General features: G+C 32.2%; 2 protein-coding genes and 1 pseudogene across 5 annotated transcripts in view; all 3 read left to right on the top strand.

Annotated features, from left to right (window-relative positions):
• LOC114315234 (putative CoA ligase CCL5) overlaps positions 1-3201 on the top strand; it is a 5481-nt gene extending 2280 nt beyond the window's left edge. The window contains exons 2-5 of the mRNA XM_028261818.2: positions 1905-2050; positions 2225-2292; positions 2475-2577; positions 2900-3201. Of these exons, the coding sequence (XP_028117619.2) occupies positions 1905-2050; positions 2225-2292; positions 2475-2577; positions 2900-3019 (437 nt within the window). The 3' untranslated portion in view covers positions 3020-3201. The remainder of the gene's footprint in view (positions 1-1904; positions 2051-2224; positions 2293-2474; positions 2578-2899) is intronic.
• Positions 3202-9124: 5923 nt separating this feature from the next.
• Positions 9125-10911, top strand: LOC114315200 (2-methylpropanoate--CoA ligase CCL4 pseudogene; annotated as a pseudogene). The gene has a single exon (XR_014362936.1). The product of XR_014362936.1 is annotated as a 2-methylpropanoate--CoA ligase CCL4 pseudogene (transcript).
• An 18270-nt stretch (positions 10912-29181) lies between these two features.
• LOC114315236 (dehydrin COR410) lies at positions 29182-31478 on the top strand. Of its 3 annotated transcripts, none has more exons than XM_082917568.1 (3): positions 29350-29997; positions 30645-30731; positions 30888-31478. In XM_082917568.1, the coding sequence occupies exons 1-3, from the start codon at positions 29677-29679 to the stop codon at positions 31245-31247; spliced, it is 768 nt and encodes a 255-aa protein (XP_082773694.1). In that variant the 5' UTR covers positions 29350-29676; the 3' UTR covers positions 31248-31478. The 3 variants fall into 3 exon arrangements, with proteins under 3 accessions (XP_082773692.1, XP_082773694.1, XP_082773693.1); XM_082917567.1 differs by having other exon boundaries at positions 30810-31478; XM_082917566.1 differs by having other exon boundaries at positions 29182-29997; positions 30645-31478.
• The last annotated feature ends 40611 nt before the right edge of the window (positions 31479-72089 follow it).

Below are 72089 nucleotides of genomic sequence, written 5' to 3'. Positions count from 1 at the left end.
ACACTGAACAATGTCATTTTTATGGGTACAAATTCTTTCTGTGGTTTGTCAAAATATATATATATATATATATATATATATATATATATATATGTTTCTGTGAAACTATTCAAGTCATTTTTTATATTTGGTGTAAAATTTTCATATTTCATGTATACCTTTCATGCGTTAAATTTTGTACCAAAATTTTTTTTCACTTGTAATAAAATTACCTTCAAACGGTCCACTAAAATACTATTTCTCCAAATTATTCAGTGGTTTCGTTTCAGTTTTTTAAAATCAATTTTTTAAAAATTGAGTTTTTTATTTTTTATATTTTTTGTTTTTAATAAATATTTTTTTAATTTTTTTTAGATATACCTTGCTTAAATGTATTTAAAAAGTAAAATATTTGTGAAAAAATATTTTAAAAAATTAATAAATCCGTAAAAATATACTGAATTTTTATTTTATTTTTATATTTTTAATATTTAGTGAATTTTTTAAATATTTTTTTCACGAAAATTATACTCCATTTTAAGTGTATTTATGGTAAATGTGTCTAAAAATTAAAAAAATTACTTAAAATATTTAAAAAATTCAGCAGAAACAAAAAAAAAAAAAAACCGAAAAATAATAAAATAAATTTTTTTGAAAAGTATTTTCAAAAAACTAGAAACAAACGTAGTGATTGTTGTTGATAGTTCAATTCGCATTTTTTTGGCGCCCACATTTGGTGTGGTTTTGTTTTGCTTTGCTTTCTTCTTTTGTTGCTTTAGTTTGTCCCAGAATATTTTATGGGATCAGGATTTCTCTCATTATTTTTTAATGATTTATTTGTGTGTTATTTATTTGTTGGAACACCTTAGAATTATTTCAACTACTCAAGTTTATAATTAAAAAAAAATCATGTTAAAATACTGTGTATTTTTTTAATTATTTAATTTTAATTTTAATTTTAGACATAAATCATTAAATTACCATTGCAAAATCATTGCAAAGAAATCATGGCAGAGTATCTTTATGCACGCAGTAGTCATCCCAAATCCTCTTTATGTATCCCTTAACGCCATGTTTGTTTGTTTGAGCGAACTGGATTAGATTGGATTAGTATTCTTATGACGAATAGTCTTAGGATTACGAATCCTTTTGAAATGTGTATTTTATCCTTTGTTTGGATTGAGTTAAAATTATAAGGAGGGATTAACAAAATATTATCCAATTCGATGTTTGTTTAAGGGGATTGAAATGAATAGGATATGACAGGACATGAGACATCTAATATATTAACCATAATACCTCTATTATGGTCATTTATGAAGTTTGTTTAGTCCTCTAATTTATATCCCACTCTAATGTGGGATTGAATAGTCCATCATATGGGGATATCATATCCGAATGGATTGTTAGTCAGTATTTTCATTTTTTAATCAGACATCGAATTAATAATTTTATTAGACTATTAGTCCAATCTCAAATACATATCCGTCCAAACAAACGCAACCTTAATGTAATCCATTGGGTTTTTTTGTGTTCTAATAGTGTTGCCAAAGCCTATTTGGTTCAGCAGCATAAAAGACAGTCAATGTCAAGGGCACTCTGTAATCCTTTTTTGATATTTTTCATCATTTGGAGTTAAAATTTGGTTAAAAATCTTTTTTTTGGTCAAATCATTTTAAAATGTCACTTATTCCAAAAACTTCTTTAACCATTTTTAAGTAAAGGAAGCCATCTTTAATCCTTACTCTTAATTCACGGCAAAGTTGTGTATGCCAACAATCAGCCCGGATATGCTTATAATCCTTTACCAGCCGAACACCGCTAGCTATTTTTTCACTTATTAAGGATAATTTGCCTGCAACTTAGTGCTTTCTGGAACATTTACACGAACTAATTTTATTTGTAAATGTGGTTATTAATTGCAGGTTATTTTAGTAATGCTGAAGCGACTGCATCAACTCTAGATTCAGAAGGATGGTTGAGAACAGGAGATTTGTGCTACATCGACGATGATGGATTCATTTTCGTAGTTGATAGGTTGAAAGAGCTCATCAAATACAAAGGATATCAGGTGAGCTGAATTGAATTTCTGTATGCGTGTGTCTATGTTGCTCATGTTTGAATAGCAAATAAATTTTACTAAAAAAATTGCAATTTATGGTGGTAATATAACTTGAAACAAAGTTCTGATAAACATTTCAAGCAGTGATTCTAATGGAATGAGCCACTTGATTTGGTTTGGTAGGTCCCTCCAGCAGAACTAGAGGCTTTGTTGCTGACTCACCCTGATATTGCTGATGCTGCTGTTATACCGTAAATGCTCTTCACCATATTGCTGATGCTGCTCTTTTTCTTTTTCCTTTCTCCTAGGATTCTTACATACCCAAACAAATGAATTTCTCAGGAAAATGGTTCTCTGAGAAAGCAATGGATTTTATGAGCTGATCATTAGTGTTTAAGAATGAAAACCAAAGTTTAATATCTTGTTATCTCAGGTTTCCTGATAGGGAGGTTGGGCAGTTTCCCATGGCATACGTGGTACGAAAAGGTGGAAGTGATTTGTCGGAAAACGATGTCATGGACTTTGTTGCTAAACAGGTGAATCTAAAATTTAAGCTGAGGTTAACAATTCATTCAACTCATGAACGCCTCTCTAATTGAAGGTGAATTCTGTGGTGCACACCCACGAAAGTTACTATTCAATGTAGTCAGATTATGACACGATGTGATTGCCGATCATATTAAATTGTAACTTTGACTACATGCAGTTGTAACTCTTTGAGGGCATGAAACTGTGTAACACACCACACACTAACCTCTAATAGAGTTGTCCTTGCATTATTATTCACCTGGATCACCATTTGATTTGTCACTTGTTGAAAGTGGGAGATTTAACAATCTAATAATCTGGGAATTGCAGGTTGCTCCGTATAAGAGAATCAGGCGAGTGGCGTTTGTAGATTCCATCCCCAAGAATCCGTCAGGCAAGATACTTCGGAAGGACCTCATAAAACTTGCAACCTCTGGCTCTAGGCTGTAGGAAATATGCTTTTAATTTTTGTTTTTGTTTTTGTTGTGAGTGGAGTTTGGGGAGGAGCTGTGAAATTGATTGTCATAGTGTTTGGCTAAATCGTATTTAGACTTTATGCGAAAAGTGAAATATATGTATTATGTTTTGATATCAACTATGTTGAATGAATCTCTTCTTTTTATTAGACAAAAGGCCAAAGGAGAAAAGCCAAAATGTGCTGTAAATTTGAGAACTAATTGCTCCTCTTTTGACTGCCAAAAATGGTAGAGATCTTAAAAGTTTTACCAAATGCTCTTCATGCGTATGAGACTCACATGTGGATCGTACATTCATGTGAGACATTTGGTAGAAATTTTAATAGAATTTTTAAAATTTCTAACATTACTCTTTAACTGGACCAACATTCAATTCAACAACCATTCAAGTCTCACTTGGTTCTTAGTTTGTATCACAATCTAAAAATATAGATTTTTTTAAATTTTAATTTTTTTGTTATTTATTTTGAAGGCTTGCCTGGGTAACTTCTGTCTGGAACTCGTTCATTTTGTGGCTAGAGACAAACAGAACAATCCAAAGATGAGATAGGAAATTAGGTGAGTAGTTGAAATAGAATTAATTATCCTTCCACCTTTTAATCTAGAATGTGTGAGCTCACCCATTTTTATTTATTTATTTATTTTTTTTTGATCAATAGAAATTTTCATTAAGATAGGAAAGTCAAACGATATTTGCAAAGAAATCCAATCCAACAAAATAAAAACTTATACCAAATAAAGAAAAAATCTTTAAAGAAAACACGAAAGAGAAGCTATAAATATATCAAGACGCAAAATTCATGCTGCGAAGTAGAAGTCGATTATAAGATTTCAATACTAGAGCAAGTATGAGATAAATAAACAAGTTACATCCATAGAATATGTAAGGTACAATCAAAGTACTGATGGAAACTTAACCACAACCAAGCAAAAAAATAGAAATATGGAAAAAACCTTCAAATCCCCGACAATGGAAAGGCGGCAACAAAAATGATAGCCGGAGGGAAATCTGGTGGAGATGAAGAAGTGGAGAAGGGGTGGAGGTAGATCTAGTGAGGGTGTGACCGTGGAAGCGAAGAGGGGACATATCTGACGGCAATGTAGTGGTAATGGCACCGAAGAGAGGCAGAGGAGGGAAAAAAGCAAATCCGATGAACAAAACATCTCACAAGGAGGAAGAGGGTTGGAAAGACGAAACTTCCAAAGTTATTAAGCAAAAAGCAAAGAAAAAGGAAGAAAAGAGGGTAGAAAGAGAAGACAGGAAACCGGAGACCGAAATCCCCTCCCCACCTTGACGGCGGCACACCCAAAAATCCTAAGAGATGAAAAGTTTAGAGAGAGAAGCCTTGGATTTAGAGAGAGAAAAACCGCCGGTCTTTGTGAGCTCACCCATCTTAAAACTATTAATTTGTGTCAACTTTGCGGATCCAATTTCAATGAATATAGATTGGATGTGTGCGCTCAGCTATCTGAAACTTTTTATTAATGTCAATTTCGCTGATCCAACTCTGATGAACGTAGATTTCGAAATGTGAGCTCAACTTGGCTGAGCCAACTTCAATGAACATTGATTTCGAAGTGTGCACTCACCCGTCTTAAACTCTTAATTTAGGTCAACTTCATTGATCCCAATACCAAATAAACTTTTAATTTGCGTCAAGTTCATTGATCCCAACACCACAGAACATGCATGTCATACATGCTATGAAATTATAACCTATATGCAGCAATTAGTTTACCAATTGGAAGGCTCGTTTTAGCCCCATTTGTTTTGGCTTAAAAGTAAAACATTGAATCTTTCTTTTTCATTCAATCTGCTTTCCTTTTGTTCCACTTATTTGTAATGGAATAGCGCATGGTACTGCACACCATGCCTTGTCAATTGATGAGGCTCAAGTGTGGGAAGTATATTTTCCATCCTAATATTTACGCTCTCATCAATTTGATATTGGGCCGCTAGGCTCACCTTTTTCACTTTAGGAATAAAACTCCTCTTTCTTTGGCCAAAAAAAAAAAAAAAAAAGATTTTTTTGAAACTAAAAGCCAATTAAAAGCTACAGAAGAAATGCTAATTAAGAAATTTGAATAAGATATATATATATATATATATAAAGAAAGAAAAGAAGTTAGTTCCAAACGAGGCTGAGAGTGTAACAATATTATGTTAGGTCATCAGGTCTTGTGCTAATGCATAACAATGTTTGAAAAAAAACAAAAAAGAAACCCAAAACCTACATGCAGCAGCCGCATCTTAGCAAAGTCAGAAAATGATAAGTAACAATTGGATCATATGGTTTTGAAGTAACCACATCAATTATATTCCTTAAACAGCTCGCTTTAACTGCATACATGTCAATAAACAAAAAGCTGAGGATGGACAAAAAACAATGGTCAAGAATGCCGACATTTTACACAAGAAAGTGTGGTTGCTTGGGGAAAAAAAGTCCCCAACTCCATAGAGCTTTCTTTACATTGACAATGGAAGAAGCATCCTTCGTTTCTTTTTCCGAGCCAGTCTTACTTGCTTTGTAATTTTCATGCACACAAATAGTAGCAATGTGATGCAAACTAATATAAATGCAAGTTTAATATGCCTGACATATAATGAAACAGCTGAGAAAACCAGGGATGCTAAAATGACAAGTTCCCATATTACAAAGATCACGACGTCCACCCTGCATCCATAGAAAGCGAAAGCCAAAGCAAGACAATTAGATGTCAGAGTGGTGCTGTTCTTCATTGCCCAATACGGATTTATCATCATATAGCACAAACAATGGGATTTGTTATTTTTTAAAGAACCACCTCACTTGTGCCATTGCAAATGGATAATGAAATAATTAAAAGAAAATCCTGAGGAAAAAGACTTTCGGTTGGATCTCACATAAGTTCATGTTGGTGATGAATTTAAAGGTTCACACAGAATACTCTGTTTTTTCCAGCTAAATTCCTTTCTAGTGTTTCAATCTCAACAGAACACAATATTTGCCAACAGAAATCCTTATGAAATGATCAAAAATCAACAATTATGCTACACAAAACAAGCTTCTTTTTCATTAAAAGTCTGAAATACTAAAATTTTATAATACCAACTCCAGATTCAAATTGCAAAATGGCAAAGACTTAATACACTTATAGGCTATACTTGAGGAAGTGAATGGATATTAGAAAATTTAATATCTAGAGCAATAAGCACGCAGAGAACTAGAAATATAAATTTAAAATTAGTCACTAAACAATTAAAAAAAATACTCAAAAAAAGAAAAAGAAAACATCAAGTCAACAAGTGTTTGTCCTAATTCCTTGAGGTCAGCCACATTGATCATATTTCCTCCAGTTGGCTCTAATAGAAGTCATGCCCTCTCTCTCTCTCTCTCTCTCTCTCTCTCTCAACTTTTCAGAGTCAATACTCGTATTACCATAAAAGAAATGCAAGGCCTTCACCTAAGCACAGGATAGAGCTAAGCAAAAGACTATACAAATAGGACTTGGACCTGCTAATTATTTTTCACTTTTCATGACATACAAATCCAGCTTTATCCAACCGGGCCGCATGCAAGAAGGGAGGTTTATAATTGATGAGAGACGGAGCATGTTTAATTGTTATACTGAATTTAGTCTCTCTCTAGATGGACATAACCATTTCTCCAAGCAAAATCAATTCTTGCTTTCCTTTCCTTTGTGTGTGAAGTTTTGGTCTTTTCTTTGCCATTTTCCATTGACAGCTTGTCCACCACAAACCCACTTCAGCAAGCAATTTTTATGAGTGGTAGAAATAAAATTAATGAAAGGCATCACAACAACAATATTTCAACCACCATTATTAAAAGTTAAATGCTAATAACTCTTACATCACCAGAGACTCTAAGCCGTCTCAAATCTGGTCATAATAACAATAAAAAAAAAAAAAGAAAGAAAGAAAAAAAAGAGTTGATCATGTCAAGGTACGAAGGGGTTGAAATTGAACAGAGTCATTTCTTCAACAGTCAACAGTCAAAATTCCCATAAAATAAACCAAGCAAAACATTTATTTGACAGAATGAATTATTCCAACACCAATTAACAATTGAATTATGGTTTGGTAGTTTCGACCATATATTTCTTAATTCATGCTTTTACACTTCAAATACCTATAATCATAAATTCTACCAATGTACACCAACAACCTAATGGATCCAATCGGACCCAATAATCATCCAAAATAAAAATTATTAAATTAAATTATAAGTAGCTCTAATCAGAATTTCGATCACGCAAGCACGTAACAATTATGAAAAAAATTGGGGGTAAAAAAAAAAACCCTCAAATTAGGATTCAAATGAAAGGGTGATTAGATTAGAAGGATACCTCGAATGAGTGAGATTAGAAGTAGAGGAGAAGATAGAGACAGAAGCCCAATCGTACTTGGATCGAATTTGATACTCCCTAAGCTGTTCCGCCAGATTCGATCGTGTTATCATCGATTCGTTCCCTCCTCCGCTGTCTCTCTCTCTAAAATCTCTCAAATCTTGAAATGTCATTTTGCAGATTCAACAAGAGAAGAAGACGAATTTGAATTCCCCACGAGAACAAGGGGGAGAGAAAGGGAAAAGAAAAGCATCTGCATCAGCTTCTCTTTCTCCCTTCCTTTCTCTCCTTGTTTATTTCTTATTATGTTTTTGAATAAATAATCCTACATTTATGTGAGAAAACAATGATTGGACATATTTAAAAGAGATAAATTTTGAGATTTTTTTTTTTTGGAAGGTCTTGATATTAAAATTTTATAAAATAAAAAATATATAATATTTTTATAATAGTTAATATTCTTGAGTATTTTTACATAAAAAATTTGATTTAAATAAATTTTACTCGATTTGTAGAAATTTTGGTGCGAGACAGAGAAATTTCGAAATTTTTCTAATGTGATTATAGAAAAATTTCATTGAGGAATCTTAGGGTTGGTTTGGGGTGTCCTAAAAAAGTGCACTTTTTGTCTTTTTACGAAAAGATGTGCAGAAAAGTAGAGAGGTGATGTGATGAAAAAAAGATAAAAAGATGAATTATATAGGTTATGCCAAACCTAGCCTTAACTAATAAAAAAAATATTTTAGATATCTAGACTACACAAAATTTGAGAGAAATATTTCACTAATTTTTCGTTTGTTTCTTTTAAATTTTGAATTTTTTTTTTTAGTTTTAAAAATATATATATATATATATAGATTTTTTAACTTTTTTTTAAAAAATTTACTGTCAACAAATTTTAATCAACAACGCCATGCTGAAATAAGATAGATATATTTTCTCTATTTTAAATTGTTGATCCATTTTTGTTATCCCAAATAATTGTTTATGTTTCTTAGTTTTTATCTACTGCTATGCAAATGGGCATACATTGTTATGGGTTTGCCCAGAAGCAATTTTGATATTTTGACTTTTGACTTTTGACCAGCCCAACCCACAATAGTGCCAAAATCCTAATTTGTTTAAGGGCAGTGGTGCTTTAACCCAAGTATAGCTCTGGCCCAATAATTATCTTGCACAACTGGAGCAAATCCAAACATTATTCTACAATTAGAAAAAGTGGGCTTCGTACCGCGCAGACCCATAGGGGCTCACAATTTCAAATGGAGCTATGTTATATAACCAAAACAATTTTACGAAAACTTTCTTATTGTTCTTATTATATTATTAAAGTGTGTTCTCTTTCAATTTTCAAAATTTCATCCCACTCTATTCTACTAAGAAAAGTGTGAAACCCCAAGGCACTTTTCACGCTTTTAAAAAAAAAAAAATTAATTTTTTTATTATTTTCAAAACATCCATCGCACAAATCTCACAACAATTGTTAATATTTTTCATTAACGAATCAAGTTTTTTAGGTTATAATAAAGTTTATAGTAGTAAATGAAACTGTTTTCGACTTCCTTTTATGGTCATTTTATTAAAGACCTCATTAAATATGTTTTTTTAATGTAAATTAGGTTATTAATTCTGAGTCAATTCTAATCACCAAAAAAGAAACCACATGGTTATTAATTCTATTAATAACTCTGAGCACATTGATACAATTAGAATTTAGAGGAGAAACCATACATCAGACATCAAACCTTCATAAGCTTCTTGTGTATGTGACTCTAAATGGATCTACTAAAACCAAGCCCTGCTAATTCATGTCCTCTCACTCCTCTAACATTTCTCGAAAGAGCAGCTACAATTTACGGTGACTGCCCTTCCATTGTGTACAACACCACCACTTACACGTGGTCACAGACTAACTGTCGATGCATCCGACTGGCTTCTTCCATTGCATCACTTGGCATCGGGAGGGGCCAGGTGGTGTCCGTCGTGGCCCCCAACATACCCGCCATGTACGAGCTACAATTTGCTGTCCCCATGACCGGTGCAATTCTTAACACCGTTAACACACGCCTTGATGCCCGTATGATATCAGTGCTCCTCAATCACAGCGAATCAAAACTCGTATTCGTAGATTCACAAATGAAATCTCTTGTCATCCAAGCGATCACATTGTTGCCATCCGAAGCCCAACACCCTCTTCTCGTCCTCATCACGGACGATGAGGTCTCTTTTAATCTATCATCATCAACGGCTGTGGACATTGGTTACGAGGATTTGGTAAACAGGGGTGATCCGGAGTTCAAGTGGGTCCGACCTGAAAACGAGTGGGACCCAATGGTCTTAAACTATACATCCGGCACAACCTCATCTCCCAAGGGTGTGGTCCATTCCCACCGTTCGATTTTCATCATCACAGTCGATTCTTTAATCGATTGGGCAATGCAAAAACAACCCGTTTACCTGTGGACCCTACCATTGTTTCATTCCAACGGTTGGAGCTTCTCTTGGGGAATGGCAGCCGTTGGTGGGACCAACATCTGTCTACGAAAATTCGACGTGGCACTCGTCTACCATTTGATAAATAGATACAATGTAACACATATGTGTGGTGCACCCGTGGTGCTAAACATGCTATCAAACTTTATTTCAACACCTTTGAAAAATCCAGTCCACTTTTTAACTGGCGGAGCTCCACCACCGGCGGCGGTGCTCCTCCGCGTTGAATCGATGGGTTTTGTGGTAAGTCACGGGTACGGGTCGACGGAAGTGGCTGGGGTGGTGGTGTCATGCGCGTGGAAACAGAATTGGAATACATTGCCGGCGACAGATAAGGCGAGGATGAAGGCTAGACAAGGCGTGAGGACAGTTTGCATGACTGAGGCGGAAGTAGTGGATTTCGTGTCGGGAATGAGCGTGAAGCGAGATGGGATGACGCTAGGAGAGATTGTTTTAAGAGGTGGGTGTCTGATGCTAGGTTATTTTAAAGACCCAGAATTGACATCTCAATGCATGAGAGCTAATGGTTGGCTATATACTGGAGATGTGGGAGTGGTGCACCCAGATGGTTACTTAGAGATCAAGGATCGATCCAAGGACGTAATTATAAGTGGTGGCGAGAATGTGTGTAGTGTTGAGGTTGAATCGATTTTGTATAGTCACCCGGCGGTTAATGACGCCGCGGTGGTTGCCAAACCCGATGAGTTCTGGGGAGAGACTGGTTGTGCTTTTGTAAGTTTGAAGGATAGGATTGATGAGAAGGTGAGGGAAAATGATGTGATCGAGTTTTGTAGGGCTAGGTTGCCACATTACATGGTGCCCAAGACTGTGGTGTTTATGGAAGAACTTCCCAGAAGCTCAACGGGGAAGATCCACAAGTTCTCTCTCAGAGATATTGCAAAGAGCATGGGCTCATCGCCACCCGGTGGAATGTAGAGTTATTGATCAAATCCACCTTTTTTTTTTAAATTAACTTTTGCAAATTAAGTGGTTTTTAAATAAATACTTAAATTTTATGTTATTTCTTTAAAAATATGTGTTACGAATTAAATTCAAAGTTTTTTAAGCCATGTTTGGCTCTCTTTTGGATTCACAGTTTCAATGAAAAAAAATTTAAATTTTTTTTTTCAATACTCGTAACTAAATAAATAATTCAAAAGTCAATTTAAAAATTATTTTTATAACTCATCATCAAATACACAGCTCAAAATTCAATTCAAAACTCTCTTCAAAATTCAAAATCAAACTCTTTTCAAAACTCTATTTAAAAGAAAAAATTCAATTTTTTTTTATATTGTTTTTTTAATTTATTTTTAGAATCATGATTTGAATATAAAGTCGTGTTTTGAGTTATGAGTTTTGAATTGATTTCTGAAAACAGAAAATTTATTTAGTTATGAGTTTTAAAAAGAGTTTTGAGTTGTATTTTGAAATTTTTTAGATTTATTTTTTAAAATATTTAAAAAAATTCTTAATCTTATTTTTAGGGTAAATATTTCATATTTTAAACATTTATTTATTTATTTATTTATTTCTTTTAATGTGCACTATATTTTATACATTTATGAGTTGTATTTTTTTAAATATTAAAAAATTTTAAAAATCTATTTTAAATATTTTTTGCTTTTTATTTTATTTTATAAATATATTTTTAAATATTTTTATTTTTTTGTTAAGTGTTTGGTTACGATTTGAGTGTAGAGTTTTGAAAGTAGTGTGAAATTTCAAGTTATGGGTTTGGCTATGGGTTTTAAAAATAATTCTTGAATTCAGTTTTGAGTTATGTGTTTAGTTATGATTTGAGTGTGTAATTGTGTTTTGAGATTAAAATATTAAAATTAAAAAACTTAAAATATTTACAAAATAAAATAAATATTTAAATAAAAATTATATATTTAAAATAAAAAATAAAATTTTCTTAAACATTTTTTAATAGTTTAAAAAAATAAATCCAAAACATTCAAAATACAACTCAAAACTCAAATTTTTTTTCAAAATTCAAAATTCAAAATTTAAAAACTGTTATCCCAATTAGGCAACCCAAGAGGGGGGTGAATTGGGTTATTAAAAAATTTCACAATATTAAAAATAAAACAATATTCAGAATTTGAATAAATAAATAAAAACAGAATAATAATTATCAATATAAAAGTAGGAGAGATAGGGAGAGAAAATCAAACACTGCGATTTATAGTGGTTCGGTACGCCAGGCCTACGTCCACTCCCCAAGGAACCTCCTTGAGAATTTCTTTACTATCAATTGAATAAATACACCACTAAGCTTGTGGATTTGGCACAGGACTTACTCTTATCTATTGAGCCTCACTCAACAATAAATGCCTTACCCTTACAAAATTTCTCACAAAAATAAGGAATAAGAATAAGTGGTACTTGAACCCACTTTTACAATAATTCTCTCACAAAAAGTAGATATGAAAGTGTAAGAATAAAGGCTAGACTTAGATCTGAAAGTGAAAGAACAGAATACTCAGAATTTTGGAGCTCACAGAAAATTTTTCTCTTCAAATTCTTAATATTTTTCTCCACACACAACACTTCTATTTATACACAAAAATATACCCGTTGGACGCTCCTTGCTGACGTCATGGATGACATCTATTTGTTTCAACTTGTCATCATGAGGCATCCTTTGTTTCAACTTGTCATCATGAGGCATCTTTTCTTTTTGACAAACAAAGTGGCCGAATTTGAACAAAACTCACAAACATGTAAGTTTTGACTAATATATATAGTATAAATATATATATATATATATATATAAATAAATATATAATCCTACAAAGTCCACATTATAAAGATGTAACTTTAACATTCAAATACAAACTTCAACATGCGAATTAAAATTCAATATGATGCAACTTTGCAACCATTTCTTTGTGTATTATATCATGCATGATTTTTTTTTTTTTTTTTTACATGCTAGTAATTAATGTTTCCACACACTAATATATATGATTCTTCCGTGATGTATGCTATCATATGCATTGTATAATGTTATCTATGTTCTGATCAAATATTTGCATACACAGAAAAATCTCTTTAAATAATATTTGTGATGGATCTGAAAATATATGCCCTCTTTAAAATATTGTATATGTTGTAGAGATTTTAAACTAAATATATTCTACCACTCCATATTAATTTTGTCAAAAGAAGACAACTCATTAATCTCATATTTGACAAGATAATACAACCAATCAATCATTTTAATCAATTTTAATTTTGTCAAAAAGTGAATAGTGATCAGCCTAAATTTTCAAAAAGTGAATAGTAAAGTTTTCAAAAATATTTTTATTTTAATTTTGTCAAAAAGTGAATAGTGATCAGCCTAAATTTTCAAAAAGTGAATAGTAAAGTTTTTAAAAATATTTTTATTATAATATTTAACAAATATATATATTTTTAAAATGATAATATTTTGTGTCAAATAATATGTATATTAAAAAAATCTAAATTGTTACAAATAATATTTTAGACATCATCAAAATTAAATAATATGATTTAAAAAGATAATATTTTGTGTCAAATAATATGTATATTAAAAAAATCTAAATTGTTACAAATAATATTTTAGATATCATCAAAATTAAATAATATGATTAACAATCTCCCCATTTTTGATGATGGCCATATTTGTATGGATTTGACACAAAATAAAATTGACAAAATATTTGATAACCCTGCAACATATAATTTTCAAAATCACATATAATTTTCAAAATCATATTTTTTTCTCCCCCTTTGGCATCATCAAAATAAAGATGAAGATAAGAAACAAGCGCATTTGATACAATAATCTGAGTGGCCAAAAAAAATAATGGGCCATCTGTCTTGTCGGAATCAGTATGGGGATTTTAGAGCATCTCAAGCGCAGGAAATATTGACAAACAAAATATTTGAGCAGATATAGCAGATATGCATCGAGTAATGGATCATTGGAGTGTATAAAAAGTGACACAGATCAGAGGCAAAGATACGAAATCATCAAGTGTTTGAGAGAAAATTTTATTTTAGCTCCTTTTGTAATCATGTCATTCCTTACCTTGTCTATCAATGAGTCGGACCTGCATGAGGTGCTTGTAATGCAGGCAAATGAGAGAGTACCAGTGACGCAGGCACATGCTATGCCTGTAAATGAGGGTTCTAGTGGTATTGGCAATCGAAATGATTTCGATGCTATTAATAACACTATGGATCTTAGTACACAGGCCATGACTGCAGTTTCCAATATGGCGCGACAATTACAAGCAAGAGCACAAGAAAATCAGCAATGAAGAGATGAGGTGTGCTTGTTAAAACAACAAGTAGTGAATATGTATAAGGAGAAGAAAGAGCTAAAAAGGAAAAATGCACAGTTGGAGAATGCAGTGCATTATTATGCAACGGTGATAATGCCAAGACTCACAGAAATCGAAAATAGAGAGAGACATGTAAAAGAGGCTCATGAAAAGTTGTTGAGAGAAGTGAAAAAGAAAAAATCTGTGAAGCCTTCTGAAAATTTACATGTAATTGAGTAATATTTTCTTTTTCTGAAATAAAATTTCGAACATTTCTTCCTTATTTATTTATTTATTTTTATTATTTTTTTTTTTTAATTCTGTCTTTGCACAAAAAAACAAATTTGTTTGTTGGTGCAGATAAGGAGTATGGCAGATAAGGAGTAAAAAAAATATATATGTATATATACTCCCCCTAAAATTATGCACAGAACATACACCCGCCCTTTATATATATATATATATATATTTATAACGATTGTTAATCTCAAAATATATGAGTCTCCCTCTGAATTAATGCACTAAAAATTACATAAATTTGAAGAAACAAATTACCAATCTATAATACCAAGGGCCATTAAGATCCGGCCATAAACAATTACACCAAGTGCACTAGCATAAAAGGAGAAAATAAAAATAAAAATAATTTCTTCAGACAAGGTAGAAGCAATCATTATTAAATCCAAGAGAATTTGGAGCACATATAACAAGTAAAAAAATATAACACAGTGCAACAAGAATTTTAACATGTTGATCGGTGATGACCTTGATGATCGGAAGAAATGGAAAAGATTGGGTAGATCAGTGGCGAATTTGTGTAGATCGACAATGGATCTTGATGGATCAGTCACAGATCTTGATGGATCGGTGATGGAACTTGATGAATCGGTGAAGATGGTGATGCAGATTTCGGGTGGAGAAGTGATGGAGTTTGGAAAATTGGTGAGGGATTTGGGTAGATGGTGATAGTGATGAAAGTGATGAATGATTTTGTGGATGATGGATGGTGGAGTTGGTTGTAGGCTATGGTGAGGGTGGAGATGGAGTCGGCTGAGGGTATGAGAAAGAAGGGGAGAGCGAGACAGCAAGAGAAAGAGAAAAAGAGAGAGTAAAGGAGAGAGCGAGTGAGAGATAGAGACGGAGCGGTAAGAGAGAGAAAATATATGTATATAATTTTTTTATTATTATTTTTAATTATAATTATTATTAGAAATATTTTATTTAATTATTTATTATTATTAAATTATTATTGTTTTTTTTTAATTTTTTTTTAATATAAATACTATATTAAAGTATTCATCATACCAAGTTCAGTTCTAATATAACAAAATTGTTCTTCATTTAGAGGCTTGGTAAAAATGTCAGCTAATTGACGACTTGTAGGCACAAATTCGAGTTCAATGTCACCTTTGAGTACATGATCTCTCAGAAAATGATGCCTTATTTCAATGTGTTTAGTGCGTGAGTGCTGAATAGGATTTTTTGAAAGATTAATGGCACTTGTGTTGTCACATTTTATAGGAATATGATCATAGTGAAATTCAAAATCTTGAAGTTGTTGTTTCATCCAAAGTAATTGTGCACAACACCCAGCGGCGGCAATGTATTCTGCTTCAGCAGTTGACAGAGCCACTAAGTTTTGTTTTTTGCAAAACCAAGAAGTGATTGAGTATCCAAGAAAATGACAAGTGCCACTAGTGCTTTTTCGGTGAAGTCTACATCCCGCAAAGTCGGCATCTGAGTAACCAAAAAGTTCAAAGGTGGTTCCCTTAGGATACCATAATCCCAAATTTGGAGTGCCGACAAGATATCTGAAAATGCGTTTGACTGCGGTTATATGTGACTCTTTCGGTGCGAATTGAAAACGTGCACACATACAAACACTAAACATTATGTCGGGCCTACTTGCAGTAAGATAGAGTAAAGAACCAATCATACCTCGATATTTCTTTTCATCTACAAGTTTACCTTGCTCATCTTTGTCGATTTTTATCGATGTGCTCATTGGAGTTGCTGCAGGCTTTGAAGATTCCATTTCGAACCTTTTGAGTAGATCTTTGATATATTTCGTTTGATTTAAATGGATTCCATCATTAGTTTGTTTAATTTGTAGACCAAGGAAGTAATTTAATTCCCTCATCATACTCATTTCAAACTCACCCTGTATGTCTTTAGCAAACTCTTTGCACAAATTTTCATTAGTAGCACCAAAAATAATATCATCAACATAAATTTGAACAATAAGCATATCTTCCTTTTTTATTTTTATAAAAAGTGTTGTATCAATTTTTCCTCTACAAAAATTTTTGTCAAGTAGAAAATTACTCAATCTTTCATACCATGCTCTAGGAGCTTGTTTCAAGCCATATAAAGCTTTTGAAAGTTTGAAAACATGATCCGGGTATTTATGATTTTCAAAACCGGGAGGTTGTTCAACATAGACTTCCTCTAAAATATACCCATTCAAAAAAGCACTTTTAATATCCATTTGATACAATTTAAAATCTTTAAAACACGCAAAAGCAAGTAACATTCTAATAGCTTCAAGTCTAGCAACTAGTGCAAAAGTTTCATCAAAATCAATTCTCTCTTCTTGATTATAGCCTTGAGCTACTAATATAGCTTTATTTCTAATAACAACTCCAGATTCGTCCATTTTATTTCGAAAAACCCATTTTGTACTAATAACGGGAAGATCCTTAGGTCGAGGGATCAAAAACCAAACTTTATTTCTTTCAAATTGATTTAATTCTTCTTGCATTGCTAAAATCCAGTTTTCATCATTTTCAGCTTCTAAAAATGATTTTGGTTCAATTTGTGAAACAAATGCTAAGTTACCACAAATATTTCTAACAGAGGAACGGGTTTTTATACATTCCGCCGCATCACCTATGATGAGGTCTTTGGGATGGCCATGAGCATACTTTCATTCTTTAGGTAGATTTGAGTCATTTTCTGGAAGAGCATATATTTTTTGAAGTTTCTCCATTGTCATTTCTTCGTCATGTTCGCGTAATGGATTTTCTTCATTTTCCTTTTTGTAAATGCTTTCCATGCTTGGTTGATTTTCTACAATATCATTACTTACAAGATTCTTGGAAATAATATCGTTAGATTCATCAAAAACAACATGCATAGATTCTTCAACAAGTAGAGTTCTTTTATTGAATACTCTATAAACTTTACTAGACATAGAATAACCAAAAAATATAGCTTCATCCGATTTAGCATCAAATTTTCCTAAGTTATCTTTATTGTTATTTAATACAAAGCATTTACAACCAAAAGCACGTAAGTGACTAATATTAGGTTTTCTATCTTTCCAAAGTTCGTAAGGAGTTTTCTTAAGAATATGTCTAATCATGGCACGGTTTATAACATAGCATGCAGTGTTTACAGCTTCCGCCAAAAAATATTTAGGCAAATTATTTTCACAAAGCATAGTACGGGCCATTTCTTCAAGAGTTCTATTTTTTCTTTCAACCACACCGTTTTGTTGAGGAGTCCTAGGGGCTGAGAAATTATGATCTATTCCTAAGTCATCACAAAACATAATAAAATCCTCATTTTCAAATTCTCTACCATGGTCACTTCTAATACTACAAATATTAAGATTTTTCTCATTTTGAATTCTTTTACAAAGTTTTGAAAAATTATAAAAAGCTTCATTTTTGTGTGCTAAAAATAATACCCATGTATATCTAGTATAATCATCAACACAAACAAGGGCATAAGATTTTCCTCCTAAACTTAATGATCTAGATGGTCCGAATAGATCAATATGCAAGAGTTGAAACGGCCTAGTAGTTGAAACGATATTTTTAGATTTAAAAGAAATTCTAGTTTGTTTTCCAAATTGACATGCATCACAAAATTTATCTTTTTCAAAAATAATTTTTGGTAAACCTATGACTAACTCATTTTTTGAAAGTTTAGAAATTAAATCAAAATGAGCATGTCCTAATCTTCTATGCCAAAGACAACCATTATCATTTATAGCAGATAAACATTTAATGTTAAAATGAGAAGATAAATCATGCAAATCAAATACATATACATTCTCATGTCTATAACCTATAAATAAAGTTTTGTTTTCTAGGGTGTTTTCAATAGTGCAATGAGTTTTCTCAAAAATAACTCTATAACCTTTATCACATAATTGACTAATACTAAGCAAGTTATGTTTTAAACCTTCAACAAATAAAACATTTTCAATAATAGGAGAGGGATTTTTACCAATACTTCCTACACCAATGATTTTACCCTTGCTATTGTCACCAAAAGTCACATATCCGCCATCCTTTGGTTGGAATGTGGCGAACATAGCTTTATTTCCAGTCATGTGCCTCGAACATGCACTGTCGAGATACCATCTATCGTTACTGGATTTTGTCTTGAAACATACCTACAAAGATTTAATTTCTCTATTGGTACCCATTTTTTCTTGGGTCCATAAAAGTTAGAATTTGGCACTCTTGAGATGTCCTTAGGGACCCACATCTTTTTTATTTTAGCAAAAGGATTTCTTTTAATAGGACATGAAAGTGAAATATGACCTTTTGTTCCACAAAAATGACATATGAGATGAGAGTGATTAGAAGGTGCATACACAAAGCCATTTTGGACATTTTTTACTTTTGAAAAAGGTTTATATCCAATTCCGGCTCTACCAAAAGTACAGTTTTGATTTTTAAGGATTTTATCTAAAGTCTCTCTACCTTGGGTGAATTTTGAAATAGTAGTTTTCAAGTCTTCAATATTTTCTTTTAAAATATTTGCTCCTTTTTTAAAGACTTGTTTTCTTTTTGCAATACAACTAAATGTTTTTCAGAAATTGAAGACTCATTTCGAGTTAAGATCTCATTTTCCTTTTTCATGGCTTCATTTTCTAAAACATTTATCTTGGAAGTCAATGATTCATTTTCTTTTGATAAACTTGAAATTACTTTCTTTTGACAATTATTTTTCAAACTAAGTTTTTTAAATTCAGCATGTAATTCATCAAAAGCTAATTGTAATTCATCAAATATAAATGATTCGTCATTTACCTCATTTTCGTTTCCAAGTGCCATTAAGCATAGGTTAGCAACCTCATTTTTTCAAACTTCGGTTTCTGTGTCGCTTTCATCACTATCTTCTCCCCATGCTGCAATCATAGCTTTCTTCTTGTCCTTCTTGAATTTTTTCTTAAGTTCTGGACATTTTGATTTGTAGTGTCCAGGTTTGTTGCATTCGTAGCAGGTTACTTTAGATTTTTTGTGATTTTCTCCTCTTTGAAAATCCCTGTTGTTGAAGTCTTTTCTGAAAAAATTTCGTACGCCTTGTTTCTTTCTCACAAACCTTTGGAACTTTCTAGTGATGAATGTCATTTCCTCATCCTCATCTGAATCATCTTCCTTATCCTCTTGATGTTTCGAGGTGGATTTGAAGGCTATTCCTTTCTTCTTGTTGTTGTCCTCCCCTTCCTTTCCTTCTTGCATTATGAGCTCATGAGTTAAGAGAGATCCCATTAACTCATCTAGACTTAGCTTTGATAAATCTTTGGCTTTGATAATGGCATTGACTTTTGTCTCCCAACTTTTTGGCAATGACCTAAGCACTTTTCTTACAATTTCAGCATTAGTATATATTTTTCCAAGAGAAGTTAAACCATTAATAATATCAGTAAAACGAGTGAACATTTGAGGAATAGTTTCATCAGGTTTCATTTTAAAGAGTTCATAATTATGGACTAGCAAATTGACTCTGGATTCTTTAACTTGTTCGGTTCCCTCATGAGTCACTATAAGCCTGTCCCAAATTTCTTTTGCGGTTTTACATGTAGAAATTCTGTTGAACTCGTTGGCATCTAAGGCGCAATACAACATGTTTGTACCTTTGACATTAATTTGAGCTATTCTAGTATCTGATTCATCTCACTCATCTTCAGGTTTTGGTACCCTAAGTCCATCTACAGTTTTGGTAGGAATTTTTGGACCATTGCAAATAATTTTCTAGCATTCATAATCATTAGATTGAACATGTATTGTCATTCTAGTTTTCCAATAACTAAAATTTGTACCGCTAAATAGTGGTGGCCTATTGGATGCTTGTCCCTCGGGTAAAGAACAACTAGGGGTTGCCATGATCTACTCTAAGACGGTTAGGTCACACAAACTAGAGTTTAGGCTCTGATACCAATTGTTATCCCAGTTAGGCAACCCAAGAGGGGGGGTGAATTGGATTATTAAAAAATTTCACAATATTAAAAATAACACAATATTCAGAATTTGAATAAATAAATAAAAACAGAATAATAATTATCAATATAAAAGTAGGAGAGATAGGGAGAGAAAATCAAACACTGCGATTTATAGTGGTTCGGCACGCCAGGCCTACGTTCACTCCCCAAGGAACCTCCTTGAGAATTTCTTTACTATCAATTGAATAAATACACCACCAAGCTTGTGGATTTGGCACAGGACTTACTCTTATCTATTGAGCCTCACTCAACAATAAATGTCTTACCCTTACAAAATCTCTCACAAAAATAAGGAATAAGAATAAGTGGTACTTGAACCCACTTTTACAATAATTCTCTCATAAAGAGTAGATATGAAAGTGTAAGAATAAAGGCTAGACTTAGATCTGAAAGTGAAAGAACAGAATACTCAGAATTTTGGAGCTCACAGAAAATTTTTCTCTTCAAGTTCTTAATATTTTTCTCCACACACAACACTTCTATTTATACACAAAATATACCCGTTGGACGCTCCTTGCTGACATCATGGATGATATCTATTTGTTTCAACTTGTCATCATGAGGTATCCTTTGTTTCAACTTGTCATCATGAGGCATCTTTTTTTTTTGACAAACAAAGTGGCCGAATTTGAACAAAACTCACAAACATGTGAGTTTTGACTAATATATATAGTATAAATATATATATATATATATATAATCCTACAAAGTCCACATTATAAAGATGTAACTTTAACATTCAAATACAAACTTCAACATGCGAATTAAAATTCAATATGCTGCAATTTTGCAACCATTTCTTTGTGTATTATATCATGCATGATTTTTTTTTTTTTTACATGCTAGTAATTAATGTTTTCACACACTAACATATATGATTGCTTCCGTGATGTATGCTATTATATGCCTTGTATAATGTTATCTATGTTCTGATCAAATATTTGCATACACAGAAAAATCTCTTTAAATAATATTTATGATGGATCTGAAAATATATGCCCTCTTTAAAATATTGTATATGTTGTAGAGATTTTAAACTAAATATATTCTACCACTTCAAATTAATTTTGTCAAAAGAAGACAACTCATTAATCTCATATTTGTCAAGATAATACAACCAATCAATCATTTTAATTAATTTTAATTTTGTCAAAAAGTGAATAGTGATCAGCCTAAATTTTCAAAAAGTGAATAGTAAAATTTTCAAAAATATTTTTATTTTAATTTTGTCAAAAAGTGAATAGTGATCAACTTAAATTTTTAAAAAGTGAATAGTAAAGTTTTCAAAAATATTTTTATTATAATATTTAACAAATATATATATTTTTAAAAGGATAATATTTTGTGTCAAATAATATGTATATTAAAAAAATCTAAATTGTTACAAATAATATTTTAGATATCATCAAAATTAAATAATATGATTTAAAAAGATAATATTTTGTGTCAAATAATATGTATATTAAAAAAAATCTAAATTGTTACAAATAATATTTTAGACATCATCAAAATTAAATAATATGATTAACAAAAACTTCTTTTAAAATATTTTTCAAAACTCATAACTAAACAAATCTTCTCTTCTCAAAACTTAAATCACAACTCCACACTTAAATTACAACTCCACACTATATTTTATACGTTCACTGATGTATCACGTATCCCATTGGATTTAAATATGGTATTTGATTAGGTTGTGCAAAAAACAATAATTCCAAAGTCATCCAACTAATCACAGAATTAATTTACTATTATCTTTTTGGATTGGTATTGATTTTGAGATTCAAATTCAAGATAATCAAAAATCTATTTATTCACCATTGTCCAGATTGGTTGCGTGCAACACAACAGAAAAATGGGTAAAAATAGTTGGATTTTTTTTTTAATAATTGATTTGATAGTTATGACATGAAAAAATAACTTATTATGAATTGAACGTGATATTTTATCTTATTAATTATTAGTATATGTCCATGCCTAAAAACACATAAATATAGGCATCGTTGGGGATGTAGGTTGGCTTTTTGAATTTTTTAGTTATTTTAATCTTGGCTAAAAAGTTTGGCTTATGAATGATTTTTTGACTTTTTTGATTTTTTTTTTTGTGAGAGAATAGTGTAATAATTATGGGCTTGATGTGATATTTTATTTTTTGTGGCTAAAATAGCCTATTTTGTCTTTTGTGGCTAAAATAGTCAAAAAAACTTGGAAACCAACTTGCCAAACGGAGGCATAGTGGTGTTTTGAAAAATTGGTAACAAACTTTGGTTGCGTTTGTTGAGTTTTGCAAATATGATTTGAGAGTATGAGTTGTATTTTGAGTTTGTGAGTTGTGGAATTATGATTTGAGTGTAGAAAATTTGTTTGTTTATGGTTTTTGAATAGAGTGTTGAATTGAGTATGAAATTGAATTTTAAAAGTTTGATTTGACATGTGAAGTAAGAAAATTTGTTTGGTTATGAGTTTTGGAAAGAGTTTTCAAAACTTAATTCAAATTGTTATAACTCATAACAAAACACACTACTTTCACACTATTAAAAATTCTGATCAACACTCATAGCCAAACTCTTTTTAAAATTCAATTAAAAAAAATTATTATTAACAGAAACTAACATTAATCAAATTTTTAATTGAAAAAACTATCAAGGAAATATTTTTTTTTCAAAATAAATATTCAAAAAATTTAAATCATAAATATTTAAATAATTTAAATAATCTAAAAAATTTAATAAGTAAAAAATTTAAATAATTTAAATATTCAAAAATTTTAAATAATTTAAAATGTTAATATTTTAAATTTAAAAATAACTCTACAGTCAAATCGTAACCAAACACATAAAACAAAACTCAATTAAGAAATTATTTTTAAAACTCATAACCAAACACATAACTCGAAACTCCATACTACTTTTACAACTCTACACTCAAATCGCAACCAAATACATAACAAAAAAATTAAAATATTTGAAAATGTTTTTATAAAATAGAGTTTGAATTTATTTTTATAAAATATTTAAAATTTAAAAAAATTAAAATCGTAATATTTTGAAATTAAAATATTTAAAAATATTCAAAAAAATTAAAAAAAAATCGTAACATATTTAAATATTAAAATATTTAAAATCTTAACAAAATTAAAATATTTTAAAAATATTTAAATATTTGAATTATTTAAAAAATTAAAATATTGATTTGAATTGAGTTGAGTTTTGAAAAGAATTTTGAATTATGTATTTGGTTATGAGTTTTGAAAAGTAATGATTATGTTTTGAATTGAGTTTTGAGAAATGGGTGTAAAACTATGATTTGAAAATTCCAAACAAATAACATACTCAAATCAATGGGTAGAATTATATTTTGAGAGACTTACCAAAGAGAGCCTTACTTTTTGAATTTTTATTTTTTTTGGGTAGCTTTTTGACTTGTTTTGATGTAAAAAATAGAGAGCCCATATAACCTAAAAAAATTATAAAGTTAAAAAATTGACTTTTTTTTAGTATTTGTCAAGACGCTCCACAGTGAGGAAATTAATAAAATAAAAAAGATGAGTTAAGGGGGTGGGGGAGGAAGGAGAGAGAGAGAGAATGCATGAGTGAATAAGAGAAAAAGAAAGTTGGTGAGTGGAAATGAAATAAATTTTGATCTTAAGATGAATTTAGTAATTAATTTTAATCTTTAAAATAAAATGTCTCCTTAAGACATTCGGTGTAATGATACATCTCACTAAAAGTGGTGCTCTAAAGCACCACTAATGAATGGGCAAACACTTTAAAGTCAAGTTTGGCATGTCTTGAAAAAGATAAAAAGGCTTCGTTTGGGAAGCCATGGTTTGGGCTTTTTTGGCTATTTTAGCCACAAAAAACAAAATAGGCTATTTGTCATAACAAACAAAACATCACATCCAACCCATAATCATTACATTCTTTTCTCACAAAAAAACTCAAAAAAGCTAAAAAGCCCTTCCCAAATCAAGCTTTTAAGCCCAGGCTAAAATAGCCAAAAAAACTAAAAAGCCAAAAAGCCAACCCACTTCCCAAACGGAGGCAAGGTCAAAAAGTTACTATCATATTTAAGTCACATCATCTTATTTAAGTCACATCACCTCTCTAACACATCACTTCAAACCCAACCCAAATCCAATCCATATTTCATAAAAAGTCAAAAAGTGTACTTATTTAGATCATCCCAAACAACCCTTAAATAAAAATAAAAAAAAACAAGACCCAAGCAGTGGGTCCAGTCCACTGCCACATCACTAGTGGTACTTTTAGAACACCACTTTTAATGGTCTCAAGCATTATTGTAAGACATTTTAATATATTTTTAAAAATTTTCCAATTTTATTATATAAATTTTAATTTATTTTTATGTTATTTTAACTCAATTTTCTCTAAAAAAAACAACACCAAAAATAGGATAACGTTTGAGGACCGTCGATCAAATTTTGATGAACAATCTGTCCGGATGAAAAGAGAATTACGAAACAACGTCTGGAAGTGTCACGTGCATGTCGGCCCTAGTTACAGAGATTCAGATGTAGTAGTACCAACACAGATTAAGGGATGAGTATTGGGCGACGTCAAACCAACCTCCTGTCCACACGTGGGCCCAACCCAACGCATTTCTTGAAAAATGGGCCTACATTACCGCCCATTCAGCGAAAAATTAAAGATATATATACACCTTTAAAATTTAATTTCTAATATTACTAAAATGGTAAATTATACTAACAGCCCTAAAGGTTTTGTTTAATACAAATTCTCTCTCATATTTTAAAAATTATATTTTTCTTCCGGAGATTATTTAATCTCATTACAAATTATCCCCTAGATACTAATGTCATGTCCTAAAATATCCTAAATGACCATCATATCTTTTTTTTTTTTTTTTTTTTATCATTTCTTCTTCCTATTATTGTAACTAAATTTTACAACTTGCAAACATTAAATTCTATCTCAACAAATTTTTATTGAATGATGATATACAAATATAATTTTTATATAGAATTTTCAAATGACATAGCTTAATGGTAGCGTTTTATTTTAAAACAAAACACCCATAAACTTGATTTATATTTACAACAATATCTATATCACAACATTTTTATAATATTTTTTGTATAAATTTTGATATATAAATATAATTTTTCATTTTTATTTCTACCATTATATCTAAATTAGATCAATTTAGTCTAAATATATTTAAAAAGTATAAAATTTGTACAATTTTTTTTTAAAAAAAATCCATTGAATATAACAAAATAAGATAATGTATTAATTTTTTGTATTTATATATATATATATATATATATTGTATTTGGTGAATTAAAAAAATTATAAAATATTATACTTCTTAATTATATCTACATTATGTATATATATAAAAAAAATTACTTAAAATATTAAAAAAATCAATAAAAATAAAAAAATAAACATGAAAATTAAAATTATTTTTTATTTTTTATTTTTTGTGTAAGTTAAACCAAAAAAAGATGATTATTATTTCTCTTGAAATGACATGAACAAAATATCTGTATTATTCTATTATTTTATATGTATGAAGGGTAAGGAGTAAATAAGGCATATTAATTTGACAGGGAGATAAGTGTAATTTTTCAAATGTGAGGGAGATCTGTATTAAATAAAAATCTCAAGGGTGCCAGTGCAATTTATCCTTATTAAAAATTGTTAACCGGCTTAGAGAGTGTTTGGGAAGAGTGTTGGACTAAAATAATCAATAAGATAAAATGTCACATATAACCTATAATTAATTTATTTTTTCTTTCACAACCATTAAATCAACTACAAAAAAAATCAACTTACATTTCAAACATAATGTTTAATTTTTTTATTTTTTTTTATTTTTTATATATTGGGAAATTTTTTTTAAATATAATGTTTAATTTTTTTTATTTTTTTATTTGTTTTATTATTTTATATAAAAATAATTTAACAATTCCTCACTATCAATCCCCTCACTATTAATCCCCTCACTAACAATCCCCTCACTATGAATCCCCTCCATTCTATCTCCGAAAACAAATGGAGCCTTAGTCAGGTTAAAATAGTCAAAAAAGCCAGATAGTGAACTAAAATAACTATTTTATGAAACAAGGCTGTAATAATTTGGGCAAATTACAAACACCCCCTCGAGGTTTGGTAAAAATACAGATTCTCTCCTGAGGTTTGAGAAATTACAAATTGCCCCATAAGAGTCAAATTTTCATAACAAATTAGGAAAAATTAGGGAGGAATCTGTATAAAAATAAAACTTCAGGGGGCAATTTGTTATGAAAATATAAACCTCAGGGAGCGGGATGTAATTTCTCAAATCTCAGATGGAAATCTGTGTTTTCACCAAACCTCGAGGGGGTATTTGTAATTTGCCCTAATAATTTATATAATTACATTAGACAATTTATATTTTAAGCAATTTGAGTTGGGATGTGAGTTGGCTTTTTAACTTTCCAGCATTTTGCTTTTTGACTATTTTAATTTGAGATTAAAAAATCTCGATTGTGATGAATTTTTTGAATTTTTGTAAAAAAAAAAATGAAATTATTACGATTTAGATGTGACATTTTTTAGCCTTAGGCTAAAAAGTCCATCTTATCTTTTTGTAGTTATTTTAGCCTCAACCCACCCCAACCAATCATGCCAAATTAGTGCAAACTTACACTTATAAACCCAAAATTTATCTATAAAAAAAGGATCAGTAGTTCAAATTCATTTTACTCATAGAATTTACACTTTATTAATTTAATCATCACTACACAAATATATTCGAAATAAATTATGAATTGATAAGTTGATAGCATATATATATTTTTTTTTGGGGATGCACCAATAAATCCCAAATTAATAACTTATGCACTGTTTAGTCCTAAAAGTTTTCTTATAGACTGAAAGGTCCCATTACAATGTTAATAACATCAGATACAATGTTAATAACATCAGAGTCATGTTACAAACATTGGATTTCAAGCATCTAATGTTCATCAAATTTCAATAATGTTTGAAAATATAGGATGAAAAACATCTAATGTTCATCATGTTCATCAGATTTCAATAAATTTTGAAATTATAGAATGAAACATCAGATCATTTACATCATTCACATCATGTTGATGTAAAAATGGGACTAAATGGAGCATAAAAAAACTTTTAGGACTAAATGGTTCAACGTTTCAAAAAGTAGGACTTATGGGTAAATTTTCCTTTTTTTTTTGTTATTTAAACAAACATGAAGAATATATTTATAATGTATCTCCAAAAATAGAACAATCTTTTGAGATTTGTTTGAATATAAATTGTCCAATGTAATTTGAAAATTTTCAAATGTCTCATTTTGTAATTTTTTATTTGACAAAATTAATTAAAAAAAATGAAATTCGTAACTTTTCTCCTATAGAATAATAAAATTACATGTATTAGTAATTAAAATAAAATTTTGATATAATTAGAAACTGTTAATTAACTTGATAGTTTATTAACAAAAAAGATTAATTGTTATGAAATTGTATACTTTGTAATGTAATTTTCAGAATGATAAGGGACAATTCGTATTTATGTAAATCTGAGAGGCTGTGTTTGTAAGTTAACCCCGAAAAATAAGTATAATTAGAGGAGCCCACATGTGACATTACCATGCACCCACTAGTCGCAGATCCCAATTCCCACTTTCCCACGGACAGCCACGTGGACCGCTTTCATTCATTCAGGCACTGCAATCTTCACCGACCTACTTCATATCAATCCAATCGAGCCGACAGCTCCTGGGTCCCACATGAACACGCTACCACATTCTTACGACACGTGTCAATACTCTATTAGTTGTTGCACGCAAGGATGGACAGCATTGGTTCTTCTCAACTTTTCTACTTTCTTCCTTTTCTTCTTTTGAATCGTGGTGCCCTCATCAGCGCTTGGCTTCGATAACAACCATACACTCGCTTCCATCAAATGACACCTCAGCAAGGTAATTAACTACGAGGACAAGTGTCAATTAATTAATTTATTTAGAGTAATGCTAGAGACCCCAAATATTCTACCAAAAGTTTTACCAAATGTCTCACATGGGTGTGGGACCCACACAATGTGGGTCCCATGTGGGTCCCACACCCATGTGAGACATTTGGTAAAATTTTTGGTAGAATTTTTAGGGCCTCTAGCATTTTTGATTTATTTATTCTTGATCAATATAACTCGACCATAAAATTAAACACAAAATATATATACTCACATATAAAAATTTAATTCCGATGTATCTATATATATATATATATAAATTAATTTTACAAATTTATTAGCAAGAACTAATTTTTTTAAAATTTATTTGTTCATATAAACCTGTGTAAAATTTATCTGTTTATAGAAATATTCTTCAATTTGATAGTAAGATATTTACTTGGAGATTTTTGTTTGATAAGATATTTAATTGAAATTTTTGTTTGATTTGAGATGTCAATATGCATGGTCTAAATTGTTTGTATTTGAATTCAATTCACTGAGTTAATTATCTACATAATAAAATTAATCGAATATGGATATTAGATTATAGCTATTTTTTATTCTTAAAAATCAGAATAAATATTTTGTTTTTGAAAATAATATTAGTATCATATTAATAAAAACAAATTACATAAATTCAATAAAATAATTTAAATTATTTTCAACTACAAATAATTGAATTATTCATTCTGCAATTGAATTGTCTAATTATAGATAATCAATTCCCATCTCTATTTAGTGTTGGTTCGGCACGATGGGGTGTTAGGACTAAAATAGTAATAAAAAATTAAAATAATTTTTTTAATTTTAGATTAAAAAATATCACAATCAAATCATAATTTTTTTATTTTTTTTCACAAAAATTAAAAAACTCATTCTAAATGAAAAAATTTAATCCTAAATTAAAATAATCAAAAAAAAAATTTGAAAAACTGACTCACATCTCAAATGAAATATAATTAATTATCATCTTTTAATGTAATATACGTCGGTTACACAATGTGTACTCATTCGAGGATTTGGATTAGCTTGCCCTTCGGGCTTCTGTTCTGTCTTTATCACTCTTATTATTTTGAGACTTAAACGTCAAGTTCGCGTTATACTTTACCTATAAAAGCCCACTACCCTCTTACACCTAAACCATCAAAAGACGAAACTTCGAATTCTAATCGGCTGTTTCTAATCGGTGGCTGTTTTAGAGTGACCGACCGTCGTTTGTATTTGTTAATTTCATTTGATCAGAATGGCCGAGGAACACCACCACCATCACCACCACCACCACCACCACCACCTTGGAGACGAGAAGAGCCATGACGAGTGTGAGAGCACCGTGATCTCGAGTACTAACACCGATGAGGTGGAGGTAGAAACTCAAGATCGCGGGCTCTTCGGTTTTATGGGGAAGAAAGAGGAAGCGAAAAAGCCCGAAGAGGAGGTGATGGTGACCGAGTTCGAGAAGTTCCACGTGTCCGAGCCAGAGCCCAAGTTCGAGGATTGCAAAGAGAAAGAGAAGAAGCACGATCTGTTGGAGAAGCTCCCCCGATCCAATAGCAGCTCAAGCTCTGTAAGTCTTCCATACATTTACATTTTTTTTTTTATCCGTTTAATGTGATTATTTTGAATATTTTTACACATAGCGAGTACTTACTGGTGAATGTGTCACGGTCCTAAGCATGATTTCAAACATTGGTGTGACGATCTGGGTGAATTAAAGATATCATTTCATATGGTAAAATTACCAGACGTCTTTAAAATTTAAAATTAATCAGCTTGTTTGTTTTTATTTTTTAAAAAATTTTATTTTTTTATTTTTTATATTTTTTGTTTTTATTAATTTATTTTAATATTTTAAGTATTTTTTTTATTTTTTAAACACAGTTAGCATAATTACACTTAAAAAATAACAAAATTATAAAAAAAATCTTTTAAAAATTTATTAAATATCAAAAATATAAAAAAATACAAAAATTTAGTACAATTTGTTTTATATTTTTATATATTTGTTAATTCTTAATTCAAAAAATTCAAATTAAAGAGACTGAATATAGAATTTTAATCACATGATAATATTACATAGGATCTATCTATATATAGGTAATACCTTAATTTGATGGCACTAGTAGTCAAGCACTCTAGGCTTCATATATATGAGTTTGTGAGATTTGATAAAGCTAACTCGTTTAAATATGATTGTTTTGAAATGTTTTGCAGTCGAGCGATGAGGAGTATGAAGACGAGAATGGAGAGAAGAAAAAGAAGAAGAAAAATAAGGGTCCGATAGAGAAGATCAAGGAGAAGGTTTCAGGAGATAAGGAAGAAGGGAAGACTGAGAATTACGAGGCAAATAAGGGTCCGATAGAGAAGATCAAGGAGAAGATTTCAGGAGATAAGGAAGAAGGGAAGACTGAGAATTACGAGGCAAATAAGGGTCCGATAGAGACGATCAAGGAGAAGATTTCAGGAGATAAGGAAGAAGAGAAGATTGAGAAATACGAGGCAGTGGTGACACCTCTCCCGCCGAAGGAGAAGTACGAGGAGGAGGTAGTAGTAGAGCATGGAGAGCTAGCACAACAAGAGGAGAAGAAGGGCATCTTCGAGAAAATTAAGGGGAAACTACCAGGCCAGAACAAGAAAGCCGAGGAGGTCCCTCCACCGCCGCCAGCGGCTGAGTACGCCGCCCCGGCCGCAGAGACTCACAGTCACGAGGCCGAGCCGAAGGAGAAGAAGGGTATTTTTGAGAAGATAAAAGAGAAGCTCCCAGGGTACCACTCCAAGACTGAAGAAGAAAAGGAGTGTGCATCCCCCACCAAATAATCTTTATTTACTTTCCAGAGCGATAAATGATACCTTACGCGTGATGGGTGGTGTTATTATTATTATTTTTTTTTGTTTTGTTTTGTTTTATTTTATTTGCATTTTCTTTGGTTTTATGAAAGATTGAAAGTATTTTTATATGTGCTTGTATATTTGATTTGTGTAGGGGTTTATTATCCTGCCTTATATGTTTTATTTTGCTTTGGTATAGTATTAAATATTGGATTGTTATTTTTTTTGTTTATGTTAAAATTTGTTTTTAGTTTAATAAATTACAGTAAAAAGTAAAAAGGTTGAGATTAGGTTAAATTTATGTCATCTTATTTCTATTGTTAAAGTTAATCATATAATTGAGATGAAAAGTTTTTTAAATTTTATTTCTCTCTTGTTTCGTAACGCTCATTAGAAGATATCAATGCCATTTAAGTGTTTTACAACAAAAATATATATATATATATATATGTATATATATATAAATCAACGAAGGAGCGGGAAGAAGTTTTTTTATGATAAATTTTTTTTTTTTTAAAAAAAAGGAGGAAATTGAGAATTTATATAAGGAAAATGAGATGTTTAACTTAATAAGTTTTGTGGAAATTATAATATCTCAATTTTAATTTTTTAATTTTTGATTTAAAAAAATAAATAACCTAACATATTAATTTTTTTAAACTCACAAATCTTTTTTATTTCTTTCACCGTTTTTAATTTCTTTTAGTGATGGGATTATCAAATTATTTTTATAAAAAAATTTTAAAAAATAATTTATATATTAAAAAAATATTTAAAATAAATATAAATATCTATATCTATCTATCTGTATATTATATATATATATATATATATATCTATAAAATAGAGTTTCTAATGAGAAGTTTTTAGGAACTCGAAACTCTCATTCTAAAATTATTAATTTTTTAATTTATAAAATAAATTAAAAAATTATTGATTAATTTATTTAATTATTTTAGAAATAATAATAGGGAGATAACAAAAATATTTCATATTTTTTTTTAAAAAAAAATTAACACTTGCATTCTTTCTCTCCTCTAAAAAATTAGATAATAATTTTTATGAAAGTTGTGGATATTTTGCCTGTACCTTATATATTATATTATAACACAACAAAAAAAATTAAAAATTAGATATACAAAAAGATAAAACTAATAAATTAGATTTTTATTTATTCAGTTAAAATATTTCTTTTACCTCTCAATATGTAATTTTAAATTTTAAAAATCTATCTTAAACAAATCTGATTTGAAATATCACTCACTATCATACTTTAAATCAATAAAAATTCACATATCAATTACATATTTAACTCGCATCATAACTCATCTAAATAATAATAATTAAAAACAAATAAAAATACATAGATTAAATTTTTAAAAAAATAAATTTGAATTATGAAACCACGCAAAAATAAATTGAAAAAAAAAATAGAAACCAGAATTTAGATATGAATCTCAAAAAGATATCACAATATCTAAATTTGAATTATGATTTAATAATATAATTATCTATTTTTTGATGTATAATATCAAAATTTTAAATGACTTAATAGAACAAATTAATTAATTTTTTAAAATTATTGATTTTTCAATTTATAAAATAGATTTTAAAAAATAAACTATTGGCTAATTTATTTATTTAATTATTTTAGAAGTAATAATTATCCTTTAATTTATGAATTTCAAATGGAAAGATAAAAAAAATATTTCATAATCTCTCCATCCTAATCTCTTTCACCGATTTCCAAAAAAATATTGAAACTTATCTGCCTTCTCTCTTTCCCAATAAATCAAATAATATTTTTCATAAAAATTATGAATATTTATCTATATCTTATATATTATATTATAACATAACAACAACAAAAAAACTAAAAATCAAACATACAACCAAATAAAATTAATAAATTTGATTTTTATTTATTCTGTTCAAATATTTATTTTGTATCTCAATATCCAATTTTAAATTTTAAAAATCTTTAAAGTTTATCTAAATAAATCTAATTTGAAAATATCTCCCACTATCATACTTTAAATCAATAAAAATCCACATGTCTATCCCATATATAACTCACACCATAACTTACCTAAATAATAATAATTAAAAACAAATAGAAACCATAGATAAATTAAATTGGGAAAAAAATAGAAACCCACAACTCCATCTTAAATGAATTGAAAAAAAAAAAAAAAGAACAAAAATAATAAAAAAAAAATGTAAGAATTTAGATATGAATCTCAAAAAAATATGTCAATATCTAAATTTGAATTATAATTTAGTAATATAATTCTCTAATTTTCTTATATATATATATATATATATCAAAATTTTAAATCATTTAATTGGACAATTTAATCAATTTTTAAGTTTTATTTAAAGAATAATCTGATCAGTCATCCTAACTCCTAGACTTCGCGAGCACTAGCGGATGAGCTAACGGATTGGGTTAGGTGAGATCTAAGTGTTTGGAGGTAACATTCTCTCATTCCATAAATTTATTTATTTTTTAATTTTTTTTTTCCATGTGTGACTCTCTTTCTCTACTGTTGGTTTGGTTTGGTTTCTGTTTTAGTGATGTTTATTTATTTGTTTACAGATTTGCATGTTGGAGAAGAATTATTGGTAATTATGATTGCAATCAAAGTATCTATGTTCGTTCTGTTCAAGAATTTTGATCAGATTTTGTTTTCTTTAACGAAGACCATAAAATTGAAGTAAAAAAAAAGAGTATCAATTTTTTTTTTATTGTCATTTTATTTTATAGAAAATGTGAAAAATTATTGAGAATTCAAGATTTTACTATAATATTAGGTAAATTTAAAATTTTCAAATATCATTGTATTATTTATTTTTATTCTCTTTCTATCCTATTATACAATTACAACTATTTGTTAGTTTATTAATTATAATTCAAATAAATGAAAAATGAAAACTTAATATAACTTTTCATATATGTTGTGTGAGGCCCCTAACTTTTGTAAACTTTATTAGGTCCCTAAATTTTGAGTTATTATAATAAAGCCCTTAGTTCGTCGATTATTCGCAAATTAAACCCTAGAACCGAAAACACATCACGGACGAACCCATACAAACCCTAATCGACCTTGGAAGCTTAGAAATCATTTCTAACACCCTAATATTAATTATTTAACTCTCAAATTTTAGATTAATCACTCTAAACGTTAACTTTCGATTTTCACAGTTTTCGTTCGGTTATTTACCTTTAAATTCAAAGCAAGATAATACAAATCGAATTATTTTTCCTAACACTAACTTATTAACTCTACACTTGAAATAGATACTTTAATTGAGCTCAAGCTCTCACATTTTTATTAAATCACAAATTGACCCCAAACAAGTACCATTATATATTTATATACATACATGTACCCTAAAATCTTTTTTTAACATTATATTTTACAATTTCCAAGATTTGTACAAAAAAAAAATATATATATAAAATAAGTCATTCAAATCACCATTTATGGCCATACCTACATAGATATGATGAATGTACTTTTTGAAACAATTTTGCATGATTTAAAGAAGAAAATCTTTAACTTGCTACAAATTTATATATATATATATGTATATATGCAACTTAGATTGGTTTGATTAGGAGGAAAACCCTAACTAGATCATATTTATGAACCCAATTAAGATCTTTAATCATCCATTATTCCATTAAATTCAAACTAAATCCAAACTATTCAATCCAATTCCAACCAAGGGGCATTTATGACCTTTTGCACCAAATTCATTATATAAACAACCTCTCCCTTAGCATTTTACATTCAAGAACAACACTTATACACACTATATTCAGCTGAGAGAGAAGAAAGGAAGGAGGGTGAGCTTGGTAGAAGAGAGGAGAGGAATAAGATGTTTGCTAACAATTCCAATAACTCTCAAGTAAGCAACAACACAACTCTCTCTTTCATTTTTTTTTTTCAAATACATGTCATTAGAAGTTTAAAATGGTATTTTCAGATGTGTTCTAATGGTATTCTTGTGTTAAAAATGAAAGGAGTTGAGCCTTAATTTTACACTTATTCTATTTCTCTTAATCGGTAGAAACCACCTTTTTCCATATCAATCTCTCAAAATTTTCAAATGCACACCTTCACCTTAAATTTCTAAGTTTAATACATATTATTTAGTATGTTTTCATCACAAGAGAAGTGGAAAATTTCCCCTAGCTGACCTCTTTTCTCACAAACTTTCTATTTTCAAGAACTGTGCTAGAAAAATTTGTTTTACAACCACCTTGCGAATGTTTTAGAAAAATGTATAAAAATCTTTTGGACCTCCATTTTATGTCAAAATATTTCTTAAGGAGTTATCTTTCAATGAAAATTGGTTTCATTGAAAACGAGTGAGTGGTTTGTGAGAAAATCCTATTTTCGTAACGATCGACGAATCTGGATAGAGTTTGAGTATTTCTGAAATAACTAAAAATTTGGAAAATCTATTCCATTTTCGAAAAATGTTCTAACAACTAGATAAAATTCCCTACAAACCATAGGAAGGCCGGGCTTTGGAAAAATCTGAAGTAGCCCTTTTGAGTATAATCTATACGTAGTACTAAAACTGAAAATTCTGTTTTCATTGGGGTTTTATGCTCTTGTGTTCATGAATATGATTATTAATTTATGATCATGTTTCGGTATGATATTACACGTGTCATAGGTTTATGTATTTTATTTTAATCCTTCGATGGTGCTCACACTTGTGCAAATCTGAAAATTATATTCTTGTGCAAAATTATTCCCTTAACTACTTGAATAAGCCTAGAGCTACTTGTGCCCATCCTCATATGTAAATCTCATGTATTGTAATTTTATTTCCTTCTATTTGTACTATTTAGTTGTTCATACTTGTGCAATAGATGTTGTTTCAAGAGCATGTCCTAACATTGACTTAAATTATCTAACTCAAATGGAAAACTTAATGGGTGGTAATGGGTTGCGAATTTTTGGAGAAGTTACTAAGATATTGATTGGTTGACGAGATGCGTTCCCTATTTGGAAGTTAAAGTCTTACGCAAGTGGTTTTGGAACCCTTGAATAGAGCGGCTATATTCGAACCTTAGGTATTTGGTGTAAGGAGGGATTTGGGCAAGGCCCATTATTATCGTCTTTTTTGAGGCCCTGTGGTTGGCGTTATGTGGTATATAACTGTTGCTAGGCATCCGAGGTAAGTTCTGCAACAAAGCAGCAAAAGAGGGGGCATACCGAATAATTCGCGTCCAATTCTTGCGGTTGGGAGGACGAAATCTCTTTGGGGGATTTCTAAACTACTAACAACTAACCCTGTAACCTGTGTTAATTACTTGAATGTCATGCTCCTTTTCCCTATTATTGTAATTTGCTATTGTGTATTAGATTGAGAAAATGGGACGTGGTGTGTGTGTGTTTATTGGGTATTCGAAGCTCATGGCGTTTTATGACAGGTATCGAAGAAATGTACGAAGCCAACAAAAAGTCAAAGACATTTGGAGACTTAAGTTTGCCTTAGAGAAAGTTCAAAACCCTTGATTGTGTTTTTATTTATTCTTGGATTGTAATAGTAATGAGACTCGTTTTGTAAATTTAAAATTTGAGACACTGTAATTATTATTTACCTTGTAATCTTATGCCTATTTCTGCGTTGCTTATGAGACCTTGCGTCAATGCCTTTTAAGATCTGTCAAAAGGGTAGTCTGCTACCTAAGAAAGCTGGACTTAGAAGGGAGGCTAACTTGACTCCTTGGGTGATCTGAGATCTTACTTGGTTATTAGTCATAGGACTCATTAGTGCCGTTTCTTAGACTCCTAACCTTAGATAAACCCTGTCTTTGGTGTAGCCGTTAAAACAGATTATAAATTATAACTTAACAGATCATAGATTATGACTTTAATCAAAAGCTATTAATCTGTTTGGTGTAACTGTTGGATTATAGATTTAAGTTGCTGCGTAGTATTTGTTAAATAAGCTGTGAAATAGCCTTTTGAATTAATTTTAATTTTTTGTTATTTACTATTTGTCTACATTTCTCATAAAAAATAATAATAATAATCCATAGTCCATTTGGGTCTTTCTTTATTTTTAACAAAATAAAAAATAAAAAAATCTAAGAGTATAACCTTAAATTAACACGTCTATCGCAGAAGCTGATAATCAGAAGTAAAGGGTAAGCAGCTTCTCAAAATCAGTTTTTTTGAGTTAAAATAAGTTGTTAGAATCATAAACCGTTTGAAATAAGTTTAACCAAACAGTCCAAAATAGCTTTTCCAAAGCTAGAGTCTATAAGTTGGCCAAAATAAGCCACACCAAACACTCCCATTATAGTTGATTTATTATAACTATAGTCGTATATAATAGCATAATATATGAGGATAATTCTAAATACAATTTTTATTTTTTTATGTAATTAAATAGTCCATCTTAAATAGTATATAGAAGAGTTAGATGACTTATTTCATCTCTAAAAAACCCAATCTATTTTTATTTTTTACTTTTTAATTTTTAATTGAAACATCAATTGTTTATGTCCATAAAACAAAACTGATTGTTAGGTTTTATTTATTGGCAATCCCGTTTGACAAAACTCCTTTCAGTTGTATTTTTTTTCGCACTTTTATTTCAGTGAGGATATGAGTGTTTAGATGCGAATCCAACCCAAATTGTGCCTTTCAGAGAAGTTTATGATGCTAAAGCTTCCAAGATTGCCACTTCGCTGATTATGACGGGGATCGAGCTGCCCAGTCAGCTCGCGGGGGTCCAGGGGGCAGCGCCCCTTGGCGGGTCCGGGGCAGCGCCACGGCGGGGTTGAGGGGCAGCGCCCCCGAAGCAAAATGCAAAAATGCATTCAAAGTTGCCTGTCTGATCATGTTATATTTTTCCAGTTTTTCCATTTTTTGGCCTTTCCGCTCGAGCGGGGCATTGGGCGCTCGAGCGTGGATTGGAAGCTCTCAGCATCTCTGCAGTCGCCTGTAAAAATACTGGAATGTGTGATTTTATGCTCGAGCGGATTCTCCTACGCTCGAGCGCATCTCAGTTTATTTGCACGCAGTTTTTGGTCAGTCCGCTCGAGCGGGCTGTGTTGAGCTCGAGCGGAGATCGCGGGACAGATTCTATAAATTCGCGTGTTGGGTCAGATTTTAGGAGAACTGCTCCAGATCTTCTTTTTGGTTTCTAGGGTTTATATCTGGGGATACTTTGGGAGTTTTCTTTGATGTTTTTATTGAGTATTCAACTCATGATCTAAAGAGAGTACATCAAAGGTTTGTTTGTTATACACAAAAGAGAGAGTTATTCTTCAGTTATGGATTCTGAAGAATTCGAGCCTGAAGCTTTGGTGGAATCCGGAGTGGCTCATCAGAAAGACAATTCCGTGGTGAAGATGGGGTTGGAAGAGGCACATAGAGGTTGGTTCAATTAGGCGTTGTGGATTCGCTAGGTAATTGAGAGTATACCTGTGTAATTCCTTTAATTCTTCTTAGTGGATTGTTCTTGTGGCTGTTGCCCGTGATTTTTTTATCACAGTTGGAGGTGTCCAATTGTGGTTTTTTCCACGTTAAATCGTTGTGTCTCTTTGTCTTGATTGTTTGATTGTTTGATTGGGATTGTTATATTCTGCTTTAAATTGATACATAATCACAAATCAACATCTAGGGGATTTCTAGATTTTTCACTGATAAACACATATCTAAAAGCTACACATTTTTTTTTTAATACGTAGGATATTTACAAATGGAAAATGTTTAACACCTCATTTTTTTTTTCCATAATCTGACTTATAATGATGTAGTCATAAGTGTCAATTTTATGAGAAGATAATTAATTAAATTATACATTTCAACTGACCACATATTCAAACTTTGACTGTTTCAAGATGTTATTTCATTATAATTCCAATTAAGAGAATTTTTAACCCTTAATATTTTTTTAATCAAATTATAATTTGATAAAAATTTAAAAAGATGAAATGTTGAAAATTATTGTTTTTTTCATCAAAATTGGTGAAAAGAAAAAACAAATTGGAATAAGAATGAAATTCTTTTAAAAATTAATAAAAATTTAATGAAAAAGTTAAAGTAATTCATATAAAATCAAAAAATTTATTCAAATTTAAAGTCAAATTAGATAAAAAAAAATTAAAAAAAATGATGAAAGTTTGAAAATATTTTGAAACTTTCTTATTCTTAAAGACTAGAAATTCATGTGTGTATTATATTCATATTTTATTTTTGGTTATGAAATTGAAATAAAAAGAAATGTAACTTAAATTATTGGATTAATAATAGAAACGTCATATTAATTATTGTTAAATATCACTTCACTTCACATTTAATTGTATATTTGTCTTACATATAACTTTTAAATTTATATATTTTCATAACAAGAAGAGGAATGCCATAACTCATTTAATCCCATTTAATCAGATTTAACTTTTTTTTAATACAAATTATCAAAATTACACTAATTAGACTTATATATATATATATATATATATATATTTTAATTTTTTTAAACTAATAATTTAAAAAGTTGTAAATATAAAAGTTAACTTATAAATTTTATGTATATTATAAGATAAAATATTAAACTATTTTAAGATAATTATAATATATATATATATATATATTAATTTATAAAATCCCGTACATAACACGGGTTACCACTACTTGAGAATTCCAAGTGTTCAATGAAGATACTTCCCATTTGATATTTGCAAAAAGTACAGAGGGGAGAGAGGTTCGGTTTTGTAATTAGGGGTGTAATTCGGGTGGGTTAAGAAATTATCTAAATTTAGTCCAAGTTGTATTAAGCCTTGTCCAGGCCTGTCTAAACCCGAGTTGTAACCAGATTGTCTGCCTTAATCAATCTGATCTAAGTTTGACTTTGAATTGTAATGAATTTTAATTTTTTTTTTTTGACAGCAAAAATTATTAAGATTAAATTTTATTGATATTTTTTTTAAAAAAATCATTAATAATATCAAAACAAATAATTTATATAGGGCACAAATAGACTCCATAGTTTGGGACTAGTGTCACTTTGGTCCCTGACTTTTCAATTGTGACACATTTGACCCTGAATTTTGAACCTTATTCCAAATAAGGACAATTGAAGATACCATTGTTTAATTTCAAGGGCAAAATTGTCAATTTAATAAAATATAAATTAATTTGACAAAAATAAATGTCAAAAAAATATTTTTAATTTTTTAAAAATTATTTTTATCCATCAATGATAAAATTATATAAAATTGATAAAAAATAACAAAAATTACATGATTAATTTTTTAAAATTAATTTTACATGATCATCATCCAAACACATAATAAAAATTAATTTGTTAAAAAAAAAATAAATGTCTAAAAGATTTATCATTTTTACATAATTTTATTTTTTGTAGATAGAAATAATTTTTAAAAATTCAAAAATATTTGTTTGACATTTATTTTTGTCAAATTAATTTATATTTTATCAAATTGATGATTTTACCCTTGAAAAATCTAATTATATCTTTAATTGACCTTATTTAGAACAAGATTCAAAATTCAAGATCAAATGTGTCACAATTGAAGAGTCGGGGACTAAAGTGACATAAACCCCAAGCTATAGGGACTATTAGTGTAATTCACCATTTATATAATATAAGAGAGATGTTGTTATAGTGATCTTTACAATTGATGAGTGAGAATAAAAAAATAAGATTTTGTGTCGCTTGTATATATAATATATATTTAACATAATTTAATAATTTAAATTACATTAATATCATGTAATGACTAATAATTTATATGTATATTTAACATTTTTACATTTCTATATATCTATAATTCAGGTTTCGAGTTGTTCATATTGTTTGATATCTTTACCCAAGCTCATCTAAATTTAATTTGAGATTTTAAATTTTTACCCAAGCTCGTATAGAATTTAAAAATATCTTGTTAAAGTCTTAAAAAAATTCGAATTGAGCTTAAATTGAACCCACCCAAATTGTATCCCTATTTGTAATATCCCATCTTTACATGTTCCTTTTTGGGGCAGCAATTTTTTTCATTGTATAAACATATAAAATAAATATTTAATCAATAAAATCGGGATATGAATGGAAAAATCAGAAGGAAAGCATCCTTTTTTTTGTTTTTTTTTTTAAAACCGAAATGAGAAAGGGATAAGTTGTCTGTCATATCTCATCTGTTTATATCTGTTTATATTTATTTTTATGGATTTTAATTCGTGTACATTAATGATTCCAACAGTCTTATCTCGTAGGTTTTACAATTAAAGTCATTCGTACAAAAAATTAACTTTATCAGAAAGTTATAAATACAAAAATAAATCACATTGTATTTTATAAAATTAATTATATGTACCATTCATTTTATAAAATAAAATACGATTTATTTTGTCCGACGAAATCTATATTTTATATAAGAAAAATGAAATTTTTAGTGAGGAACCTTGTGACACTACAACAAATGTCACTTCTGACGACTAAATTTTTAGTCGCCGAAACTTTTTAGTGACCAAAATTTTTGGTCGTTAGATTAGTCGTTGAATAATTGTTGACAAAAGTTTTGGCGACTAAAATTTTTGTCGCCAAAAACTAGAATTATTTTGGATGGCTAGTTGTCAAAAAGTTTTTGTTATTCATCTTAATTTTTTAACTACTAAATATTTTAGTCACCTAAAGTCTAATTTTGTTTTTGGCTACTAAAGTTTTAGTCACTAAATTTTTTTTTTCATTTTTTTTGTTGTTAGTTATTAAAGTCTTAGCCGCCTAAAGTCTGATTTTTTTATGGCTACTAAATATTTAGTAGCCAAAAAGTTTTTTTTTAACTTTATTTTTAGCTACTAACTATTTAGTTGCTAAAAATATTTACTTCCTTTTTTACTACCAATTGTTTAGTCACCAAAAGCATGATTTTATTTTTTTTATAATTATTTTGTCCACAACCTGTTTATATTCCGTGCAACCTGTATCATGTATATAAATAAAACAATGCATATATTATCAATCATTCCACAATTTGCATCAATTTCACTTTCAACCATCTAAAAACAAGCCACAACAAGGAAAAATCCACAAAGAAAAGCTAAGAAAGCTAAAGACAGACTATAAACAAAACAAAACAAAACAAACAACCAAAATAAAATTACATCTGTTTGAACATAAGATTACATCTATTCAATCACCACATAACAGGGACAGAAAAAACAGTTAGAATAAACAGCCTCACAAACACTCACATATCAAGAGCCTAGTATATAGATCTCATAGTCACTCAACCCACAACATCCCTTAACATGTACCAGCAAGACCTGCAAGAACTGATTAGGGGAAATGATGGGCATAACTTCATATAAAGAACCTTAAATCCAAGAAGACCTGCAATGGAGACTAGACATGCTAAACACATTAACAGCCAAGTGAAAATAGGACTGCAGAACATTACTAAAAATATGCACAGGCTATACAGAGGCATGGGACTTCAGTACAGATAATAGTGTTGGAACAATCTTCTGTGTATATAAAAAAACTTGAAATAAATTCAAACAAAATAAATAAATAACATACCAGATTTATTTATCGAACCGAATTAAAATTAAGACCAAGTCGAGTGTGTGACACTCTGTCCTTAAGACAGATTCGCCCCGCTACGGTACTTACGGTTGAGTGGCGTCTATCTCCCAGGATACAATGATCTTCACAAACTGTAGTAGTACTCCAAACAATTTGTTCGGCGAATCAAACCTGTGATCTATACTCTTTTTAATTTATTCTAAAACTAAATATGAAGAATAAATGCACTAGGGAAAAATTGGACAGCAAAAAGACAAAATTTTAGACTAATTTTTCATACCCAAGACTGTTGGAAATACCAAGTATTTATAGGCAACAACAATGGACCCGAAAAGGTGCAAGGTAATGAACTGGTGCCCAACCTATTTGACCGTTGGAACATCTGAACATATTATTCAAACTTTTGAATAAGAAACCGTTGGTCAACAATAAAAACCTGTAGAACTTTATTATTTACTTAAACTATTTCAAATATATATATATTAAACTAATTAAATATATATATATATGTGTATATATTAAACTATTGAAATAGTTAAATAAATAAATAAATGATGAGGTACAAACTTTAGGAAACTTTTTAGGAACCTAAAATTTGAATTTAGAATTAAATTAAATTCTCATAATTACAAATTTTAGGAAACCACTTAGGAACTCAAAATTAGAATTTAGAATTAAATTAAATTCCCACAATAATTTTTTTTATTGAAAAAATTCAAATGAATTTTATCTAAAAAATTAATGTTAGACCCAAAAACGACGTCAACTTCCCATTCACTCATAAATAGTTTTGACGTTCCGTCTTCACCATGTGACTTGCCACGCGGCAAGGAACACGTCACCTCTTCGGACCTACCCCAAACGTTGTTTGGGCCCACTCAAATTAGGGCTCAAAAAATATGCCTATATTAAACCATTTTTCCAACAATCCCCCACATGAATGGAATTTGACGGAGAGAAAATGCAACAACATGATCTAATTACAGAGAGTACAGAAATTGGAAATATTCTGCAAAAGATAGGTAGCTTTTGGCTTTGAACCTTCCCTTGTGAGACACTATCGGATTTACTAGCTAACCAGTGAATATGATGTCTTGAACTGTTCAGCCGTTTGTGTAAACCAAGACAATAGAACTCACACAGTATATCCCCAGACACAGTTTAGTTTTCACTATTGTGTTCATTTTGGCCCTGAACAACCTGGTCTTCATGAGTGCTCTAAAGACTTGTAGCCCTTCACAAGTCTTATAGAACCGGCCCAGTTCACACTCACATAGTTAATTCTTATGAAGAGTATCCTGCCATACTCCACTAGGTTTATCTAGATATAAGAATCATTAAAATTTTACTTAACCTCAAACGCTGCAGACATTACTATTTCATCAAAGAAATGGGTAGGAGTAAGACCCCCCAGTGATCCTTCTGAGTCATTCACAACTCGGTTGTCCCTTTGAACCTAGATCTTGGGATCTCCAGTCAACTAGGTTGGGTTGCCATTGTGGTAACTCTTATTTAATAGGCTTGAGTCCCATTCCCCTCAATGAATTCTCAACTAACTCTCTTGCTAACCCTTTGGTTAGTGGATCCGCTATGTTGTCTTTAGACTTAACATATTCTATGGAAATAATTCCATTAGAGAGTAGTTGTCTCACGGTGTTATGTCGACGACGAATGTGTCGTGACTTACCGTTATACATATGACTCTGTGCTCTACCTATAGCTGATTGACTATCGCAATGTATGCATATAGCAGGCACCGGTTTTGGCCATATTGGAATATCTTCAAGGAAGTGGCGAAGCCATTCTACCTCTTCCCCTGCTTTGTCTAAAGCTATGAATTCTGATTCCATAGTAGACCTAGCAATGCACGTCTGTTTGGAAGATTTCCAAGATACAACTGCCCCACCAAGAGTAAAGACATACCCACTGGTGGACTTTGAGTCTCTTGTATCCGATATCCAATTTGCATCACAGTATCCTTCAAGTACTGCTGGATATCTAGTATAATTCAGCCCAATATTACGAGTAAATCGGAGATATCTTAGAACCTTTATAATTGATTTCCAGTGTTCTACTCCCGGATTACTCGTATATCTACTTAATTTACTTACTGCATAAGCTATATCTGGGCGAGTGCAGTTCATCAAGTACATTAAGCTTCCAATAATTTGGGCATACTCTAATTGAGAAATATTTTTCTGTATATTCTTAGAAAGATACAAATTAACATCTACAGGTGTTCTAGCAAGATGATCATCATCTTTGCTGAATTTGTCAAGTATTTTCTCAATGTAATGAGATTGTGACAAAGCATATCCTTCTGATGTTTTGGTAATTTTCATACCAAGAATTACATCAGCAATGCCCATGTCCTTCATGTCAAAATGTTTATTCAACATTTTCTTGGTAGTTTTAATCATATCATTGCTACTACCTATGATGAGCATATCATTTACATAAAGACATACAATGACATAACCTTTATCTGTGTTTTTAATATAAACACATTTGTCACACTCATTAATTTTAAATCCATTTGACATCATTGCCTTGTCAAATTTCTTATGCCATTGCTTTGGCGCTTGTTTTAAACCATATAATGATTTAACCAATTAACACACTTTCTTTTCTTTTCCTAGAACAGAAAACCCTTCTGGTTGTTCCATGTAAATTTCTTCATTTAACTCACCATTTAAGAAAGCGGTTTTCACATCCATTTGATGAATTTCTAGATTGTATGGAGATGCAATGGCAATTAGCATTCTAATGGATGTTATTCTAATAACCGGTGAGTATGTGTCAAAGTAATCTAGACCTTCTTTTTGTCTAAAGCCTTTGACTACAAGTCTTGCCTTGTATTTGTCTATTGATCCATCCGCTTTCAATTTTCTTTTGAAAATCCACTTGTACCCAAGAGGTTTACAACCTAGTGGCAAATCCACCAATTCCCAAGTGTGATTTTGCAAGATGGATTCAACTTCACTGTTGACAGCTTCTTTCCATAAAGGAGCTTCAGGACTAGACATAGCCTCTTTAAAAGTTAAAGGCTCATTTTCTAACAAAAATGTTAGAAAATTTGGACCAAAAGATTTTGAAGTTCTAGCACGTTTACTACGCATAGGTTCTTCTACCTCATTTTGATCTAACTCTTGTTCTTGATCATGTTCTTGATCCTGACTAGTAATAGCATCAAAAGATCTTTTATTAGTACTAGTCTCTTGTCCAGTCTTCTTTGGAAATACATGTTCAAAGAATGATGCATTCCGAGATTCAATAATAGTATTTACATGCATTTCGGAATGTTCTGATTTATGAATCAAAAATCGATATGCACTACTATTCTTAGCATAACCAATGAAAATGCAATCAATGGTCTTCGGACCTATCTTAGTCTTTTTAGGACTAGGAATAGCCACTTTAGCCAAACACCCCCACACTTTTAAGTATTTGTAGGATGGTACTCTTCCATGCCACAATTCATAAGGTGTTTGATTTATTTTCTTTCGGGGTACTTTATTTAAAATATAATTAGCAGAAAGTATTGCTTCCCCCCACAAGTTCTAAGGTAATCTAGAACTTATTAACACGGCATTCATCATTTCTTTTAAAGTCCTATTTTTCCTTTCAGCAATTCCATTTTGCTGAAGTGAGTAAGGAGCGGTGGTTTGATGAATTATTCTATGTTCTTTACAAAATTCACCAAAAGGTGATTCATATTCACCACGTCTATCACTTCTAAGTTTCTTGATTTTCTTACCAAGTTGATTTTCAACTTCATTCTTATATTGAATGGAAGTTTCCAAAGCTTCATCCTTTGTTCGAATTAAATAAACATAACTATATCTAGTATAGTCATCTATAAAAGTGATAAAATACTTTTTTCCACCTCTAGTTTGAATTGATTTAAAATCACAAATGTCACTATGAATTAATTCAAGTGGTTCCGTACTTCTTTCAATTGAATGAAAAAGAGTTTTAGATAATTTTGCCTCAACGCAAACTTCACATTTATGATTTGAATCAATGTTAAATTTAGGTAAACATTCCATATTAATTAATCTACGCAAAGATCCATAATTAACATGTCCTAGTCTACCATGTCATAAATTTGAAGACTCAAGCAAGTAAGAAGAAGATGTAGTATTATTAATAACTGAGGGTACAACGATCATTACATTTAACTTGAAAAGGCCATCAGACATGTAACCTTTTCCTACATACATCCCGTTTTTGGTAAGTACAAACTTGTCACTTTCAAAAACTAGCCTAAACCCATTCTTACTCAACAAAGATCCGAAAACTAAATTCTTGCGAATGTCTGGTACATGCAACACATTGTTGAGAGTAAGTTCCTTTCCAGATGCCATCTTGAGTACAATATTTCCTTGTCCTTCAACTTTGGAAGTTGAGGAGTTGCCCATAAAGAGTTGTTCATCATTATCTACCATAGAATAAGATGTGAACATCTTTTTGTCGGCACAAATATGGCGAGTAGCACCCGTGTCCACCCACCATTCTTTAGGATTTCCGACAAGATTTGCCTCGGAAACAACTGTAGAAAGATTGATGTCATCGACACCATTGGAAATATTGTCCACTTCGGTCATATGGGCTTGAGCAGGCTTCTTGCTTGTTCTTCTTTTGCTTTTGCCTTTGCTACGGCAATCTTTGGCCCGATGTCCCTCTTTGTCACAGATGTAACATTTGCCATTAAACTTGTACTTTTTATTATCCCCCCCTTTAGAGCCTTGTGATGAACTTTCTCCAGAAAACTTTCGTTTCTTAGTTTTTGAAGCATGTTCCACCACATTTGCCTTAGACTCCATAGGATGCTTACTAGCCCGCTTTTCAGAATTGCGGTTGTGCCCTTCAATTCTCAAACGCACAATTAATTCGTCCATAGAAATTTCTTTACGCTTGTGTTTGAAGTAGTTCTTGAATTCCTTCCAGCCTTTTGGTAATTTTTCAATTAAGGCTGCAACTTGGAAGAATTCACTGAGAGACGTGCCTTCTGCGTGAATGTCATGCAGAATGAGTTGGAAATCTTGAGCTTGGCTGATCACAGTTTTTGAATCAACCATTACAAAATCCAAGAATCTGCCAACCACAAATTTCTTTGAGCCGGCATCTTCCGTTTTTGTACTTTTTCTCCAACAATTTCCAAAGTTTCTTTGCTGTCTTGATTGGACTGTAGACGTTGTATAATGTGTTGTCAAGTCCATTCAAGACGTAATTCCGGCAAAGGAAATCGACATGTTTCCAAGCATCAACCGCAGCAACCACTTGCCGGTCAGTTTCATCCTCTTTCAGGATAGGAGCATCTTAACGGAGGAAACGAGCCAGGTTCAGAGTTGTAAGATAGAACAACATTTTCTGTTGCCATCTTTTAAAGTCAGTTCCTAAGAACTTCTCTGGCTTTTCTCCATGATTTATTGGCACTGTCACCACAGGAGAAGGGGTTGGCGTCATTGCAGCTACCACAGTAGTATTTGTTCGGGCATTTGTTTCAGTAGCCATCAATTCTAATTTATAAAACAAATTTATAATTAGAATTTACACTACACAGAAAATTAAACCAAATTCACAGAATTAAATTCTGTAAAAATAAAAGAAACAAGAATGTAACTTTTATTTTCCAATTAATTTGAAAATAAAATAAAATTTTATTTAAACAAATTAATTCCACACAGAAAAATAAATTCTGTAAAATAAAAGAAATAAAAACTATAACTTTTATTTTTCAATTAATTTGGAAATAAAATAAAATTTTATTTAACCAAATTAATTCCACACAAGAAATTAAATTCTGTAAAATAAAAGAAATAAGAAAATAACTTTTATTTTTCAATTAATTAGGAAATAAAATAAAATTTTATTTAACCAAATTAATTCCGCACAGAAAATTAATTTCAGTAACACTTCAATAATTAAAATACTGAAAACAGAATTTTAATTAATGAAAACTCAGAAAATAATTTCTAAAAAACCAAAATTAATTTCCTGACAAATTTTCACAAAAATATATTCTGAATTGTTAATGACACCAGTATCGTACTACTAGTTGTCAAAGAAAAGAGACAGTATATTACTACTATCTGTCAAATAGCATATAATCACTATTTGTTTTTCCAATCAGAATATTATTTTGTAAATTCATAGAAAATAATTTTCTTCCGAAATTATTTACAAAGAATGAAAAAGGAAAACAAACGAAAAATTCTGTAAACAGGATAATTCGAATCTGTCTTAAGATTGTTGGAACAATCTTCTGTGTATATAAAAAAACTTGAAATAAATTCAAACAAAATAAATAAATAGCATACCAGATTTATTTATCGAACCGAATTAAAATTAAGACCAAGTCGAGTGTGTGACACTCTATCCTTAAGACAGATTCGCCTCGCTACGGTACTTACGGTTGAGTGGCGTCTATCTCCCAAGATACAATGATCTTCATAAACTGTAGTAGTACTCCAAACAATTTGTTCGGCGAATCAAACCTGTGATCTATACTCTCTTTAATTTATTCTAAAACTAAATATGAAGAATAAATGCACTAGGGAAAAATTGGACAGCAAAAAGAGAAAATTTTAGACTGATTTTTCATACCCAAGACTGTTGGAAATACCAAGTATTTATAGGCAACAAAAATGGACCCGAAAAGGTGCAAGGTAATGAACAGGTGCCCAACCTATTTGACCGTTGGAACATCTGAACATATTATTCAAACTTTTGAATAAGAAACCGTTGGTCAACAATAAAAACCTGTAGAACTTTATAATTTACTTAAACTATTTCAAATATGTATATATATATTAAACTAATTAAATATATATATATATATATATATATATTAAACTATTGAAATAGTTAAATAAATAAATAAATGATGAGATACAAACTTTAGGAAACTTTTTAGGAACCTAAAATTTGAATTTAGAATTAAATTAAATTCTCACAATTACAAATTTTAGGAAACCACTTAGGAACTCAAAATTTGAATTTAGAATTAAATTAAATTCCCACAATAATTTTTTTTTATTGAAAAAATTCAAATGAATTTTATCTAAAAAATTAATGTTAGACCCGAAAACGACGTCAACTTCCCATTCACTCATAAATGGTTTTGACGTTCCGTCTTCATCGTGTGACTTGCCATGTGGCAAGGAACACGTCACCTCTTCGGACCTACCCCAAACGTTGTTTGGGCCCACTCAAATTAGGGCTCAAAAAAATATGCCTATATTAAACCATTTTTCCAACAAATAGTAGCTGCCACTCATTAATAAACCAATCATTAGCTTGATCCTCTTTGAACTGGGCAGAGAGGAATCTACATCTCACAAAAGAGTAGGTTCATAACAAAAGAGTATACAAAAAAAGAGGTTATAATTTGCCCAAAGTCTCTACTTAAATTATTATGGCAATTGTGATCATATTTAATTGTGAGTTAATTCCATACCCATCAATTTCATTTTGAGGTTCTTATTTCCAGTGGTTACCAATAATGCAGTCGATTCAATTCCAAAAGCAAATCAAATTATGTGGATCAAAATATATTAAAAATCTAAAGAGGTTTTCAATTTTTTTTTTTTTTTATGGTTTGACAAAGAGAAAAGGGCTTGGTGCAACTAAGCTATATTCTAAATATCCAAAATTAAGAATTTTAGAATATTAAATAATAAAAAAAAAATCATATCATGAGAGAAGAAATTATGCCTAGATTTTTAAAAGTTGTAAAATTTCCTCTAGAGATGCAATAAAGCCTTACAACCCAAATCAACGAGTTATCTCAAGAAGAAGGGAGCAAAAAAAAAAAAAAAAGTTTAGACAACTGTTGTCAATGAATATTGCCCCATGCCAACTATAGGGCGCTTGTCACTATCCTATGTTTTCATTTTCTTCATTTTTTTTTATATAAAGTTTTTTGGGAGCAGATTTCATTTTTTATTGGCTTCATTCCTTTATTGGTCTTCAAAAAATACTAGATTTGTAATCAAACAATAGATTTAAGAGTCCAAATGCATCTTCAATAAATCTAGGCACAGAACAATAAAATGATAACTCTGTAGTATAAAAGGAATAACACTGTAGTACTCGAAGTTTCTTTCAACTAGCTAAAAGAATTAGCATCCACACTTTATAATTGCCTAAGCAAATGTTTGACATTGGCTTTCATGCAAACAAGTGTTGGACGAACCAAATGTAGATAGAAGTGGCCTACATATTTTAGTACAAAAGCAAAGGACAGCGCATAAATCATTCAGCCTTGAATGAAAGTCACTGAAGTTTGCACTCAGTTGAGTACAAAATGCTAGCTAAGTCTAAACTTCTTTGGCAAACATAACAAGCTTAGCTTCACTAAAATGCTTACCTTGGCCATTCCAAGTAATGTGCCTGTTTGGTGCAGCTTAAAAGCTGCTTATTTCAGCTTTCAGCTTAATTTAAACTATTTTGATGTGTTTGGTTTAGCTTAACAATGCAGCTTATAGTTTTTTGTAAATCAGAAATTAGCTTATTATTTGAGTGGGGCAGGAGATGCTTAATTTATAAGTCAGAAATCAGCTTATGTTCATAGTTATAAGCTATAAGCTGTTAAGGCATAAGCTATAAGCACTTTCCCACAGCTCTACCAAACAGGGCCAATATGTGTATGTTGTTAGGAAAACGTTGTAGAAGTTATGTGAAGAGTTCGAAACCACCTGCCAATCAAAAAAATGCTGTAAAGAACCCCCCAAACAATCAATTTTCATGTATAATCTACTCAAACTGAAGATGCAACCAAACATTCAGAATCAAGAACCAATGCCATGGAAATTACACCCATGCATCATAACCCTGAAACTATTCATTAAGCTATGACAAGTAATGTTTGTAATCAATCTTTATATATTTTGTATTTTACAAGACACAAAGTAATTGTGTTCATCATTGTGAGTGTCATATCTAGATACCAATGCACAAACATGTTCCTTAAAGAGAATGATAGAGGACCAAACATAGATCAATTGAGAGAAACCCACTACAAATATCTTCGGCTTTTTCATGTATAATTTACTCAAACTGAAGATGCAACCAAACATTTAGAATCAAGAACCAATGCCATGGAAATTACACCCATGCATCATAACCCTGAAACTATTCATTAAGCTATGACAAGTAATGTTTGTTATCAATCTTTATATGTTTTGTATTTTACAAGACACAAAGTAATTGTGTTCATCATTGTGAGTGTCATATCTAGATACCAATGCACAAACGTGTTCCTTAAAGAGAATGATAGAGGACCAAACATAGATCAATTGAGAGAAACCCACTACAAATATTTTCGGCTTTTTCCCCATTAAACTTCCAGAATTTCTTTTTCTTTCTCCTATTTTATCTCTATTAAATCTTAGAAAAGGAAATGCAACAGATCATCTTATTCTTTCTATTCACAATCAATAACCTTGTTACCCAAAAGACAACCTAAGAGGGGGGTAAATTAAGTTTTTACAATTAAAATTAATAATACCCTAATAAAAATTATGACTAGCACAATAGATAAATATAATTAATGAAATAAAAATAATTAAAACAAGTGTCTTAACAACTATGTTAGTTAATAATTTTAGTACAGTAAAAATGTGAAATATAGCTATGGCAATTTAAAATAAAATAAAGAGATAAAGGAGAGAGAAGCAAACAAATTTATAGTGGTTCGGCTTCAACTCGGCCTACGTTCACTCTCCAAGCTTCACTTGAGATTTTCCACTATCTTCTAGCTTCACAAGGGTGCTAGCAACTTCTTTACATTTAGGGCAATCCTCCATGGATTTTACATAGACTTCACAAGCCCAAACCCTTGCAAATCTTAGGTGATTCACAATCACTCTCAAGATTTCAAGAACACAATGTTTGCAACACTTTTACAAGTTGAAATGGTATTTTTGCTTTCAAAGAAAGTTTACAATAAATATCTCTCAAAGATAGATATATAAAATGAAATTTTGATTTTTCTATAAATCTCACACAGGAAAGATGGGCTTAAAGCTATAAGACTCAGTGTATAATTTCTGAGAATAGATGTGAGTAATTATAGATCAAAGAATATTTTTAGGTTTTTTGTAACTTGTTTACATTAGAGGCTTTGGTATATACAATGAAAATTATAGCCGTTGTATTCATTTAAATTTATAGCCGTTTATAACCATTGTAGTCATTTGAATTTATAACCATTTATAGCCGTTGTACTTCCATCATTACCAATTTGAATATCTTCCGCTCTATCATTACAAATTTGAATATCTTCCACTTGAACCTTTTGGCCGGTTGCTGTGCTAGGCTATTTGAACCTTTGTTTTGGGCTGTTTGAACTCCTGATTTAATCAAATATTAAATACATTCTAACAACATTTAGGATAAATGTTTAGGTGAGAAATAATGGGACAAAATAAATTTTGATTCTATTTTTCTCTTTCAAATAAATTAAAACAAAATTAAATAAATCATCAAAATAAATAAGTCTAACAATCTCCCCATTTTTTATGATGGCACACAATCATGTTTTGATTTGATTTGAGAGTAACAAGGCCTCCCCTCAAGTCATGCTCCCTGAATTTATTTCTAAATACATAGGTTAGCACATGTGTAATAAATAAGCTTTAATTAATAATATGATATAAGATTTAAGATATCAAACTATAAATACATAACATCAGATTAGTTTGATAATAATACCATAATACATAACATCAATAACATGATATAAGATTTAAGATATCAAACTATAAATACATAACATTAGATTAGTTTAAAAATAATACCATAATACATAACATTCGATTAGTTTGAAAATAATATCATAATACATAATACAATAAAGATAACTCATATGCGGAATAAATATGAGAAACAACATACTTTCATATATCAGAGTTCACTGTTTAACAACCAGTTAAATGCCATGTAGGCTTACATGCTTCCAAGTCATTGCTTGGTTACACAAATTGAATCTCTCTCATTACATCTTAAGCCCTTGGCTTTAAAAATAGCAAATATACACACATAAGGCATAATTAAGAAGTTCTTGCTTCCCAAAACTCCATCCACGCTATTGCCTTGGAGGAAGCATCTCACCTGTACCTGAAAATGGTATTTCCATATAGGGTGAGCCAACAGCCCAGTAGAAACAATCAAACACAATTTATGAGGTTTAGCAAAGTTATAAATACCACGTACATAAACAATACCGATCCTGAAACATCCACAAGACCTGCATATCCATATGCCACTAAGACCAACCTTATTCCATTTTCCTTTAATTACATTTCTAGTTCATATATGCTACTCAATTCATGAGTTAAATTCGTTATCTTTCAACAATCAAAATGAGACTATAACTCAATGATTTTTCAATTATGCAAAACTCACATAAACACTTCAAACCTACCATTTTACGAATATTTCGTCTGAAGGAATCGACACCCATTTATATATAAAATTTCGGCTCTTTCATCCAGGACACTCCTGCCAACTTGCTTTAAATGGAGTCCATCCCCTTTCTCCTCCCAAACAAATATACATATGCAATGTATTTATAAACATAATCACATATGGAGTACATCCCCTTTCTCCTCCCAATAAACATACATATACAATGTATCTATAACATGGTCATATTCAACAACACCAACAATGGATTAGCATTAAATCGTATAATCCTTATGTAATTTCTACAACAATCATAGCTATCCTCCACCGATAGCCCAATGCAATTATTTCTAAAGAGATGTTCAATATCAAAATAAATAGTTTATTCAAAACTTCCATAGGTGAGATAATACATATCCAATATCACCATTTATAATCACAACCTTCAAATTTCACGTTTTCAATGTTAATCCCAATTATTTATGTAAAATAATAATTTAATCAAAATTAGGGCAAAATCCCCCTTTCACCAAATATCAACCCAAACACCAAAATCAACTATTTTAGCACAATATGATCTTATATTCAAGCTTCATACTCGTTTACCTCATATTCATCAAAACCCCTCTTTTCATTTCACACCCAAATCCTAGATTTGTCCAAACCACAACCAAATCTCATCATCTATACACAATAGCAAATAACTAAGTTAAAAACCATATTAGAGTGTAGAAAATCCCTACCTCAAGTTTGAAGAAGAAACGAGTTGAAACCCCAAAATCAACGATGCCTAAACTCGATCTCCACCGCACACAACGTAGTCCTCGCCTAGATAACCAACTTTGATGAAGGACTTGGATCTAAATCCCAATGGACTTGGAGAAATCAAAGATCTTGTGAGGTTTTTTGTAGGAAATGTAGAGAGAAGGGAGAGGAAATGTTTTTAGAGAGAGAGAGGTATACAAAAAGTGACATTCAATTAGCCCAAAAAGGAAAAATTCCAGATCTACCTAACTTCTCGCACCTCCAGCCGCACCTGCCTTTTTAGCAGTGTGCTTCAGCCCCTTCCCTGTTTTCCGCACGTGCGGCCTCATTACCCACACGTGCGGCCCTGTCTCGTACTCCAACTCGACCCCCACCAGGGCGCTGCCCTTGGACCCGCCAAGGGGCGCTGCTCCCCCTGGACCCCCGCGAGCTGACCGGCCCAGTTGAAGTGGCAAAACATGAAAGAATGATCGAAACGGGAGTCGCTACACCTACTACATCGTCCCATCCCGTCCCCTTACTCTCTTTCTGGACCTGAATGATCGCGTAAGCACTGTTGGGCCGAGTGCCCCGGCTCCCACTCTTCCTATGATGTCGATTATGCAAATAATTGCAGCTCAATCAGACATTGAAGCCAATCATTTCACACTGACGTCCTGTATGGAGACAATGATTGTAGTCACAAAATTAGCTCACCGACTGCAGAACAAGACGAGTGAGCTCCATCAAGTCAACGCCCAACTCGCTCTGCTCCAGCGTATGTACAAGGATGCACGAGCAAAAATAGGTGCACTGAAGGCCGAAAATAAAGAGCTTAAACGGAAGACCACCTCCATGGCCCCATTTGGAGCAACGTCGTTCTTGGCCTTTGATATTCGGCGGGGAGTCGTCGCTCTCGACGAAAACACGGGGGCAGGGGCGTCAAGGGTCCCCCAAGGTGATAAAAAAAAAGAAGAAAACGATGGAAGAGGCGAGTAAGTAAGATCGGCGTAGGGCCGGAAACAAATGAAGGTTTTTTTTTTTTTTAATGTTTATTTTGATCGGCGTGTGGCCTGAAAAAAAATTAAGGTGTTTTTTTTTTATGTAAATATTTGTATTTTGATTTGTTTTTGTTTTTATGTTTAAGTACTGAAAAATGAAATTAAAAAGCAAAAAAAATAAGAAAAGTAAGTCCAAACAAAAAATAATAATGAGAAAAAAAGTAAAAATAAAAGAAATTAAGCCTAATAGCAAAATAAAAAAATAAAATAATACCAGCAGAAATTAAACTTAATGGGACGTTGGTGTTGCTGGAATGGTAATGTAAAAAAAATACCATGAGGGTTTAAAAAAAATCAATGTATGCAAAGTTAATTTTACCTCAAGATGTAGAACCCCAAAGAAATTACTTAGTTGAGAATAACAAACTGTTAAAGAGAATAAATGTATGAAGGCCTTGAGAGCATTCAACTGAAATAAATATTTCCATATTAATGTAGCAATACACATATATCATTTTAACAAAAATTCAAGTTTCACAGTTATAACAAAACTTTTTAAGTAGAAATCGACACTCTAAGCTCGCCACGAATAAAATTGAAGTGATCCTTGCTTAGGGGTTTTGTGAAAATATCCGCCAATTGCTTGTTAGTGTTTACAAATTCAAATACAATATCCCCTTTTTGATGATTTCTTAAAAAATGATGTCGAACTTCAATATGTTTTGTTCGTGAGTGTTGAACCGATTTTTTGCTTAAATTGATGGCACTAGTATTATAACATTTAATAGGGATATGATCATAATGCAAATCAAAATCCTCCAATTGTTGTTTCATCCAAAGTATTTGGGCACAACAACTTCCGAAGCTATATATTCAGCTTCGGCCGTTGATAAAGCAACAAAATTTTACTTTTTGCTAAACCAAAATACTAATGAGTTACCATGAAAGTGACAAGTGCCACTGGTGCTTTTTCTATCAAGTTTGCATTCGGCAAAGTCGGCATCCAAGTAACTAATTAAATCAAATGCAACATCTCTAGGATAAAACAGTCCCAAATTTTGAGTGCCAACAAGATATCTACAAATTATTTTAACAGCACTGAGATGTGATTCCTTAGGATTTGATTGATATCTAGCACACATACAAACACTAAACATAATATCGGGTCTACTTGCTGTTAAATAAAGAAGTGAGCCGATCATACCTCGATATTTTGTTTGATCAATGGACTTACCTTTTTCATCTTTGTCTAGCTTAATGGATGTGCTCATAGGTGTTTCAGCTATTTTTGAGTCATACATACCAAACTTTTTGAGTAGTTCTTTTGCGTACTTAGCTTGGTTAATAAAAATTCCTTCCTTACATTGTTTGATTTGAAGCCCAAGGAAATAATTTGGCTCCCCCGTCATGCTCATCTCAAACTCACCTTACATACACTTAGCAAATTCCTTACACAATGTTTCATTAGTAGCACCAAATATAATGTCATCCACATATATTTGCACAATAAGTAAATCATCATTTTTAGTTTTAACAAAAAGTGTTGTGTCAATCGTTCCTCTAGAAAAATTATTTTCAATCAAAAATTTACTTAATCGTTCATACCATGCACGAGGTCTTGTTTCAAACCATATAAAGCTTTTGATAGTTTAAAAACATGATTTGAAAAAGCATGATCTTCAAAACTTGGGGGTTGTTTAACATAAACTTCCTCATTTATAAAACCATTAAGAAATGTACTTTTTACATCCATTTGATAACGTTTGAAATTTCTAAAACATGCAAATGCAATTAACATGTGAATGGCTTCTAATCTAGCAACCGGAGCAAAGGTTTCATTGAAATCAATACTTTCTTCTTGATTGTATCATTGTGCAACAAGCCTAGCCTTGTTTCTCATAATTGTGCCGAATTCATCAAGCTTGTTTCGAAAGATCCATTTGGGGCCGATAATGGTATGATCTTTAGGTTTTGGCACAAGTTCCCACACTTTGTTTCTCTCAAATTGGTTAAGCTCTTCATGCATAGCTATCATCCAATGTTCATCGAATTCGGCTTCTTGAAAGTTTTTAGGCTCAATCTGTGAGAGAAAAGCTAAGTTACTACAAATATTTCTAAGTGAAGAGCGAGTTTTAATACCTTTTGTAGGGCCACCTAGGATTAAATCCTTAAGGTGATTCTGAACAAACTTCCAGTCTCTTGACAAATCATCATTGTTTCCTCGTTCTTCTTGAGCTGGAAGAATAGGTTGTTCAATCTCTTTGTACAACTTACATGGTTGGTTCTCTTCTTTGTAGATACTTGAATCTTCCACATTTGGTTCCAAATTTATATTATTACTAACAATTTGCTTTTGAGCAGAGATGTTAGTTTCATCAAATGTCACATGTATAGATTCTTCCACAACAAGAGTTCTTTTACTAAAAACACGATAAACTTTGCAAGTTAAGGAATAGCCAAGAAAAATTACTTCATCAGATTTTGAATCAAATTTACCTAATTATCCTTACCATTATTATGCACAAAACATTTACAACAAAAAACATGCAAGTCACTAATGTTGGGTTTTCTATCATGCCAAAGTTCATAAGGAGTCTTTTTTAGAATAGGTCTAATTAATGCACGATTTAAAATATAGCATGCGGTGTGAACGGCTTCGGCCCAAAAATATTTAGGAAGATTATTTTCGTAAAGCATTGTTCTACTCATCTCTTCTAAAGTTTTATTCTTTCTTTCTACTACACCATTTTGTTGAGGGGTTCTAGATGTTGAAAAATTATGTCCAACACCATGCTCATCACAAAACAATTCAAATTTCTCATTTTCAAGTTCTGTACCGTGGTCGGTTCGAATATTAGTAATAAGAAAGCCTTTTTCATTTTGAATTCTACGACAGAGTTTTGTGAAAGAAGAAAAGGTTTTATCTTTGTGTGCTAAAAACATAACCCATGTAAATCTTAAATAATCATCAACAATAACAAGACAATAACGTTTACCACTTAGACTACATGTCCTTGAGGGACCAAATAAATCCATTTGTAATAGTTGTAAAGGTCTAGTTGTGGAAATATGAAATTTTGATTTAAATGATGTTTTAGTTTGTTTTCCTTGTTAACAAGCACTACAAAAATGGTCTTTTTCAAATTTAATTTTTGGAAGTCCAATGACTAAATCATTTCTCTAAAGTTTAGAAATTAAATCCATATGAGCATGACCAAGTCTTCTATGCCATAACCAACTATTTTCATTATTAACATATAAATATTTAATATCACTAGCATAGAGATCATTAAGATAAAAAACATAAACATTATCATGGCGATTACCAACGAATAAAGTTTTATGATCATTTGTGCTTTCACTTGTGCAATGTGATTTATCAAAAATAACTCGATTACCTTTATCACATAATTGACTAATACTAAGTAGGTTATGCTTAAGTTCATCAACAAGTAAAACATTTTCAATAGAAGGGTTAAGAGAAATACTGATGCTACCAACACCGATGATTTTTCCTTTCTTGTTGTCTCCAAAAGTAACAAATCCTACATCTTTCGATGATAGTTTAGTAAAGAATGATTTATCTCCGGTCATATGTCTGGAACATCCATTATCAAGGTACCACTTTCCTTCTTTAGCTTTGGACTTAAAACAAACCTACAAGATGACAATCAAGTGTTGCTTTTTGGTACCCATAGTTTCTTGGGTCCTTCTTGGTTAGTTTTGTTAGATCCCTTAACAATCTAAATATTTTTAATTCACATGTTCATATTCTTTTTGAATGGACAATAAGATATATAATGGCTTTTGTTTCTACAATAATGACAAGTAATATGAGAGTGTGTCATGAGAGGTGCCTTTTCAAAAATTGTATTGAGATTCTTTTGTTTCTTAATAGGGTCATATCCAATGCCCGCTTTATCGAAAACACATATTTGATTTTCAAGAAGCATGTTGAGATTATTTCTACCTTTTACAAAATTTTCAAGTGTTTTTGTTAAATCATCAACATTATTTTTTAAAACAGTTTTCTCATTAGAGATGGTGTCAAAATCATTTTTCAAAACAATTTTTTCTTTCTTTAATTCTTATACATTACTAGATAAAGATGCAACAGATTTTTTTCACACATTATTTTTGGCACAAACTTTTCTAAATTCATCTTTTAGTTAATGGAATACACTTTCAAGTTCTTCATAAAGAGTAGTTACCTCATCTTGAGTAGAGTCTTCATCTTCAAAAGTCATGAGACACAAGTTGACTACTTCATTTTCAATTTTATCACTTGAGCTTTCATCTTCACTTTCTCCCCAAGCTGCTATCATGGCCTTATTGTGTCTTTTGTAGTCTTTTCCATGATTTTTCAATTTTGGACAATCCATCTTTATATGTCCGGGATTTTTGTACTCATAGCAAATAATAGGTTCCTTCTTGTTCTCTTTGTTGTACTCCTTTTTTAAAGGCCTTCTTTCTCCATAATTGTTTTACTTGAAGTGCTTTTTGAGATTTCTACTAAACATGACATAGCTTTCATCCTCACTGGAGTTTTCATGTTCTTCTTCATTTGATGATGCTTTGAATGCAATTCCACTTTTCTTTTTGTCTTCAACATCCTCATCTCCTTTCCTAGTGATCTCATTAGTCATAAGGGAACCCATAAGCTCATCCAATCCAAGTGTGAAGAGATCTTTGGCTTCTATAATGACGGTGACCTTTGCTCCCCAATTCTTTGGTAGACACCTAAGAATTTTTCTTACCAACTCACTGTTAGTATAAATTTTGCCAAGAAATTTCAAAGAGTTTACAATTTCAGTAAATCCAGTAAACATACTTGAAATAGATTCATCAGAGTTCATTTTAAACAATTCATAACTATGAACAAACATATCAATACGACATTCCTTCACTTGGTTTGTACCTTCATACGTTACCTCAAGTTTGTCCCAAATTTCTTTTGCCGAATCACAACTTGAAATCCTATTATACTCTTTAGAGTCTAATCCTCAAAAAAGGATGAGTTTGGTTGTAGCATTGGCTTGCAATAATTTATGATCTCTCTCATCACATACATCTTTAGTTTTAGGTACACTAATATTGTCTACTAATTTGGTAGGAATTTTTGGACCTTTGGTGACAATAATCCACATGGCATAATCAGTGGCTTGTAGGTATAGGGTCATCTTATCCTTCCAATGACTATAGTTGTGTCATGACCCGAACCCGCCCCTATGGGTTAAGGACATAACTGGCCAGTAATCCTGAGATTACCTACGGCCTCAGACCAAAACAGACATAATTTGTCAGAGTAAAGGGGCCAAACGGAAGTAATAAATAAAAACTTTGTCCATAGAGCCGTGCTTATATGCACATCAACAGACCATATTCAGTTACGTTAATAACCCACAGTTCAAAAGTACAGTTTCACAAAATTCATTACAAACAGGATCATCCAAAACAAGTCAACCTATGACAGACTATTACATATTTACATAAAGTCCCTGCCGGCAAGACAAGATATAATTACATAGCAAAAGGCAAGGGTAGGTCTCAAGAGTGAGACGCAAGGCTAACTTCCCCAAAACTCGGATTTTTCCTAGCAGACTTCACTGGGGCTGGGTTTGGACTTCCCTTGGCTCACCTACAAACACATGAATGAGGGTGAGAGATAGCCCAGTGAATAATATCAAACGTGACAGTTATATAACAATACGTAGAACAACATGCACCAAACGGCCTTGGGCCCAATTCATAATTCTATTTAGCGAATATATATGTATATATCTATACAACATTCAAATCAAGTAACTGTAGTCCTAACATTCTAGCCTTTGGCCCATTCGGATTTCCATTCATGGCGAAACGGCCTTCGGCCCATTCACTTATGTCGAAACGGCCTTTGGCCCACTCTTTCATATCAAAGCGGCCTTTGGCCCACTCTTTCATATCAAAACGGCCTTTGGCCCACTCTTTCATATCAAAACGGCCATTGGCCCACTCATTCATGTCAAAACGACCTTTGGTCCATTTATTTACATCAAAACGACCTTCGGTCCATTCGTTCTTATCAAAACGACCTTCGGTCCATTTATACCAAAACGACCTTCCGTCTATTCCTATCAAAACGACCTTCGGTCCATTCATTTACTCCTGTCAGACTTTTGTCCACAATCCCAATTAACAACTTATAGAGTTTATAGGGGAATAACAATTGGACATTTGACAAGCTTTCAAATATTGATATTACTCACAGTGATCGGCTTGTGGATGCGCCCTGGAGCTTGACCCTACACATTTCATGAGTACAAAAGGGTCACTAACAGTTCAATCCGTTCTTTAATTCACATATTCCTCTTTAGGCTTTATTTTTATCTCAATAACTCGTTTACAATGTTTAACATATGCCTAAGAGTGCTTACAAGTGAAAGGGAACGGAAAATGAAACACAGAACGCATAAACAAAATTCCAGGAAACAGGGTCCCCGCTCGAGCGTCAACTTATCCGCTCGAGCGGACCCTTAAGGCCTGCAAAAGTACTGGTTGCATGAAAATTACGCTCGAGCGTTAAATAGGGCGCTCGAGCGGAAGGCCTATCTACGAAATTCCACGCTCGAGCGTGATATGTCCCGCTCGAGCGGACATCCAACTCTGCAAAAATGATGGGAGCACGATTTTCCCGCTCGAGCGGCCATTACCCCCCTCGAGCGGACATCAAAATTCTAGAAAACCCAGAACTGTGTTCTTGAGTTCCAACATCGAATTCAAGGGCCCCAAATGCATGATTTCGGCTCAAACTTCATATATATGTGTACTAACATGATATAGACACCAAATTACCACATATTGAAACTCAATTCCCATGAATCAATCACATGCAAACCCAAACTATACCAAACTTACTTCCAATACATTAAATTCATGCATTTAAGTTTCATATCTTCATCAATCATGCATGCATGTCAATTCTTGACTCCATTTCTATTCCAATCAATGCAAATGGTGTTCATTCTCATGGAACACAACAAAAACATGCTTGCATGTAGGATTTAACACTCATATTTCTATATTCATCCCAATACATGCTTGATTATGCAAAACCATGGTGATTCTATACATGCATGTGCATTTTAACTTCAATTCCATCAACTAGAGTACAACTCTTGTTCTTGATCACCAATTAACCTTTAATTCACAAAATCACAAGTTCAAACTCATGAATTCATAAACAATCACTTACCTAGAAGCTCAATCTATGGTCAGTTCTTGAGTTGGACTTCAAATTCGTAACCTTGGGCCAAAAATTACACAACTTTCTCCCTCACTCTCTCTAGCAGCCGACCTCCCCCCTTTCTTAGAGTTTGATCAGCCAAAAATGAAGGTATATGAGAAAATGAGAAGTGTAGTGCTCAAACACAAGAAGTCCCACTAGCCACAATTAAGATATTAAACAATTTGAGCACAATGCCATTAAATAATTCAATTTAATCTGGCCCGAATCAATTTTTCAATTAAATTTCACCGTAGGCTCTAAAAATTATGCTAATCACAATGGCGTAATCAATTCCAGGTTCTGTGGCCGATAAGGCCCTCAATTAAATTTCCAAAGCTGATTATTCAAACAGATATTCCTACGGTGAACAGATAAAACTTCAAAATCACATATATTCACATAATGGCACATAAAATCATGGTAAACACGTAATCATACTCAATTTAAGGACCAATTGGCATACTACGGAACAGGGGTATTACAGTCTTCCCCCCTTTAGGAAGTTTGGTCCTCCAAACTTAATTTACCTTCGTCGGGAAACAAGTGTGGATAGCGTAGACGCATTTCCTCCTCTTTTTCCCATGTAGCATCTGTCCCATAGTGTTCCTTCCATTCCACTTTCACCATTGGAATGGATTTGTTTCTCAATTCTTTCACTTGTCGGTCAACAACTCTTTCCGGCCATTCGGCATATTCTATGTTTTCATCTATAGCAACCCGGTGATAATCAATCACATGCAACGGGTCTCGGAGGTAACCCCTCAACATTGACACATGAAACACATTGTGGATTTGCTCAAATCCCGGTGGCAAAGCAACCCTGTAGGCAACTGGACCAAGCCTTTCCAAAATCTGGAACGGCCCAATATAGCGGGGCGACAACTTGCCCTTTTTCCCAAACCTGACTTGGCCTTTCATTGGAGAAACACGGATGAACACATGGTCGCCGACCTCATACTCAAGAGGTCTTCTCCGGACGTCTGCGTAACTCTTCTGTCGGTCTTGAGCTGTTTTGAGCCTTTGCCGAATAGTTTTGATCTTTTCAGAGGTGTCTTGTACAATCTCAGGCCCAAGTAAAGCTCTGTCCCCGACCTCTGTCCAACAAATAGGTGATCTACACCTCCTACCATACAAAGCCTCGTATGGTGCCATACCGATGCTGGAGTGGAAGCTGTTATTATAAGCAAACTCTGCAAGCGGCAAATAGTCTTCCCAACTCCCCTGAAAATCCAAAGCACACATGCGAAGCATATCTTCCGAAGTCCGTATCGTTCGTTCTGACTGCCCATCTGTCTGTGGGTGGAATGCAGTACTGAACCTTAGTTCTGTTCCCATAGCTTCCTGCAAACTCTTCCACAATCTAGATACAAATTTCGGGTCCCTATCTGACACAATGGACACCGAAACTCCGTGTAACCGGACAATTTCATCAACATAAGTAGTAGCCAATCTATAAGCAGTAAATGTAGTTTTGACAGGCAGAAAATGTGCAGATTTGGTCAGTCTGTCAACTACAACCCAAACAGAGTCCATACCTCGGGAAGTCCGAGGTAGGCCAACAACGAAATCCATAGTCACATGTTCCCACTTCCATTCAGGAATAGGGAGAGGTTGAAGTAGACCGCCTGGTTTCTGATGTTCAGCCTTAACTTGCTGACACTGGAGGCACTTGGACACATATTCTGCAATCTCTTTCTTCATTTTAGGCCACCAGTAGGTTTGTTTCAAATCCCGATACATTTTATTATTACCCGGATACATAGCAAATACAGATCTGTGGGCTTCATCTAAAACCCTCTTCCTTAGCTCCGGGATATCTGGGACACATATTCGGTTTCGAAATTTCAACATTCCATTCTCGACACTGAACTCTGCCTTTGGGCTTACTTCAAATTCATTAATCACCTTTCTGTTTCTGCTTGATCTCATCAACAATTGCCGGTTCGGCTGTAATAGCGGCTATCAATCCGCCCTGTTCGCATACCACCACTTCAATTTCAGACTTTTCAAAGTCTTGCAAAATCTCCCTTTGTTCAGTAAGCAAACAAGCCATACTCCCTGTTGATTTTCTACTCAAGGCATCAGCCACTGTATTAGCTTTCCCGGGATGGTACTGAATCTCTAGGTCGTAGTCTTTTATCAGCTATAGCCATCTTCTCTGACGCATATTCAACTCTTTCTGCGTGAAGAAGTATTTCAGGCTCTTATGATCCGTGTAGACTTCACACTTTGCCCCATACAAGTAATGCCGCCAGATTTTCAAAGCAAAAACAACTGCGGCCAATTCTAGGTCATGTGTTGGATAATTTTTCTCATGTGGCCTCAACTGTCGGGAGGCGTAAGCGATAACCTTTCCGTTCTGTATTAACACACAGCCCAAACCCTTATAAGATGCGTCACTGAAAATCACAAAATTTTTCGTACCTGAAGGTAGTGTCAAAATTGGTGCAGTGGTCAATCTTGTCTTCAATTCATGAAAGGCTGATTCTCTTTCACTATTCCACTCAAATGGTTGTCCTTTACGTGTCAATTGGGTAAGAGGCACAGCTAATTTCGAAAAGTCCTTTACAAACCTCCTGTAGTACCCGGCCAAGCCCATGAAACTGCGAACTTCTGTCACATTAGTTGGTGTAGGCCAATTCACAATTGCTTCTATTTTCTGCGGGTCCACTGAAATTCCTTCCTTGTTGATCACATGCCCTAAGAAAACAACATCATCCAACCAAAATTCACATTTCTTTAGTTTAGCAAATAATTTCCTTTCCCGAAGTATTTGTAAAACAGTCCTCAAATGACGTTCATGTTCAAGTCTATCTTTAGAGTATATCAAAATATCATCGATGAAGACTACAACAAACTCATCAAGGTAGGTTTTAAAAATTCTATTCATTAAGTCCATAAATGCTGCCGGAGCATTAGTCACTCCAAATGGCATAACAAGAAACTCAAAATGACCATACCTCGTTCTGAAAGCTGTTTTCTCAACATCCTCTGCTTTAACCTTTAGCTGATGATACCCGGATCTCAAATCAATCTTAGAAAACACTTGTGATCCCTGCAACTGGTCAAATAAGTCATCAATACGGGGTAAGGGATATTTGTTCTTTATCGTTACCTTGTTCAGTTCCCGGTAATCAATGCACAGGCGCAGAGTACCATCCTTCTTCTTTACAAATAACACTGGTGCACCCCAAGGCGAAGCGCTAGGCCAGATAAACCCTTTATCAAGAAGGTCTTGCAACTGTTCCTTTAATTCTTTCATTTCGGCAGTAGCCATTCTGTAGGGAGTTTTAGAAATGGGCTGGGTGCCCGGCATAGTTTCAATGGTAAACTCGATCTCCCTGTCTACCAATTCCCCTGGTAATTCATTCGGAAACACATCCGGGAATTCTCTAACAATAGGAATATTATTCAATTCAACATTCACGGATTATTCAGTCAATACATAACACAAATAACCTTGGCACCCCTTCCTGATCAATTTACATGCTTTCATTGCAGATATCAAATATGGTAGAGGCACTACCCCATTTCCCACAAACACAATCTCTTTCTGTTCTGGGGGTTTAAACACAACCCTCTTTGTTACACAATCTATAGTGGCACAATATTTGGTTAACCAATCCATGCCCAAAATTACATCGAAGTGTCTAAAGTTTAAGGGCAACAAATCTACATATAGGGTAGCATCCTCAATATGCATGTCACAAAACCGATATATATAGTCACATAACACAGATTCCCCCAATGGAGCAGACACACATAACAAATATGGCAACAATTCTAGGGGTCTTTTCAGTCTAGATGCAAATGCATATGTCACAAATGAGTGCGTCGATCCAGAATCAATTAATACAAAGGCATCCTGATTACATATTGAAATAGTACCTGAGACAACGGCATTGGCATTCCGTGTATCACCCGGAACGAGTGCAAAAACTCTCCCTTGTCTCACTGTATCCCCAGTAGTAGCAGATCTCAAAGTGTTTCTCGGCTTCGGGACCGATGCAGTGGAGCTAGCAGCTATCTTCCCACTATTCTGATTACAATCTCGGGCTATATGCCCTTGTTTCCTACACTTAAAACAGGCTCTCGATGCACGGTAACAGACTCCATGGTGCCTTTTGCTACAAGTGTTGCACATGGGAGCTGTGTCTCTGGAAGAACTTGAAGTAGTTGAGGAGCCCGTGTTTTGCTTTTTCAGAAATTTCTTCTTCGAAAAGAAACCTTGTCTTTTGTTGCCTCTCCATTCGGTTGTTGGCTTAGCTTGTCTAGCTATATTAGCCTCTGATATGATGGCCCGATCAAGCACCCCGATGTAGGTCTCCAACTTCAGGACATTCACTCGCTCTAGGATGTCACTTCGGAGCCCACCTTCAAAATGCCTTGCCTTCTTATAATCAGTGTCAATTACATGTGGTGCAAACCTGGCCAACTCAGTAAATTTGGCCTCATACTCAGCTACAGTCATACTGTCTTGTTTGAGTTCCATGAACTCTGCCACTTTCCTATCCCGGACACACTGCGGGAAGTACTTGTCATAGAAGATTTCCAAAAATTTTGCCCAATCAATATCTCTGTGGTTTTCCCTCATCAACATCCACCATCTTCTCGCTTCATCTTCTAGCATAAAAGTGGCTAGAAGCACTTTCTGTGTATCCGAGCACGGAAATACTTCAAACAGTTTTTCGATCCCAAGAACCCAAGCTTCCGCTTTCAAAGGATCCAGTCCACCATGAAACGGTGGTGGTTTCATTTTCTTGAACTCCTTGGTGAGAGCGATTATCCGATCATCATTTTGATTATCTGGCACGGGTGGTGCCGGAGGTGGAGGTGGCGGGTGTGGTTGCTGCCACTGTTGTTGCCACTCCTGTTGCTGTCTCAAAGCTTCTGCCATTTCCTGAATCAGTCTTTCCATTCTGTCCAGTCTGGCAGTAGAGGATTCCTCTAACTCATCACCTCTGGTTCTCACCATCTGATTAAACTTGCATTATATTTCATACAAAAGGTACACAAGTACGCATACACTAAGGAGCACATATTTCTAGATAATTTGCAATGCAAGTAGTTCACAACTTACGCATATAATTATTCATAACAAAACATTTAAGCATATAATCAATGCTTCCAAACTCGTACTTATCACATGAATGCATCCTAGATCTTATCTAGACGCTTATTGCTCTTTTTGGACAAGTGTGTGAGTTATTAACTCGTGCTCTGATACCACTCTGTCATGACCCGAACCCGCCCCTATGGGTTAAGGACATAACCGGCCAGTAATCCTGAGATTACCTACGGCCTCAGACCAAAACAGACATAATTTGTCAGAGTAAAGGGGCCAAACGGAAGCAATAAATAAAAACTTTGTCCATAGAGCCGTGCTTATATGCACATCAACAGACCATATTCAGTTACGTTAATAACCCACAGTTCAAAAGTACAGTTTCACAAAATTCATTACAAACAGGATCATCCAAAACAAGTCAACCTATGACAGACTATTACATATTTACATAAAGTCCCTGTCGGCAAGACAAGATATAATTACATAGCAAAAGGCAAGGGTAGGTCTCAAGAGTGAGACGCAAGGCTGACTTCCCCAAAACTCGGATTTTTCCTAGCAGACTTCACTGGGGCTGGGTTTGGACTTCCCTTGGCTCACCTACAAACACATGAATGAGGGTGAGCGATAGCCCAGTGAATAATATCAAACGTGACAGTTATATAACAATACGTAGAACAACATGCACCAAACGGCCTTGGGCCCAATTCATAATTCTATTTAGCGAATATATATGTACATATCTATACAACATTCAAATCAAGTAACTATAGTCCTAACATTCTGGCCTTTGGCCCATTCGGATTTCCATTCATGGCGAAACGGCCTTCGGCCCATTCACTTATGTCGAAACGGCCTTTGGCCCACTCTTTCATGTCAAAACGGCCTTTGGCCCACTCTTTCATATCAAAGCGGCCTTTGGCCCACTCTTTCATATCAAAACGGCCTTTGGCCCACTCTTTCATATCAAAACGGCCTTTGGCCCACTCATTCATGTCAAAACGACCTTTGGTCCATTCATTTACATCAAAACGACCTTCGGTCCATTCGTTCTTATCAAAACGACCTTCGGTCCATTTATACCAAAACGACCTTCGGTCTATTCCTATCAAAACGACCTTCGGTCCATTCATTTACTCCTGTCAGACTTTTGTCCACAATCCCAATTAACAACTTATAGAGTTTATAGGGGAATAACAATTGGACATTTGACAAGCTTTCAAATATTGATATTACTCACAGTGATCGGCTTGTGGATGCGCCCTGGAGCTTGACCCTACACATTTTATGAGTACAAAAGGGTCACTAACAGTTCAATCCATTCTTTAATTCACATATTCCTCTTTAGGCTTTATTTTTATCTCAATAACTCGTTTACAATGTTTAACATATGCCTAAGAGTGCTTACAAGTGAAAGGGAACGGAAAACGAAACATAGAACGCATAAACAAAATTCCAGGAAACAGGGTCCCCGCTCGAGCGTCAACTTATCCGCTCAAGCGGACCCTTAAGGCCTGCAAAAGTACTGGTTGCATGAAAATTACGCTCGAGCGTTAAATAGGGCGCTCGAGCGGAAGGCCTATCTACAAAATTCCACGCTCGAGCGTGATATGTCCCGCTCGAGCGGACATCCAACTCTGCAAAAATGCTGGGAGCACGATTTTCCCGCTCGAGCGGCCATTACCCCGCTTGAGCGGACATCAAAATTCTGGAAAACCCAGAACTGTGTTCTTGAGTTCCAACATCGAATTCAAGGGCCCCAAATGCATGATTTCGGCTCAAACTTCATATATATGTGTACTAACATGATATAGACACCAAATTACCACATATTGAAACTCAATTCCCATGAATCAATCACATGCAAACCCAAACTATACCAAACTTACTTCCAATACATTAAATTCATGCATTTAAGTTTCATATCTTCATCAATCATGCATGCATGTCAATTCTTGACTCCATTTCTATTCCAATCAATGCAAATGGTGTTCATTCTCATGGAACACAACAAAAACATGCTTGCATGTAGGATTTAACACTCATATTTCTATATTCATCCCAATACATGCTTGATTATGCAAAACCATGGTGATTCTATACATGCATGTGCATTTTAACTTCAATTCCATCAACTAGAGTACAACTCTTGTTCTTGATCACCAATTAACCTTTAATTCACAAAATCACAAGTTCAAACTCATGAATTCATAAACAATCACTTACCTAGAAGCTCAATCTATGGTCAGTTCTTGAGTTGGACTTCAAATTCGTAACCTTGGGCCAAAAATTACACAACTTTCTCCCTCACTCTCTCTAGCAGCCGACCTCCCCCCTTTCTTAGAGTTTGATCAGCCAAAAATGAAGGTATATGAGAGAATGAGAAGTGTAGTGCTCAAACACAAGAAGTCCCACTAGCCACAATTAAGATATTAAACAATTTGAGCACAATGCCATTAAATAATTCAATTTAATCTGGCCCGAATCAATTTTTCAATTAAATTTCACCGTAGGCTCTAAAAATTATGCCAATCACAATGGCGTAATCAATTCCAGGTTCTGTGGCCGATAAGGCCCTCAATTAAATTTCCAAAGCTGATTATTCAAACAGATATTCCTACGGTGAACAGATAAAACTTCAAAATCACATATATTCACATAATGGCACATAAAATCATGGTAAACACGTAATCATACTCAATTTAAGGACCAATTGGCATACTACGGAACAGGGGTATTACAAGTTGTTTCCGTCAAACAATGATGGCCTATTTGTGGTTTGTCCTTCAGCTACGATTGCCATGGATCGAAACTCCTAGATGGTTAAATCTAAAATAAGAGTCTAGACTCTGATACCAATTGTTACCCAAAAGACAACCTAAGAGGGGGTGAATTAGGTTTTTACAATTAAAATTAATAATACCTTAATAAAAATTATGATTAACACAATAGATAAATATAATTAATGAAATAAAAATAATTAAAATAAGTGTCTTAACAACTATATCAGTTAATGATTTTAGCACAGTAAAAATGCGAAATATAGCTATGGCAATTTAAAATAAAATAAAGAGATAAGGGAGAGAGAGACAAGTAAATTTATAGTGGTTTGGCTTCAACTCGGCCTACGTCCACTCCTCAAGCTTCACTTGAGATTTTCTACTATTTTCTAGCTTCACAGGGGTGCTAGCAACCTCTTTACAAATGGAGCAATCTTCCACGGATTTTACACGGATTTTACAAGCCCAAACCCTTGCAAATCTTAGATGATTCACAATCACTCTCAAGATTTCAAGAATACAGTGTTTGCAACACTTTTACAAGATGAAATGATATTTTTACTTTCAAAGAAAGCTTACAATAAATATCTCTCAAAGATAGATATATAAAATGAACCTTTGATTTTTTTGTAAATCTCACACAGGAAAGATGGGGTTAAAGTTATAAGGCTCAGTGTATAATTTCTGAGAATAGATGTAAGTGATTATAGATCAAAGAATATTTTCAGGTTTTTTGTAACTTGTTTACATTAGAGGCTTTGGTATATATAACGAAAATTATAGCCGTTTATAGTCGTTGTATTCATTTGAATTTATAACTGTTTATAGCCGTTGTAGTCATTTGAATTTATAGCTGTTGTACTTCCATCATTACCAATTCGAATATCTTCCACTCCATCATTATAAATTTGAATATCTTCCACTTGAACCTTTTGAACCTTTTGGCCTGTGTTTGTGCTAGGCTGTTTGAACTTTTAT

Source organism: Camellia sinensis, chromosome 3 (assembly GCF_055761805.1).
Source record: "Camellia sinensis isolate YWXY chromosome 3, ASM5576180v1, whole genome shotgun sequence".
NCBI classification, from domain to species: Eukaryota; Viridiplantae; Streptophyta; class Magnoliopsida; order Ericales; family Theaceae; genus Camellia; species Camellia sinensis.
The sequence above is the reverse complement of the archived record's forward strand: the minus strand, read 5'-3'. Positions and strand labels throughout refer to the sequence as shown.

Bases quoted from the DNA above. Each gene is read 5' to 3' on its own strand.
- LOC114315236 (XM_082917566.1), top strand. From the start codon at position 29,677: ATGGCCGAGGAACACCACCACCATCACCACCACCACCACCACCACCAC. The intron at 29,998-30,644 runs GTAAGTCTTCCA...AATGTTTTGCAG, and splicing joins CCAATAGCAGCTCAAGCTCT to TCGAGCGATGAGGAGTATGA.